At 36.4% G+C, this 71,686-nt stretch overlaps 5 protein-coding genes and 2 long non-coding RNA genes across 11 annotated transcripts; 4 read left to right on the top strand and 3 right to left on the bottom strand.

The window, feature by feature from the left end:
• Positions 1–15,285: 15,285 nt before the first annotated feature.
• LOC110798550 (pentatricopeptide repeat-containing protein At1g73400, mitochondrial-like) lies at positions 15,286–16,207 on the top strand. The gene has a single exon (XM_022003738.2). The coding sequence runs from the start codon at positions 15,306–15,308 to the stop codon at positions 16,026–16,028; it is 723 nt and encodes a 240-aa protein (XP_021859430.1). The 5' UTR covers positions 15,286–15,305; the 3' UTR covers positions 16,029–16,207.
• A 5,222-nt stretch (positions 16,208–21,429) lies between these two features.
• Positions 21,430–32,798, top strand: LOC110798548 (pentatricopeptide repeat-containing protein At1g73400, mitochondrial). Of its 4 annotated transcripts, none has more exons than XM_056837202.1 (5): positions 21,430–23,651; positions 25,904–25,955; positions 29,650–29,695; positions 30,978–31,378; positions 31,606–32,798. In XM_056837202.1, exon 1 carries the CDS (start codon positions 21,748–21,750, stop codon positions 23,416–23,418), a length of 1,671 nt encoding a protein of 556 aa, XP_056693180.1. In that variant the 5' UTR covers positions 21,430–21,747; the 3' UTR covers positions 23,419–23,651; positions 25,904–25,955; positions 29,650–29,695; positions 30,978–31,378; positions 31,606–32,798. The 4 variants fall into 4 exon arrangements, with proteins under 4 accessions (XP_056693180.1, XP_056693179.1, XP_056693177.1 ...); XM_056837201.1 differs by having other exon boundaries at positions 25,904–25,959; XM_056837199.1 differs by lacking the exon at positions 25,904–25,955.
• Positions 31,450–34,596, bottom strand: LOC110798547 (protein IQ-DOMAIN 3). 2 transcript variants are annotated; one of them, XM_056837205.1, is made up of 6 exons: positions 34,443–34,596; positions 33,682–33,787; positions 33,230–33,604; positions 32,905–33,138; positions 32,696–32,818; positions 31,450–32,239 (listed from the first exon to the last, which is right to left on the bottom strand). In XM_056837205.1, the coding sequence occupies exons 2-6, from the start codon at positions 33,757–33,759 to the stop codon at positions 31,565–31,567; spliced, it is 1,485 nt and encodes a 494-aa protein (XP_056693183.1). In that variant the 5' UTR covers positions 33,760–33,787; positions 34,443–34,596; the 3' UTR covers positions 31,450–31,564. The 2 variants fall into 2 exon arrangements, with proteins under 2 accessions (XP_056693183.1, XP_056693182.1); XM_056837204.1 differs by lacking the exon at positions 34,443–34,596 and adding an exon at positions 34,261–34,403.
• On the top strand, positions 33,517–39,143 carry LOC130467973 (uncharacterized). Its single transcript, XR_008928179.1, has 5 exons — positions 33,517–36,663; positions 36,770–36,836; positions 36,934–37,032; positions 37,703–37,767; positions 38,743–39,143. It is a non-coding gene; the product is annotated as an uncharacterized lncRNA (long non-coding RNA).
• Positions 39,144–42,803: 3,660 nt separating this feature from the next.
• LOC130467061 (uncharacterized) lies at positions 42,804–46,981 on the top strand. Its single transcript, XR_008927223.1, has 5 exons — positions 42,804–43,302; positions 43,409–43,475; positions 43,573–43,671; positions 44,342–44,406; positions 46,845–46,981. It is a non-coding gene; the product is annotated as an uncharacterized lncRNA (long non-coding RNA).
• A 1,617-nt stretch (positions 46,982–48,598) lies between these two features.
• Positions 48,599–50,294, bottom strand: LOC110798554 (beta-1,4-xylosyltransferase IRX9). Its single transcript, XM_022003743.2, has 3 exons — positions 49,356–50,294; positions 49,042–49,267; positions 48,599–48,966 (listed from the first exon to the last, which is right to left on the bottom strand). Exons 1-3 carry the CDS (start codon positions 49,982–49,984, stop codon positions 48,853–48,855), a joined length of 969 nt encoding a protein of 322 aa, XP_021859435.1. The 5' UTR covers positions 49,985–50,294; the 3' UTR covers positions 48,599–48,852.
• A 1,504-nt stretch (positions 50,295–51,798) lies between these two features.
• LOC110798555 (DEAD-box ATP-dependent RNA helicase 57) lies at positions 51,799–65,952 on the bottom strand. Its single transcript, XM_022003744.2, has 12 exons — positions 65,669–65,952; positions 64,891–65,008; positions 64,674–64,792; positions 64,419–64,510; positions 60,012–60,108; positions 59,785–59,865; positions 59,460–59,692; positions 58,516–58,710; positions 54,377–54,467; positions 53,547–53,669; positions 52,832–52,982; positions 51,799–52,228 (listed from the first exon to the last, which is right to left on the bottom strand). The coding sequence occupies exons 1-12, from the start codon at positions 65,744–65,746 to the stop codon at positions 52,023–52,025; spliced, it is 1,584 nt and encodes a 527-aa protein (XP_021859436.1). The 5' UTR covers positions 65,747–65,952; the 3' UTR covers positions 51,799–52,022.
• Between the last annotated feature and the right edge of the window lie 5,734 nt (positions 65,953–71,686).

The raw sequence follows: 71,686 nt of genomic DNA, 5'->3' as shown, positions 1-71,686 counted from the left end.
ATGTCGTAGGGGCGAGTGTCGTGCTCTCTCTCTCTCGCGACGACCGTGTTCCCCGCCCGAGGGACCCGCGTCGTCGGCCCCAGCACGCCCAGTAGCCGTCTGCAAAAAGGGACAAAAAAGAGAGTGAATAACCGAAAGCCAAACCAAATGTACAGATCAAAAGAAAAGAAGAGAGGGCACATTACCCGAGTAGAGTGGGGGCTCCTGCAAGAAAGTGCAGACCGAGCTCGAACCAACGCGGACTTCAACCGGTTGATCACCCCCACCATCGCATTGGCCGTACGGGCCGGAACCTAAAACAAGAATGTCAGTAAAAAATAAAGAAAAAATATAAAGAAGAGTACACAAATAAAAGGTGCATACCGCCTCTACTCCCTCAGGGAGCGGAGCATGGAAAACCCGATCTTCCGGGAAAGTCTCCACAATCTCGGATCCGCTCTCTCCGGTATACGAGATCCGAGCATCGGAAAGCACCCATCCCCCCAACAAAGGGTCAGGATCCTCCTGCACAAAACACAGTAGGCATAAACACATGGGCACGAACACGAAAACACTAAAATCAATACAAAGAGAGGAGGCAACTTACAGCGCCAGGCTCCGGGAGACGAAGAGAATCCTGGATAAACTGGTAATAGCTAGCTCCCTCTATCACCAACTTTGTCGCCAGCACACCTGTCCTCGAGTGGACCCTCCACGACTCGCCTATCGAGCGAGTAGACAGCATGGTCGCAGGCGGAGGCCTGGGTACCGAAAAAACCCCGACCGTCTGCATACGTACCCGCTCTCCCAGATACCAGACAGGGTCCCAGCGGCCAACGAACAAGACCCGCATCTGGCTCAGGGCATAACTCTCCCTGACCGAAGCATGGGTACCCCTAAAAGAGAGCCATGGGGTCCAAACCACCTGTTTTCGTACGAAACGTAGTCAGATCTCGCACATGAAAAGAATGACGAAATACGAGATAGAGGATAAGATTCTGTACATGCTCAGGGTTCCCGTCCCGGATAAGATCCCACACGGTATCGGGCGGTGGACGCACTGTCAGCTTCTTCTTCCAACCCCAACGGCGACCGGCAGGGAACTCCAAAGGCCTCTGCCCCTTTCGGGGAGCCAGCCAGGGTAAGTTCTCAAAGGCCCACAGCTGCGAAAAAGAAAAGGATAATAAAACGTTAAAAAAAAGAGGCCGGGTAAAAGCGAGAAAAACAAAAGAAAGTCTAGGCACATACCTCGATCAAACGCGGCACTCCCGCTAATGTAATCACAAAGTGACGTATACTCGGGTCCGAGACGCGCACCGACAAACTCATCTCGCCGACAAGCGTCGCATAGCCCAAATCGCCCCAGCGATAGTCACCCAGTGTAGACACGTCCTCCACCATGCCTATCCACCTCGGGTCAAAGGTGTCAGTCGGACCCGATAGAAAAGTGGAAGTAATAAAATGGAGGTAGAATAACCGAGCTTGTCTCGAAGACGACTCCTCTACCCCGTGCTCCAAAGCCCACATCAGGTCAGCGAAAGGTATCCCACGGGGCTGGTACGAAGGTAACCTACTACCCATCCACGAGCCCAGGAGCCTGGTACCCTCAGCAACAGTCGGCGATGGGCCGTCCGACCTTAGACGAACGGGGTTCCCTGTAAAGGTCAAACCCGTCAAAGCTGTGTAGTCCTCAGGAGTGATCGTCATCTCGCCCCAAGGAAAATGGAAGGTGTTGGTGGTATCCCACCACCACCTCATGAACGACCGCAGAAAGGACAGGGAGATGTTGAGCCGCAGTATCTCCCAGAAGGTCTCAACCACCGGAAACAGTGAGCTCGCCCTCACCAAGGCCTGGGCGTCCGAGCTCAGATAGCTAAAAACGGTCTCACTCGTCGCGGCGCCATAGCCGCGAACCGTAGTCTCTCTCCTCGCGTGAAGGCGGGAAGTCACATGGTGCTCTAGGTCGTAGTGCAGATCACGACCATCGTAAAGCTCAGGGCCCATCCATAGGGGACCCGGGCCAGTCGACTGACGCGTCATGCCACGCACCTCGTGGCCACCAGGAGGGGGTAACGACTCGTCAGACATGCTGATCAACAATACAACAAAGCATTATACCTTTGACAAAATCGGCACTCATACCGATCCCTAAAGAGAGTGCATTTCACTCATGAAATGGAGTCATACAATTTTTGTTCCCTAAAAACATGATACTAAGTTCATACTTAGCAAAATTCCCTAAGTAAAAATTAACTCCAGCAAAATCAAAATTCTCCCATAATTTGTCATTCATGAATTATGAGGAACGCAAGCAATACACCAAGAACACCTACATTATAAGAAAATACTAGATTCGTAGGTATACTTGGGGGCTAGCATGAAAATGCCCAAATTCAACAAAAATCAACATACTTGCAAAAATTAACATGCACAAACTAATTAACATGTTATGTGGAACATTTCCAACTATCTAATTGAAGGAAAGGGGCACAAAATCAAAAACCCCCAAATCAATTTCATGCACAAAAATACTTGACAAAAATACTGAAATTGACAAAAAAGCTCAAAATTACTGAAAATTACTTACATTGGGAAGATTAAGAAGTGATTTGGAGTAGAACTCGTGAAAAAAAGTGAAAGAAACGAGCAAAGATCAGTAGAGAGAAGTGAAGAGTTTGAGCGAAAATGGTGGAAATGGGAAAGGAAGGAGACGGTCCGCGAATTTAAAGACCAGCCCCCCTTTCGCATTTTCAACGCCCAGCTATGGGCGTTAGAAATTCTCGCGCCCAGGCCTGGGCGCTGAAAATGCTTCCCAGACAGCGAATATTCGCTGTCGGGCACGCGTACTCCCCTATTTTGTGTAAAGATATCCATAATCTTGATATTTCTATCCCAAAAAAAAAAACGGTATTTTGAAAAAATATATAAAAATAATAAAATAAAATATCGTTAAACAAAAATATACACAGTGTGGACCCACTTATAGGACACATCTAATCAGGAAATATTACGACCCACCAACAAGTTGTAATCACCAAAAGCTCTTCTACATAGGAAAAATAAGAAATTCAAAATGGGCTCGCCCACCCTCAGCGGGCGGGGTCTGCGTCACTAGCCGCGCAGGTCCTCAGTTTCGAAAAATAAAGTCTTCAAATTTAAAATAGGCTCGCCATCTTCAGCCGGCGGGGTCTACGGCGCAAAACACGTAGGTCCTTATTTTCAAAAAAAAAAACAAAAAAAAACAAAATAAAATTTCAAAACAGATTCGTCCACTTCCATCGGACGGGGGGTCCACCCTCAGCGGACAGGCTCTCCATCTTCAGCCGGCGGGGTCTACGTCACAAACCGCGTAGGTCCTTATTTTCAAAAACATCAAAACAGATTCGTCCACTTCTATCGGACGGGGGGTCCACCCTCAGCGGACAGGCTCGCCCACCTTCAGCGGGCGGGGTCTGCATCACTAACAGCTAAGGTCCTTAGTCGCTGCAGCGATAAATTTTATCGGTTTTCCCTTTTTCCGAAAATCAAAGGATCGGTTTTCCCTTTTTCCGAAAATCAAAGGATCGGTTTTCCCTTTTTCCGAAAATTAAAGGATTGGTTTTCCCTTTTTCCAAAAATTAAAGGAATGGTTTTTCGTTTTTCCAAAAAAGAGCGATGTGCTGGATTTTCCTTCGTTTTACGTCCTATAAAAACAAGGGGTTTTTCTCGTTTAGCTAGCCCTAAAAATGAGAATCTTTAAAAACGTTTTACCTCGTGATTGGGCTTGGCCAGGCCCAATTACACTTTACAGCTTTAATTTCGAAAACATTTGTAGCTACTCCCAATGACAAAGTGAGGGAGTTTCTACGCATCTTTAGATCCTTCCAATGACAAAGTGAGGAAGTTTCTATACTATCAGTTGACAAATCCCAATGACGCGTGAGGGATATGTCGACACTTCAAGTGATAACCCTTAAGTCAAATGTTATCACTCGGGGGCTCGTGAGACCCTCGCAAAATAGGTCACCTACACCATGGCTTGTGTGACGCACTCCGTCTAATACTTTGACCATCGTCTTACTCCAAGACTCAGTCAAAGTGGGGGCTAACTGTAGACACCTACTTTTGTCCCCGTTCCCGCAAGGGAAAGGTTCGATGATGAAAGCATAAAAACTCCACTTGACAACGCATCTCCTATAAAATAAACGAATCTCGATTCCCCATTTCATTTTACCCGAAACCTGCTATTTATGGAAACCTGATAAAAATAGTAACTGCCGTAAAAGGTAGCTTCTAAAAGTGGCAAATCATAAAAGATAGAAACCTGTCAGAATTAGGTGTTGCACTCCAACATAAATCCTAAATGAGATAGAAAACCGCGAGAATCCTATTCCTAATAGGATTCGGAAATAAGAGTTACGTATTAATTAAAATCCTAACGAACCTAGAGTTCGTAACGGGCCCAGACGCATTCCGTCACAAAATTGATACGCGCTAAAAGACTCGAATTAATCTCAAACTCTACGGATTTTAGGAATCCGAATCTGACTAAACAAAACTGCCCAGACCCTATTTTCAACGCCTGGCTCTGGGCGCCGTAATCTTCGGCGCCCAGGCTTGGGCGCTGAAAATACCTGGGTACGTCTCTTTTCCTAATTCTTTGTGGAGTAGAACTCTGCAATTCTATCTTTCCACGAACTCTTCCCTATAAATAGGCCCCTAGTTTCAACGTGAAACAACACACAACAACACATAATATATTCTGAGTATTGACTCTAAACCCCTTAGCCTGAGCCTCTCGCTGCGAAACTGTTCACGCGTTCTGTCGCAATCGGTCCTTAAATCGAACAGAACGTATCCTGTCCCATAATTGAGATTCGTTAAATAAAAAGGAGAAATAGCAAAGTCAAAGTGGTTAGTTTTCTGAGAACCGTGACGCACCTCTCAAGGGTGCGTCGTAACATGTCCCTTTTCGATGATTTAACTGCTTTCCTCGCCCTTTTTATGAACAGTTAAACTAACCTAATCTGATTGTTCTATCACGCCTAACAAATATAATATTTTTGGGAAGTCGGATTATCATGCTAGGTCCCTTAATGTTATTTAAATCAGATAATCACGATCGAATTAGTATTATATGTTGCATATTGCTAAAATCAATTCAGATTAGTTTAATAGTTAACGCATGTCCCTTCAATTATTTATGCTGAGCTAGTAAGGATATCCTGCCTCTAGAGTTATCGACGAGCGAATTACTCCTCTCGGTAGTTACAGTCCCCCGAACCCTCAATCTCTACCTTGCGGGTGTATATTGAGAGATCCCCACACCAGGGATCACAAGGGAACCTACGGCCGTCGTGGTCAAACATAATTGCACTCCCTTTATGTCACGATAACCGGGTTTTGTCAGTTTTTCTCATTGTTGTTAAAAACTGAATGGCGACTCCTATATTACTAGTCAATTGGGTGTATACTCACAGGAAATCCAATTACACTTGATTGAATAAAAAGAATCGTCACACCCACGAGGGATAAGGTCACGCATTAACCTCGCGCTTTTTCGACCCCCTCACAAGTTTTACTTAAGGTTGGATACCCATGTTCTCCTCAACTACCCACTAACTGTTACTGCTCATTAACATGGGCATAGTTGGAGAGAAACAGGAAGACCAAATCAAAACACTACTTGCACGTTTAAACAGAAATACGTGGGAGAGTTTTAAGGATCATGGAAAATCTTTTGCTTGAGAAACAAGGAGAATGAAAACAGAATCCTATGTTTACATTTATTAATTAAATTCATTTTATTTATTAACATAGATTTTCCAACTTAAAACTCTTTTATAATTACAGTTAATATATTTCAATTTAAAACGTACCAAAATACTTAGGTTCCTTTAGTTCCAAATTACGTATAAACAATATTAAATACTTACATAAATCCTAAACATAAACTCATATGTTGTAGTCTTCATGTTGCACCTTTAGAAGCTTCACTCGAAGTCTTCCCAATTTGTTCCTTCTCTGGAACATCGAGGATCCACATAATATATGAGGATCTCGCCTTAGGAACTCGCCTAAGGATCACGCCTTTGTAAACTTGCGTAATGATTATTTCTTCAATGTAGTGTCTGACATGGATCAACTACTTGCTTATATTCCACGTTGCTTAGTTTATCCAACTCAAGATCTCCTTAACTTAGCATTATCCCTCTAAGGATCTCGGAACCTATTATGCAACATAACTTAACCACTAGTCAGGAGTTTGCTTTTTCATCATCAAAACTTTAGGGTCAACATTAGGGCAGATGGAAGTTCATCTCAAACCATCCATGGTCAATCTTTGAATAATATTAGAGCCGATAGATCAGCTGTCGCATGAACTGATTCAGGTTTTTAAGGGTCGCGTCTTCACCAAAGCTAACTTCAAGGTGTTAAAATAAGATTACAAATATATACATTTATTTACATTTACATCAGTTTCAATATTCAATTGTGCTAGTAGTGCATAGCAATATAGCATACTGATAATAGTTATACAATATAAAAGATGTAGTTGAACTTTTGGTTTCTACAAAACATGCTAATCATCTTACTCACTTCTGTCACTATAAATCCGTGTTAGCTACAAAGTATGTACTATAAGATAACAAGATTCAGAGAAGATGGTGGGTTACAGAAAGAGGCTCAAGTGACTTTCCTGGTTAGTGAAAGAATAGTCGAAACCATAAGCTTGTAATTATTTGGCTTTGTCAGATAAGCATCCATGCCTACCTCCAAGCATTTATCCTCATCAGATGACATTGCGTGGGCTTTCAGTGCAACTATTGGAATGTGGGCACCTGTTCCTGATTCTAATCTTCGAATCTCTTTCGTAGCCTCATAGCCATCCATCTGGCATCTGCATAGTTATAACATCAGATAACAACAACTAATTAATTATTACTGATTTTAGTGGATAATCAATCAATCTTTAAACCAGTGTAGTTCAATTAAGTGCATGTATTACCTGACAATGTATTAGAATTAAAGTCAAACGGAGGGAAGTTCAGGCTTAGAGCAGGAGTTATACTTGCTACTATCCCTTCTTGCAGGGACATGTTGTGCAACATCCTTCGGCATTTAGAGAGCATTTGAGAGTGTTTACTGCCTATAATCCATCTCCATCAGCCATCAATCTAGATCCTACTTTTAATTAATTTAATTTGAAGTTCACACCCTAAACACACCTCTAAAAAAAGCAGGAATTAAAGGGTTTGCTAGTAATAATCCCACAAGATATTACGATTGATAAAGAATGCTTACATATCCACTACCACCGAGAAAGACATCCCTGACACTTTGGCCACAGGTCATCCCACTCTTAGAAGAAAGGTCAGGTTGTGGAACACACATTTTTGTGCGGCGTTCACTATCCCGAACCTCACCAGGATCCACTGGAAAATCATTTGAGATACAATAAGGACTGCGACATTCCCGAAAAAAAAGGTCTTCCATTAGTTCATATGGTTTTGCTGGAAACACATACAGAAGCAATACCCATCTGCACTGGTTGACATATACAATTGTTACCCTTTAGCAGCAATAAAGATTAACCATTTTTCATAAACTCATTGAAAAAAGACGCTCTATCTGAGGAAGACTACAATAAGGAAGAACAAACAATAGTGAAAATAATAGATTTCTAGAAAATTTTCAAATATATAAATAATCAGCCAAAATAATTCATAAAACATGTGCAACGATAATATCAAAGTCACAATACAAGCAAGATCATGCAAGAATTGGACACAGGTGTCGAACTATCGACAATGTTTAAAGAATCTCTGATAAAGTCTCTCAAAATCCCCAAAAACATATCTTCATGCATGGTATTTCATGCAAAAGAGTAGAATTTGTAAAGGTTAGTTGCTGGTGTAACAGATGTTTTGGTTGATATTGACTACGGTATCTAACATGCAAGGGTCCCTTAAGGTCAAATGTATTATGCACAGGATAGTTTATACAGAAGAAAATACATAGCTACAAAGGCTTAACAGTCATACACGCCTAATACTACTAATTAGATCAAAGTTCTACTTACATAGTATCATAAATATCAATAATATTTTTTTAATACAAATTTCAAGCACCACTTAACGACCCCTTAGACCTTGGTATATTATCTCTTAATAAGCTCATCCTCCTCTCGTTTCATGATTGATTTGCTAGAGGATTAGTAAAGGCTTAGCTTGAGGGAGTTTGATGAGTGGCATTTATGTCGCTCTAAGCCGGTATTTTCTTATCTTTTTATTCTAGTTTTCCTTCTCATTTCTTCTTATATTCTATGATTTTTTACTATGTTTTTAGTTTTACCCTAATTCTTAATAATTCATAGTTTAGATCGTTTTCCCTTAGTTTTGTTTCGTTTTCATTCATTTATTTTAATTTTGTAGGAACTTGGACGACTTCAAAGGAAAAGAAGAGAATTTCAAGCATATGGTGCGCCCGCATGTAGTTGTAAGATCCCGCACAAGCTCACATAGAAGACCCATATTTGTGCGCCCGCACCAGCGTCCGGTTTCTTTTATTTCTTATTTTCTTTTGTCCTTTTTAGGAAAGAGTATAAATACTCCTTTTCCCCCAATTGTTTGGATACCTCATTACATTCTTATTTTCTGAACTTCTTAAAGTTTTAGAGAGAAAAAAACAAGGAACTTCATTAATTGCTCATGTATGTTGGGGATTCTCCTCAAGTTTTGGATTAAAGCTTCATTGTAAAACACTCAACCTTTGCCTTCTTTTATTTTCATTTATTTATAGTCTCTTTTGACTTGCCTCCTTTTCCACTTGCTTGTCTATTTTAGGATTCTTCTAATCTTCTATGATTAAATTTATTGATTCCTTGGCTAATAATCTTTCATGGTTTGGTGGTTTTGACTGCATTATTGGTGATAATTTTGTTTATAGATTTGATTTCCATGATGAAGTTAGTCTAGACCATTTGGTTAAGGATTTTTGCTTTGATTATTTGGAGATGCATGCTTCGATTGAATATATGGTATTGAAATTTGTAGGCAAACCTATGTGTTAGTAGTTCCTTATCTAGGGGTTTGGGTGTAGTCTAGGGGTTTTCATGTTTGGGGTTTAAGGTAGAATTTTTAGCTCTTACAATTAAATGCATAAGTTGGGGGGTTTTATCCGTTGTTTGCTCGGTTAGACGTAACCTTGCTTAGTTAATGGAGTGCAATGCATTGACTTGGCAAGGAATTGTGAGTCTTTGTGTCGTACGATTTCGGTTGAATTTTCTTAGTTTTCTCTCTAGATTTGAATTGATGCGGGAGCATGATTTATGGCCTTGTGAGTAGTTTGAGAAACCGATTCCCTTTTGACTTGTCTTTGTAGTTCTAATTTGTTAGTAATCCCTTATTCCCTATTGCATGCACCCCTTACTGAACCCAATTCCCTGGTGTTTTAAATCTTTGCTTCTCATTTTAGTCATTTAGTTTTTACACTCCCTTCAACAAACAACCCTTCTTCGAACTAGCTTATGTTAGCACTTTAAGCTACAAAACCCGCAAATCTCCGTGGATGTCGACCCTTGCTTTTCATTCTACTTGTTTCTAGTGGTTAATTTAGGTATTTAGATTGATTTAGGTAAGAATAGCAACGACCTAGTTTTCCCTTTATCATTTTCAGTGCTCGGGGAACACAATCAACCGAATGTTAATTCAATTCAATTACTATTATATTATTATTATTATTATTATAATGAATATTAAATTATTAAGGAAAGTTTGTTAAAAATAATCCAACCTTTGCCCGGTCTGCTAATATTAGTATGACAACTCGATTAATTTTAAATAATCCAACGTTTAATTAACATCTTCTAATAACAGGTCAAATTAGATTGTGACCTGTTGAAACAGGTGAAGGTGATGAAATGACGGTTTATTACCGTTGGCGGTTTAAAACCCCACCTCCCTATTAAAACCCCCCTTCCCTGCTTCGCCTCCTTCATCCTCTGCTATTCCATTCATCCCCATTTTTTTCTTTCTTCTCTTATCTCTCGCACTTTGTCTTTAATTAATGGCTAGAGGAAAAGCAACATCATCGGGGATTTTCTTCCTCGAATTCGGTTCGAGGATTGAAGTGTTACCACAACATTGAAGCGGTTGTTAGAACGACAAAGCAAGGGCCGAACGCGGGGTTGAAATTCATTGGGTGTTCTTATTGGCCAGTAATTGCTCTTTTTGATTTTTAATTCCTTTTTGATTTTGAATTTGTTGGTCTAATTGCACAATTCAGTTTATGGGTTAACTAATTTCATTATTGTTTCTTAATTAAGATGAACGACCTTGCAAGTTTTTTAGGTGGATAGCCGATGACAGTGGATTGTGGTGATGATTTTCATATGAAGTTGCTGGAAAAAGACACACAAATTATTGAGTTGGAACATGGAAAGAGTTTGTTGGAAGAGAAAATTAAGAAATTGCAAACGAAGAAGGAAAATCAGAAAGAGGATGTGCATGAGATGAAGAATGAACTTTGTCATATGCGCATTGAAGTGGTGAATTATACTAGAAATGAGAAGAATTTGTCTCTCACTTTGATATTCTCATGGCTTATTTTTGCTGTTTTGGCCATGTTATTGAGATAGGTTAAGTAGGAAGAGTTTAGGTTGATGGATTATTAAGTAGGCTATTGTTGTTTAAAGTAGGCGGTACGGGTATCAGAATTACGCGACGGATTGTTGTTAAGGTAAAGGCATATGTTAGTTTACATGTTTATTGTGGTACGAGTATTTGGAAGTACATAGTTGACAGGCTTAAGTCGTATCACCTAATCAAAAATAACCTAAATCCACTAACTAGGTAGCAAGGGAAGTCAGGGTCGAATCCACAGGGAAACAGGCGTTCTTTCTACTATCAATTAATTAAACTAGACTATTGGGAACAAGAGTTGGTTGATGATTTGTATACTAAGACTACGAACGAATATTAAACGAGTATGGATCAATAAATTAAGGAATCTAGGGCATAGGTTCACCAACAAATAACAATCCAGGATAATAAACAATCACGACAATCAACAAAGTAATTAATTAGACTAGCATGCTCTCTCGAATCGATACTAATCATAGACTTAGAATTAACGGGCTCTCGCTACGTATTAACTCTAATTCCACCTATTGACACAAGCCTAAACATCAAATTGCATCTCTCGGATCTTAACTTGATATTGCATAACTACCACAATTAAACCTGCGCAAATCTAATTGTATAGTGAAATAAACCAATCAATAGGAATTAATTACAATGCCAACAATCACAATTATTCAATATCCCTTCATATTATTCATGGATCCCCAAACCCTAGAAATTAAATTACTCAAGCATATTAATGATAAGCAAAGCAATTAACATGATTGGAAACATGAGTATAGCAAAACAAAGGATTGAAATAAAGAACAATACCTAATTGAAGAACAATGGTAATAGAAAGCTTGAGTTTTTATTGAATTTGAAACTAAGTGTTTTGAACTAAATTAGAGAGAAAACAAAGCTAAGAGAAATAAACTAAGGGGCTAATACTAGGAAAAAATAAGATGTCCACTAAAATAATTGAAGCCTAGTATTTATAGTTTGCCCATAAAAATAAAAGAAAACCGGAAAGAAAACCGCGCATAAGCCTGCTGGGTTGTCGTCGCCCGGTCGGGCAGCCTTCCGCCCGTCGGGTGACCAGCTCGAAATCCGCCCGTCGGGCGCAGGTCTGCCCGCCGGGCGGAGGGAGACATTCTAGAAATCATCGACACGCGCCCGGTCGGGCAGCTCCCGCCCGTCGGGCAGACGTTCGCCCGTCGGGCAGCCATTCGCCCGTCGGGCGCGCAAACAAACTGCACGATCCTCTATATTTAAAACGCCATATCTCCTTCGTTATTCGTCGGAATTAGGCGAGATACCACTCGTTGGAAAGATAATGAAGTCTAGAATCCAACCCAATTGGAATCACTTCATTTGGAGTTGTAGAACGTAAGTTATGATCAAAAGAGTAGACGAGTGTTGGTTTTCTAGTTCTTTCACTATCCGCTTTGCTCGAAAACTCTTCCAACTCAGTGTGTGTGCTCTCGAAAGTACATAATCTATTGTATAGATTCAAATGAGTAAGAAATGCACAAAAATATGCTAATTCGTACAATGATGAACCTGAAACTACAAACACACTACAAGGATCACATTAGTACTAAAAATCGCTCCGAAGAGCTCATTTGAGATCAAAAAGTACTAAGGGACGGGGGTAAAAACACTATAAAATATGAACATATCAATAGTTTACATTTGTATTGCTTTACGAGTTTTGGAATTATATGACATGTTTATGCGTGTTTAAATTTTGTGACATGTTATTGAGCACACTTTTGTGTTCTATTTATAACTATGCTTAAATCGTCCAAAAAGCATATTGTGCAACCAAACATACAAACGCTTAAATTCATCATTGAAGAACTTGTCTTGCATTACATTACCAAAATAAGAGGCATCGCCTTAATTACATTCATCTGAACAACCTTTACCAAAATAATACATTCATCAGAACAAGTTTTTACCGAAATAAGTGGCATGCCATTGCCTTACATTTATCCGAACAAGTTTTTACCAAAATAAGAGGCATGACATTGTCTTACATTCATCCACACAAAATAAGATCGACAATGTCTTATATAAATCTATGCATCAGTTCTTTTTAGCAAAAGCAGTCATCTTCAATACCTCCTTATCACTTAAAACCCTTCTTAAACCATTAGTCATTAGACAAGTTCTTCCTGGGAACCAAATTACTTGTTCACTTTTTTGGTAACTTCCCTCCCCACATTTCTTTGCTAAGTCAACAAGCCAAAACCAACATAGCTCATCAGGATCAATTTCAAAAGTCCTAATCTTTCCTCCTAGACCATTTTTCTGCTTTTTAAACAACCATCCATGAAAAAACTTCAATGTCACATCTTCATCCACACTAATGATTACCTACCAATAACAGTTCATATTCAATCAATTTTACCCACAAAACCACTCATTCAAACACATGCAAATAACCACAAAATTAATTTAATTCGCAAAATCAATCACACAATTAAACGCAACCAACCAAATAACCACAACGTTCATTATAAATTTTCTATAATAACATTATAAATTAGTTAATTACGATTCTTATTCAAACAATTTGGAAAATGTCAAGGTAAAGCATTCAAATTTTGAATTTCGCATATTAGGGTTCTTGGGACTTACAATTACGCGAATAAAGCTTCACTTCTCTGTTTTGGCACTCTTCTTCCTGTTGTTATTCCAAAATATAGCTTTCTACTTTCGCGATTTTTCACTTCTTCAAGCTACGTCAGCCATGGCGTCGTTTTAGTTTACAGAGGAGAAATGAAAGAGATGAAGAGAAGGTAGGTGAGAGTGTAAATGGGGTGAGTGGTTTGGTTTAGGAAGGAAAGAGAGTCAACAAAGACTTGCTGAGTAGGTCACCGATAATTTGACCTGTTAATAGAGATGTAAATTAAACGTTGGATTATTTAAAATTAATCGATTTGTCATACTGTTAATAGCAGACCGGTCAAATGGTGGTTTATTTTTAACAAATTTTCCAATTATTAATTATTATTATTATTAATTATTGTAATTATTTATTATTATTATTATTATTATTATTATTATTATTATTATTATTATTATTATCGTTACCGTTATTAATATTATAAAGGCAAAAGCGTATTTTCATACACTAAATGTGGGCATTTTTAAAAAAACGCGGGCGTCATTTAAAAATCCCTATGGTGTGTTTGGGAATAAGGAATCCATTTGAAATGATGGAATTGGAGAAATTATGGAGTTTGTGAAAGTATAGAATTTGGAATTGAAATTGATCCAAACCACGCTCGCTAAAATGCTGCTCCTAAAGAAGAATTTCAAATGACACAAAAAAACCTGTCATTTACAAATTCTTGTTTCTTTATAACTTCTCCTCCCTGATTTAGCCCTTCTCTATAGCCAATCACTATCACAAACTTTGTAACTCCATTGTGGTTGTTGCAACACTAGTCGGAGGTCGATACTTCAGTTGCTCCACCATTGGAGGTAGCCACAATCCTTCACCTTCAAAGCTAGCCGCAAGCCCCGCAAACCGATGATGAAATTATCCATCTTGCTACTATGTTCTACATACCGCACTAGTGCAATCGCGATTCATCGAATCTTTCTTTCCCAAATATGAGTTTGTGGTTCATTAATTACCTTTGATATCCAAAATACTTCAATTGCATATTGTTCTTCCTACTTTATTGTTGACCAGTATAACCATTTTTGATGAGAATAATATTTACGAAGGTTAATAATCTATATTTTTTAAAATATTTTTATGCAAACACCAAAACAACGGTCGTTCGTAATTAGTATTAGAATTGAAATATCACATTGACTTCCCTAACATTACAGTGGTATTGGAATGTTGGAACTACACTGATAAGTGTTTGCTAAACAACTGATTTGGAATTCAAATTCATCATCTCAATTTCCAAATTTGAAATCAAGGATTTCAAATGAAATTCAAGTTACCAAACGCTACCCAAAGTTTTTGGGGGGTTTTTAAACGACGCTCGTGTTTTCCTAAAAACGTCCGCATCCGATGCAAGAAAATACGATTTTGCCCTTTTTAATTTTCATCCCAATAATAATAATAATAATAATAATAACAATAATAATAACAATAACAATTACAAATACGTTTATAATAAAATAGATTATCATATAACAACAACAATTACAAAAAAGTTCTTAAAAAAAGTTTTTAAAAAAAGAAAGAAAGAAGAAAAAGTATCCACAAGGGACCAATATACAAGAGCAACGAACATTCCGAGCCTCTACATCACCGCCATCTCTCTCTCTCTCTCTCTCTCTCTCTCTCTCTAGCTCTCTCTCTTTCGGTATTTTGGTGAGTACTGATCTTAGTGCATTAAGTGGATTCGCCTACTTTGTATTTGGATTTCTTGACTATTTTTTTTTTAATGAAAACCACCGCGCACAAGGTTAGTGCCATCGACAAGGCTGCCGCGCAGAGGGATTGCGCCGCCGACATGGAGGCGGTGCACAAGATCTGCACGACTACCGTGTCACCGGCGCAATCCTGTGCGCGACAGCCATGTAAATGGCGTGAACCCTGTGCGCGTTAGTTTGTTTTTGTTATTATTATTATTATTATTATTATTATTATTATTATTATTATTATTATTATATAAATCAAATGCCAACAAAGTCAAATAAGTTACAAATAGTTAGTGGGAAGCCGAGGCTGTTGGTCTGTTTGAGTTGATGAAAACAAAACCCTCTATCTCATCTCCTCCTACAGCAAAGACGTATGCGATAGTGATTTTGGCACTTGTTAAGATTGATCGAATTGATGACTGTTTTAGAGTAATTGGGGATATGATACAAAGCGGTTGTCTTCCAGACGTTTCCACTTATAAGGAGTTGATTCAAGGAATGTGTTTGGCTGGAAAGGTGAAGGAAACTTACTGGTTTTTGGAAGAGATGGAAAAGAAAGGTTACCCATCTGATATTGTCACATATAACTGTTTCCTCAAGGTACTTTGTGAAAATAGGAAGGCTGATGAAGCGATTCAGCTTTACCGGAGGATGGTTAGTGTGGATTGTGTGCCTAGTGTACACTCTTTTAATATGCTGATTGAGATGTTCTTTTCTATGGGTGATCCCGTGGGAGCGCTTGAGACTTGGGATGAAATGGGCAAGAAAAGTTGTGAGCGAGATGTCAATACTTATTGTGTGATGATTGAAGGACTTTTTGTTTGTGACCAAATTGAGAATGCATGTTTGTTTTTGGATGACGTTGTACATCAGGGAATTAAAATACCCTATCTGAAGTTTGATTTATTTCTGAGGCATTTGTCAAGGATTGACGATCTTCGTAGAATTCATAAACTTTCAGAGCACATGAAAAGGTTTTTCAATCCTGCTATGGCGAGACATTTTGTACTTAATCAAAAACGAAAGGAGTTGAGTTATAGGAACAAGTGAACTTTTTTCTGTGTTTGGTTGCGGGCATGAAGTTTGTTTGGAAATATACAACCTCGGTATGGGATCATGGTTTATCCTAAATCAAGAGCCACCAACATGAGTTTAAGAGAAACTGGAACTTTTGCTGTATGCTTCACAGAATCCATATATTAGTGGCTAAAACTTGTTCCTAGGACCAGATGAGGTTCATTAATTTACTGTATCATGGTTGTCTCCACTATTCCTTGTATACTCATTTAAACCACCATAAGCAAAACCACAAGAATCCCAAAGATTAAGATTTTGGTAACCAATAAAATCATTTAGCCTATCGAAATACAGCAAAAAAGGCTCATTTACAAAAAGGAGGAAAAGAATAATAATCCATTTTTTTAGGGGAAAAAAAGTAAAAAATAAAAATAAAAAGTAAAAAATAAACTAAAGAAAATAAAATATATACATGGTCTCAAAGAACTGGAAGTTCTATGAGAATCAAGAAAATAATCTAGGTCATAAAATTAATAGCAGAAAATTAAACCGTTTCCCCGGCAACGGCGCCAAAATTTGACAGGCTTAAGTCGTATCACCTAATCAAAAATAACCTAAATCCACTAACTAGGTAGCAAGGGAAGTCAGGGTCGAATCCACAGGGAAACAGGCGTTCTTTCTACTATCAATTAATTAAACTAGACTATTGGGAACAAGAGTTGGTTGATGATTTGTATACTAAGACTACGAACGAATATTAAACGAGTATGGATCAATAAATTAAGGAATCTAGGGCATAGGTTCACCAACAAATAACAATCCAGGAAAATAAACAATCACGACAATCAACAAAGTAATTAATTAGACTAGCATGCTCTCTCGAATCGATACTAATCATAGACTTAGAATTAACGGGCTCTCGCTACGTATTAACTCTAATTCCACCTATTGACACAAGCCTAAACATCAAATTGCATCTCTCGAATCTTAACTTGATATTGCATAACTACCACAATTAAACCAGCGCAAATCTAATTGTATAGTGAAATAAACCAATCAATAGGAATTAATTACAATGCCAACAATCACAATTATTCAATATCCCTTCATATTATTCATGGATCCCCAAACCCTAGAAATTAAATTACTCAAGCATATTAATGATAAGCAAAGCAATTAACATGATTGGAAACATGAGTATAGCAAAACAAAGGATTGAAATAAAGAATAATACCTAATTGAAGAACAATGGTAATAGAAAGCTTGAGTTTTTATTGAATTTGAAACTAAGTGTTTTGAACTAAATTAGAGAGAAAACAAAGCTAAGAGAAATAAACTAAGGGGCTAATACTAGGAAAAAATAAGATGTCCACTAAAATAATTGAAGCCTAGTATTTATAGTTTGCCCATAAAAATAAAAGAAAACCGGAAAGAAAACCGCGCATAAGCCTGCTGGGTTGTCGTCGCCCGGTCGGGCAGCCTTCCGCCCGTCGGGTGACCAGCTCGAAATCCGCCCGTCGGGCGCAGGTCTGCCCGCCGGGCGGAGGGAGACATTCTGGAAATCATCGACACGCGCCTGGTCGGGCAGCTCCCGCCCGTCGGGCAGACGTTCGCCCGTCGGGCAGCCATTCGCCCGTCTGGCGCGCGTACAAACTGCACGATCCTCTATCTTTAAAACGCCATATCTCCTTTGTTATTCGTAGGAATTAGGCGAGTGACCACTCGTTGGAAAGATATTGAAGTCTAGAATCCAACCCAATTGGAATCACTTCATTTGGAGTTGTAGAACGTAAGTTATGATCAAAAGAGTAGACGAGTGTTGGTTTTCTAGTTATTTCACTATCCGCTTTGCTCGAAAACTCTTCCAACTCAGTGTGTGTGCTCTCGAAAGCACATAATCTATTGTATAGATTCAAATGAGTAAGAAATGCACAAAAATATGCTAATTCGTACAATGATGAACCTGAAACTACAAACACACTACAAGGAGCACATTATTACTAAAAATCGCTCCGAAGAGCTCATTTGAGATCAAAAAGTACTAAGGGACGGGGGTAAAAACACTATAAAATATGAACATATCAATAGTTTACATTTGTATTGCTTTACGAGTTTTGGAATTATATGACATGTTTATGCGTGTTTAAATTTTGTGACATGTTATTGAGCACACTTTTGTGTTCTATTTATAACTATGCTTAAATCGTCTAAAAAGCATATTGTGCAACCAAACATACAAACGCTTAAATTCATCATTGAAGAACTTGTCTTGCATTACATTACCAAAATAAGAGGCATCGCCTTAATTACATTCATCTGAACAACCTTTACCAAAATAATACATTCATCAGAACAAGTTTTTACCGAAATAAGTGGCATGCCATTGCCTTACATTTATCCGAACAATTTTTTACCAAAATAAGAGGCATGGCATTGTCTTACATTCATCCACACAAAATAAGATCGACAATGTCTTATATAAATCTATGCATCGGTTCTTTTTAGCAAAAGCAGTCATCTTCAATACCTCTTTATCACTTAAAACCCTTCTTAAACCATTAGTCATTAGACAAGTTCTTCCTGGGAACCAAATTACTTGTTCACTTTTTTGGTAACTTCCCTCCCCACATTTCTTTGCTAAATCAACAAGCCAAAACCAACATAGCTAATCAGGATCAATTTCAAAAGTCCTAATCTTTCCTCCTAGATAAACTACACCATTTTTCTGCTTTTTAAACAACCATCCATGAAAAAACTTCAATGTCACATCTTCATCCACACTAATGATTACCTACCAATAACAGTTCATATTCAATCAATTTTACCCACAAAACCACTCATTCAAACACATGCAAATAACCACAAAATTAATTTAATTCGCAAAATCAATCACACAATTAAACGCAACCAACCAAATAACCACAACGTTCATTATAAATTTTCTATAATAACATTATAAATTAGTTAATTACGATTCTTATTCAAACAATTTGGAAAATGTCAAGGTAAAGCATTCAAATTTTGAATTTCGCATATTAGGGTTCTTGGGACTTACAATTACGCGAATAAAGCTTCACTTCTCTGTTTTGGCACTCTTCTTCCTGTTGTTATTCCAAAATATAGCTTTCTACTTTCGCGATTTTTCACTTCTTCAAGCTACGTCAGCCATGGCGTCGTTTTAGTTTACAGAGGAGAAATGAAAGAGATGAAGAGAAGGTAGGTGAGAGTGTAAATGGGGTGAGTGGTTTGGTTTAGGAAGGAAAGAGAGTCAACAAAGACTTGCTGAGTAGGTCACCGATAATTTGACCTGTTAATAGAGATGTAAATTAAACGTTGGATTATTTAAAATTAATCGATTTGTCATACTGTTAATAGCAGACCGGTCAAATGGTGGTTTATTTTTAACAAATTTTCCAATTATTAATTATTATTATTATTAATTATTGTAATTATTTATTATTATTATTATTATTATTATTATTATTATTATTATTATTATTATTATCGTTACCGTTATTAATATTATAAAGGCAAAAGTGTATTTTCATACACTAAATGTGGGCATTTTTAAAAAAACGCGGGCGCCATTTAAAAATCCCTATGGTGTGTTTGGGAATAAGGAATCCATTTGAAATGATGGAATTGGAGAAATTATGTAGTTTGTGAAAGTATAGAATTTGGAATTGAAATTGATCCAAACCACGCTCGCTAAAATGCTGCTCCTAAAGAAGAATTTCAAATGACACAAAAAAACTTGTCATTTACAAATTCTTGTTTCTTTATAACTTCTCCTCCCTGATTTAGCCCTTCTCTATAGCCAATCACTATCACAAACTTTCTAACTCCATTGTGGTTGTTGCAACACTAGTCGGAGGTCGATACTGCAGTTGCTCCACCATTGGAGGTAGCCACAATCCTTCACCTTCAAAGCTAGCCGCAAGCCCCGCAAACCGATGTTGAAATTATCCATCTTGCTACTATGTTCTACATACCGCACTAGTGCAATCCCGATTCATCGAATCTTTCTTTCCCAAATATGAGTTTGTGGTTCATTAATTACCTTTGATATCCAAAATACTTCAATTGCATATTGTTCTTCCTACTTTATTGTTGACCAGTATAACCATTTTTGATGAGAATAATATTTACGAAGGTTAATAATCTATATTTTTTAAAATATTTTTATGCAAACACCAAAACAACGGTCGTTCGTAATTAATATTAGAATTGAAATATCACACTGACTTCCCTAACATTACAGTGGTATTGGAATGTTGGAACTACACTGATAAGTCTTTGCTAAACAACTGATTTGGAATTCAAATTCATCATCTCAATTTCCAAATTTGAAATCAAGGATTTCAAATGAAATTCAAGTTACCAAACGCAACCCTAAGTTTTTGGGGGGTTTTTAAACGACGCTCGTGTTTTCCTAAAAACGCCCGCATCCGATGCAAGAAAATACGATTTTGCCCTTTTTAATTTTCATCCCAATAATAATAATAATAATAATAATAATAATAACAATAATAATAACAATAACAATTACAAATACGTTTATAATAAAATAGATTATCATATAACAACAACAATTACAAAAAAAATTCTTAAAAAAAGTTTTTAAAAAAAGAAAGAAAGAAGAAAAAGTATCCACAAGGGACCAATATACAAGAGCAACGAACATTCCGAGCCTCTACATCACCCCCTCTCTCTCTCTCTCTCTCTCTCTCTCTCTCTAGCTCTCTCTCTCTTTCGGTATTTTGGTGAGTACTGATCTTAGTGCATTAAGTGGATTCGCCTACTTCGTATTTGGATTTCTTGACTCTTTTTTTTTAATGAAAACCACCGCGCACAGGGTTAGTGCCATCGACATGGCTGCCGCGCAGAGGGATTGCGCCGCCGACATGGAGGCGGTGCACAAGATCTGCATGACTACCGTGTCACCGGCGCAATCCTGTGCGCGACAGCCATGTCAATGGCGATAACCCTGTGCGCGTTAGTTTGTTTTTGTTATTATTATTATTATTATTATTATTATTATTATTATTATTATTATTATTATTATATAAATCAAATGCCAACAAAGTCAAATAAGTTACAAATAGTTAGTGGGAAGCCGAGATACAATCTGGGCCCACACTCATTATTATTATGATTGTTATTATTATTATTATAATAATAATAATTACGAAATATTATTGTTATTTAAGTTATTTTTTTTATTTATTATTATTATTATTATTATTATTATTATTATTATAGGAGGGGTGAATAATTAAAGGGAAAAATTGGTATTTTTTCCTATTATAATTGCGGGCGTTTTTAGTAAACACGAACGTAGAATAACGATACACAATTTTTTTTTGGGAATTTAATACGGAGTACTCAAAATAGGTAACTTCAGTCAAATGAACCAAAAAGAAACATAGCCAGACTTGGAAAATATTCCCCTGGTACCTTACGCTGTTACGCATCACAAATAACGGCAGCAACCAGCAAGAGTTCAACTTGCAAGACTAACCTCGCCCCTCGCCTCGCCCGCTCCCCATGTAAATGTTGCAAACATTCTGAGCTCCTTATCAATCCCCTGTGAAGCTATGATCAAGCTGTGCTAGCAAACAATCAAACAATTTGTTCAAGCTTGAGTCTTTCTGGGCCTCGCAATTTTTGACAGGAGTTGAACAATCTTTCAACAAGGTAACCCTCTCAAGTCTTTCTTTATCGTCACACTAGCTGATTTCCTTGAGAAGAAATGTGGAGAACTTGTGTAATTTTGATTGTCAGGCAATGCAAGAATTCAATTTATTTTTCTAATCTTCAAAACCCAATTTTCTATTCAGTTTCTCGAGCTTATGAAACTTCGATTTTCGGGTTTGGTGTGATCCCCAAACTTCATTCTTCAAAGGGTTGCTTTGAGTTTGGGAACCCATTGAGAAAATTTTACTCCACTGATGACTTTGTGGGTGAAGATGAAAACAATTTAGTTTATAGTAATGTTGATGGGGTGTATAGAATTATTATGGAAAATGTGGGTTCTGATAAGAACATGGAGAAAGCCCTTGAACAAGCTAGGATTCCCTTAACAACTGAGTTGGTTATTGAAACCCTTGATAGGTTACGTTTCGAGGAGAAAATAGCCTTTCGTTTTTTCATGTGGGCTGCTCGCCAGGAGCATTATCACCACGAATACAAGGTTTACAATGAAATGATTGATATATTATCAACTACGAAGTTTAAGATTAAACAATTTAAAATTGTTTGTGATATGTTGGATTACATGAAAAGGAATGATAAAACGTCGATTCCAATTGAAGTTCTCTTGACTATTTTGAGAAAATACACGGAAAAACATCTGACAAAAGTCCTCACATGCTCTAAGAAGAAGAGAGGAGTTAGGGTTAAAATGCAGCCGGAGATCAAGGCGCTTAACTTGCTACTTGATGCTCTTTGCAAGTGTAATTTGGTTGAGGATGCGGAGATCCTGTTCAAGAAGGTGAAAAATAAGGTTGCTCCAGATGCTAATACCTACAGTATCCTTTTTTTCGGTTGGTGTAGGGTTAAAAACCCTGCAAGAGGAATGAAGATCTTGGAGGAGATGAGTAGTATGGGTTTTACTCCAGATAGTTTTACCTATAATGCTGCAATTGAAACCTATTGTAAAGCAGGAATGGTGACCGAGGCTGTTGGTCTGTTTGAGTTGATGAAAACAAAACCCTCTATCTCATCTCCTCCTACAGCAAAGACGTATGCGATAGTGATTTTGGCACTTGTTAAGATTGATCGAATTGATGACTGTTTTAGAGTAATTGGGGATATGATACAAAGCGGTTGTCTTCCAGACGTTTCCACTTATAAGGAGTTGATTCAAGGAATGTGTTTGGCTGGAAAGGTGAAGGAAACTTACTGGTTTTTGGAAGAGATGGAAAAGAAAGGTTACCCATCTGATATTGTCACATATAACTGTTTCCTCAAGGTACTTTGTGAAAATAGGAAGGCTGATGAAGCGATTCAGCTTTACCGGAGGATGGTTAGTGTGGATTGTGTGCCTAGTGTACACTCTTTTAATATGCTGATTGAGATGTTCTTTTCTATGGGTGATCCCGTGGGAGCGCTTGAGACTTGGGATGAAATGGGCAAGAAAAGTTGTGAGCGAGATGTCAATACTTACTGTGTGATGATTGAAGGACTTTTTGTTTGTGACCAAATTGAGAATGCATGTTTGTTTTTGGATGACGTTGTACATCAGGGAATTAAAATACCCTATCTGAAGTTTGATTTATTTCTGAGGCATTTGTCAAGGATTGACGATCTTCGTAGAATTCATAAACTTTCAGAGCACATGAAAAGGTTTTTCAATCCTGCTATGGCGAGACATTTTGTACTTAATCAAAAACGAAAGGAGTTGAGTTATAGGAACAAGTGAACTTTTTTCTGTGTTTGGTTGCGGGCATGAAGTTTGTTTGGAAATATACAACCTCGGTATGGGATCATGGTTTATCCTAAATCAAGAGCCACCAACATGAGTTTAAGAGAAACTGGAACTTTTGCTGTATGCTTCACAGAATCCATATATTAGTGGCTAAAACTTGTTCCTAGGACCAGATGAGGTTCATCAATTTACTGTATCATGGTTGTCTCCACTATTCCGGCTTCTTGGTATGATTTTCTCCACTCTTGTTAAAAGTTATCAACTACTTGATGTATTAGTTTCACTCTGTCAATGTTGTATAGGTCTTACATCCATACTGGCTTAGTAATACTTCAAAAAATAAAACAATGAATTTCAATAAAATGGGAATTAATATTTTTTAGCGGAGCAAATGGAGTTCCAACATTGCGATGATACCAAGATGAGCTGGGCAGCTTTCTAGAAGGGACTTCATGAATTACAATTTTAGTGCTACCAAACTGCAGTCTCCTCTTGTCACTCTCCATAAAATAATCACTTTTTAGTATTCTATTCCTGGTTTATCACCAAGGAGGACTAAAGCTAATGCATGGCACAACATAGATTATGCAACATTATGCAACAGAAGTTGCTCGAGAGAAGGGACGGATGTTGATTGCGTGCGCTAGTATTTCTGTAACTTTTAGTTTTAACCCCACTCTTGAAAATTGTCATGGTATATTTCATGTTCTAGTAATATACAGTAGTACCAGGAATATGAACACTAGTATATTGATATGAAGTTTGGATTTTTGGACAAATGAACTCATGGAAAGATGAAAGAATAGTGGGTTAGCACAAAGAAATAAAGATAAGCTAAATAAATGAACTTCAATGAAAGAAGTTTTTTTTTTGGTTCTACTACGAGGAGTTCCCACCGTCTTTGGCGAGTGGACTAATCTCCCGCGGGAGTTTGCATGGGTACCTCATGGGCAGCATCCCTCCCGGTTGAGATTTTTTCCATACCCAAAGCTCGAACCCGAGACCTTGATTAAGGAACAAGAAGTTGAGTAGAAGGAGAAAAAAGCATTATATATTTAAAGCCAAACAGTTAATGCCATGTTATACTTTTTATATAAGCATTGGAGTGTATATTGCTTTCCATATTCCTTTTCAGATCTGAAAAAATACTTTTTGAAAGAAAGGAGAAAGAAGGTAGCTATCTGATCTTAGTTCTGTTCTCATCGCTATTCCATGGTTTTTTAAAATCATTTCTGTTGTTTGTTTTAATGCTTTTCGTTGCTTCTTATATGGTTCTTTATTGCTTAAACGAATACTCTTACGGCCCATTTGGTAGCCTGCCATAAATGGTGTCAATGAGAATGAATTTGTATGTAAATTTGTAAGGAAAATCAATATTCTTCCCATGGTAATGCTAGTTCACTCAAAATTATCTCTTTTATTTTATACATTTCCATTACCATCCATTACCATTTGGGGAGTGGTATTAGGTGGGAATGCAAATTCATGAGTAGAAACACCAAGTTTGAGACAAAATTTCAATACCATGGACATAATGATCAAAGGGAAAGGGAATGGGCTGATCATTCCCTTTTTTGTTGTTTGTAGGTCTATTTTATCATTCCCTTTACCCTTTTTCATTTTTGAGGTAACCCCTAAACCCTCTACACTCATTCCCCACCCCTCCAAGACTTTCCCATTCCCTTTCCCATCACCTCTCAACAACATTGACCACCATTATAAACGAGCTTGACCAAACCTTATGACACCGCAAAACTACCGGACCCACCACCAAAACCACCAACAGCTGGTTCCACCACCCTACCCGCCACCTTAGACACTACCGGAAGCCACCGACAACTACCCACACCGCAAAAAACCACCAAAAACTACCGGAAACCACCCTAACAACCGTTCGAAACCATTATTAACCACCACAAGCCCAAAATTTTCAATAGAAAATAAGAGTTAAAATGAAAAAAATACCTTTTTGAATTTATAATTATGGCTTTAAATGGTCAATTCAGTTTTTAGGGCCGAATTTAACCTTCAAAACATCAAACTTGCCTCTTTATGTATATGGTACGGCGACACGAGGGAAGGAGGCGGCGGAAAAAGAGGGCGGCGGCGACGATATGAGGGGAGGGGCGGCAAAAGAGGGGCGGCGACGATAAGAGGGTAGGGGCGGCAAAAGTGGGGCGGCGGCAATGTAGAGGGGCGGCAAGTATGGAGTAAGATAGAGGAGGAAGAGACATAAAACAATTATGTTACCCAAACACTATTCTATATCAAAGGGTTTAATTTCCTTTCTCCTCTATTCTCTTTGTTGATCCCATTCCCTTTACCCCGTACAAACCAAACACCCCCTTAGATTTATTCTCATTCCCACCATTTATTATCGGCTACCAAACGGGCCGTTAAGGTTTGGTGTTCTCTAGCTTTATATTTGATGCATGATTGTCCAAATGGGTATAATTGAAACTGATTTTTACATGTTCAGGCTGTTTGTTTTATGTTACTTATGAAGAAGCAAATGTTCTACACCTGGTTCAGTAAGTATGTGCTCATATTTTGCTCTTTTAAATTAACAATTTTTTATAGAGGTTACTTTATTTATTTATTTAGATGCATACTGTCCTGATTCTATTATTTGAGACTGATAGAATCATTGAACATTTGCAAGATTCCCAGTTTATGTTATTTTTTATGTAGCTCACGGGAGCTACGCAATCTTTAGTTGGCTAAGGCTTTGTTTGACAACACTAGCCGAAACTGATAAGTTAAATGGAATTGATAAGGTAGCCTCTAAAACCTTTTGGTGCTGAAATTGGTAAGTTTGCTGTTTCATTAAGTGTTTGGTTAAACTAGTTTCCTAAGAGTATTTTAATTAATATTCTATATATATCCCCATCCTTCGTAAAGATTATTAGAATTAAAATTAACATACAAGTAAGATTTTTGAAATTATAATTTAACATTATATGAAACATAATGTCATAAATATGATATTTTCCCCCCTTCGTGCTGACCCTCTTATTTTTTACTTTATACAATGTATGGAGTATTTGAAAGTTTTTTATCTACTGGGTTACACGGTTCCACCCTCTACAAAATCGTAAAAAAAATAAAAAACTTCATAACTTTTATTTTTATAACAAATAGAAGTAATACTTATAACTAATACTAGTACTCCGTACTATGTAAGTTACCATCGATTATACCATGGGTTATCTAAAAATTATTAGGTGCACCCAAGGGTATTGTTATCCTCAACCTAAGACTTGAGAATGATATTGTCCAAATCTCCAAACTTTGCCATTCACAACAACAACTTGTTATTCCCATTTCTCAAAGCCTTTCCTTTTTGGAGAACATGAGATGGGTTAGATTCATGGGTATTAATCCTTCTTCTACATCACAACTTTAACGTTGGAGCTTCTGCTCATTCCAAAAAGCCTTATTATCCCCTTCTTCTTTAACGCTTATACTTCATCACTTGGGTTTTCCAATTCGTTACCACCGAGCCCAATTTTTCGAGCCACTACACCGCAAGAATAACATCTAAATTACCTAATTCAAATGGCAAGAAATCCTAAGTCACTTATACTTCTTCATTGAGGCTCAAGGGAACTGCTTTACAAACGCCAGTGCCACGAACCGCTTCACCTTTCCCCAACGAGACTCCAAATCCTCCGGATTTTGTCACTGGAATCTCCTATTGTTCCACCGCCATGAGTGAGATAAAATTATGGATTGCACCCGGATACACCATCACTTCCACCTCCCGTCCCCAATTTTTCCGGTCATCTACAAGGTTCTCGGATTTGTGAGTCCGACAATCAAATTCATGGAAACTGTGGTCAAAATTTCATCTTCTCCCTCCGCATCTCGATGGCTTGGAACTCACCGCTCCCCCTATCTTGCTCACTGTCTTCCTCATCCACTAACAAAACGCTCACCTCTTTGCATTTACATTGATGACCCACTCCCCATCTCTCATCACAATGAAAACACAAACCTTAGCTCTTTTATCTTGTAATTATTGATCCTTCAGCCTCTTAACCTCTTAACTTCACCGGAAAACCTCGATGGCGTCGCGGTTGATCTGGTTGGAGCTATGGTGTTCGGGCCTTGCCAGCCCGTGAAAGTTTTGGTATGTGGTTTGGGCACTCCTCCTTTGGTTAATGGATTTTAATGGTTGTAGGTTAGAACATGAGATTGGGCCTTAGAGCTAGTGGTGTTCATTGAGTTCACTCGAGGATAATTAGGCCTTTATTGAAGTAAGAGAAAGGCCCAATTCTTATTGACCCATATCCCCCTCGTAGTAATCCATTCACCCGATGCCTTTCTTCGAGCTGAACTGCTAACTCCATAGTCTATTCTAGCGTGTAGGAATTTAAAAGCCTAATCTTTGCTTTCATCTCATCTCGCAGACCATTAACGAACTTAACGAACTGCCCCATCATTATGCTTTCTGACACATCATCAAGCGGCTCTACGAACTCAATGAATCGCCTCTGATATTGGGCCACATTGGTTGTTTGCATGGTGGCCAACCATTGTTCATGTAAGCTCCTGGCGTTGGTGGGGCGATATTTTACCAACACTCTCGCCTTCAATTTTGCCCACGTCCTCGTCGGATTCCGCCTTGATTCAAAGGTAAACCACCTCAATGCATCATTCTCCATGGAAACCACATCGACATCAAGTTTCTCACTCTCCGTTAAACGATAGTAAGCAAAATACTTCTCCCCTCTTAAAATCTAGCCATCCGGGTCAGTCCCTTCGAAGAGGGGCGTATCTAATTTTCGACATTTCTAGTGACCACCTCCTCCGCCACCGTCGCCTTGTTTCCCTCTCTCGGTCACACCGGTTATCCATGTCTCAGAGTAGTCACCTTCCTCCTCAGCATTTCGGCCAAGTTATTTCCGGCTACCAATGCTTTCATCTCCTCTTGAAACTTCTCCTGGTTTCTCAGTATCACCGCCATATGTGTATTCTGGTCCTCCTTGAATCGATCGATTCACCCCTCCATACGGGTGGTCGCCGCTGCCACCACTTCTTGGGTCTACCAGGTATCTTCTTTGCTTTTGGCCGTGAAGTTTGCAGCCATCGTTTTCTAGAAGGTAGCCATACCTTCCGTCAAAACCTTCTGGATGTTACCTTCTAACCCTCCATTCATTGGGTGACTTCATCCATTCCCGTTTCCAAGGCTTCGAACTTGCTGCGAATTTGACAACACCATGGCGGTTGTTTTCCTTTCTAGGTTTCGTACGGCTCTGATACCAAGTGGAAGGAACTGACAAGTTCCTTGGTCAAGAACACACATAATAGGGAAAATAGGAAGCTTTAATTTCACACCAAATAGTACGGCTACAAAACAGGCTACTAGGTTGAGCAATCAGATCTCTGCCTTGATTTCCTCCTTTAACCCATTCACAAACTGACCCATCTTTATGCTTTCTGGAACATCGTCAAACAACTCTACCAGCTCAATGAATCACTGCTGATATTTCATCACCGTAGTGGTTTGGATGGTTGGTCCATTTTCGATGGAGCCAATGATTCATTTGTTCTTTTGGCTGTGGGATGTAATGGACTAAATCAAAATGGCTCTTAAAACCTCTTTGCTTCCTTTCCATGAAGTAGAAGATGGTCGTCCCGTTATTGCTTCTGGGTTAATTGGAAACAACCTCTCTGCAGTAAGGTTGCGTACGTCTGACCCCCCCCCTACCCCGCTTCTTGCGTGAGCCTCTTTGAGGCAATGGTGTAATGATAATGATGAATGAGTGGTTTGGGTGGTAATTAACCATTGTTCATGTAGTGTCCTGGTGTTGGTAGGGTGGCATTTCAACAACACCTTTGCTTTCAGTTCTTCCCAAGTATTTATCGTCCTCACGTGTCTGATTTTTTAAGTAAACGTTTATTGGTGTTTGAGTGACATGATGAAAAGGAGAAACAACACGTGTTTAATTTGAAGGAAGAACAAAATGGCGCGTATAGCCTTATCGGAAATATTTTAGCTCGCAGAGGACTAAGGTCGACAAATAGGGATAGGTAAGGCTTGTATGTTTGATTGTTTGTTAACACTCTAATAGTCTTATGCATTAATAATATGCTATGTACACCTATTTCATCCTGAATTAGTTGTCTCTGCCAGACGTCATGTCTCCATGAGGTTTTTCTTTTTTTATTTCGGTCAACTAATTAATTAACTAACTATATCCAGGACCATTCTTTTGACAGGTTCAGGTGCTCACGGTTTGTTAATCAAGAAAAGATAGCCTTGAAGGTAATCGCACTCTATTTTCTTATTACAGGCCTTCCTTCAGTTCCTTGTTAGTTTGGACTATTAAACCAATGGAGGCTCGGAATGCTTTTCTATTCACCTACTAACTATGCTAGAATATGTTATCTGCCTTAGGCTTTTATCAGTTGGTTGATAAGTTTGATTTTCTCCATGATAGTCATGCAGTTGTGGACCTTGTGGAGAATTGTTCTTATAATATTAGTTGTGAAAACTTCCAGTGACGAGCATCCTTGAACTCTCCAAATTTTTCAAACTAGGAGATCCTTGAACTCTCCAAATTTTTGTCTCTTTGTTGTCATCCGTAGAATAGTTAACTATATTTTATACTCCATAGTATACGCTCTCTTAAACCCTTGTTTAGCTGTTCTCAGACAAAATAGGCAGTTGCACACGAGTGCCGTTATCAAATAGAAAGGAACCCAATCATCAAAATTCAGAAGTCATCCCCCACCCCCACCACCTGAGCAAACTTGGCTTCAAAGAAAACAAGAGGGGCTCCATGCTTTGGAAATTTTAGTACAGTCCTTTTTATGTTGTGAGAAAATGGACAAAATTCATTCTTTCCTAAATGTCTATGGAAAAATAGGAGGGGCTCCAACTTCTATGCATAGGCATACTGTTCCTGTTAAGTTAACTCGTGTCGTCTTGTTACGATAGAAAGCTCTGTTGCAAGCTAATAACTGCCTGATTGAAGTTGGTTATTGTGTGTTGGCATAGTCCCCAAGCAAAACTTGCACTTCCTTCTGGTTTTGTTTGGTTTTATCAGCATTTTATGTCAGAGAAATATCTAGAGTGGTATATGTTATATTATTACGTCTTCCTGTGATCTTTGACTCTTCTCCCATTTCTGTTATGTTTCTTGCTTGAATTCATTTGCTTACTGTTGGAAACAGGTTTTCATTTTATGGCTGGGGTATGTGCTTAGGCATCTTACCCTTTACTCTAACCTTTTCTTGTTGGATCTTACAGTTTTCTTCCTAGTTCTTTTCATGATCCCCTCTTTTATGGCTACTTTTTAGACAGAGTTACTGTGTTAAAGTGAGACATACTATTGTGATGGAGGATCTTCTATATTTCACATTTGTGGTAATACTGTACCATTCCATTTTTAGTTCTAGAACTTTTTTGTTAGATTCTACCAAAGATTTCCTATTCTGGCAGAATTCTAGTTTTTGTTATGTGTGAACTATATTTGTTCTAGTTTGTTTTTCTATGTTTCATATATTTGTGGTGTAAGACATTTGCTGCTGTTTGTTGTCTGCAGGAAATGGAGTCTTTCAAGACGGAAAGCGTAAAGAAGTTGTTGAGCATTATACTACTACTACTACTTTGTCATTCAATATCAAGTCCCGTCTTTTCTGCGCTGTATGTTTTGCGCATCGTGGTGCAGTTATGCTCGTGAGAAAGCCGAATAAAATGAAGCCAAGAGAACATGCAGATTGAGATTGCAACAGTATTTACATCTGTAAGGAATCCATATTTGCATGGTATGCAGGAGATGAAATAAAGATGCTGTACTGCTGTAGCCTGTAGGCACCACAAGCAAGGCAGAAGAGATCATTTAGGAGTTTAGCACTTTAAAGACGAAGCCTAGAGTTTCATTTAAAGAAGCTTTTGCGTGTTGCGTATTTTGTGTGTCATCCAGTCCGCCTGAAATTGTCACAGGTAAGGTTTTTGTTTTATCAATCAGTCAAACTCCAAAAGTGATTATTGGCTTATTAGTTACAACATAATCATGCTTTATCCTCGATGTAAATTAAATAAACCAAGTTATAACAAACATACAAACCGATATAAATAAAACGCAGTATAATGAAACTCGAGTTATTTTATCTTATTTTCATAGAAAATCTAAATATGATCTGAGGAAGTAGAGCGCCTTGATCTTGCAGGAGAAGCAGGTTGAGAAGCTCTTTTCCTAGCAGAAGTAATAGACAATCTGTCAGGTGTGACACTCTTGTCCCTCTTACAATCACCTCCTAATCGCGATCTAGCCTTTGCAGATTCTGTAGCAGCCATATAACTTGGAACAGTAGTTTGAGAACTGGCTAGGCTCTCATCATCCCTAACAGATGACCCTGTTATACTAGTCCTCCTAGATTGTTGTTCTGATTGCATACTCAGTGTGCTTCTTGCATCGTCATCTGGACCCCACATGCTAGTCCTTGGGCTAACCTTTGGGCTTGGAGATCTCAACTTTCGAGCTGCTGCAATGGAATTTGAAGGAGCATTAGAAGTTGACAGGCGACCACCAGTAGAAGAATGGGGTTGTTTTCTGATGGATGTAGGGGTAGGCTTTTCACGAGAATAGTAGGCTTTAGTTAGCTCGTGATTCCCAGACAAAGCGGTCTTTGATGAGACCTTAATACGGGGGGAATTATCATTGCTAAAATCTTTCTCAGGAGTGGTTGCGGTCTCCCATGGTTTTGCAGCTAACCATCTCTCTAACCAACTCCACCCCCAGTGGGGATTGTTTACATCCATAAACAACGTGTGAGCAGACATCGATGAAGCCTTCCATGCTTGCTGTAGATCATATGATTTCATTTAGCTACTTGAACAAACTAAGCTAAGCTATTGGATTCTCTTATTCTCCCAATTACTACTTCGCAAATTAAAATAAGGGACAAGAATCATTGATATCACTATGAACACAGTACAGAAGGAAAAAGATTAAAAAAAAAAAAAAAGCAAAATTTTATTAACTGATAAACCAAGTAAATCAATAAAACATTCTTAGTGGTAAGGAAAGAAGACGCAAAGACGCCTGCCTAATCATGAAGTAACTTGTTTACATGATGATTACTAAATATGCTTTTGCATAAGAATTAAGAAGGCATAGGTAACCACTCCTCTCCATGGTCTTCTGGTTTTAAAATTTGCGTTTACTACCCTGAAATCCTTGATTTTCTTTGGGGGCAATGGCAATGGCAATGGCAATGGTTGCTGGCATGTAAGCGGGAAAGAAGTCTAAGTCGTTACCTGATGAGTGAAAGCATAAGCCAAAGTCCTTTCTCTTCTTATAGCTGCCTCATGTCTGCTTTGTAACTTTGCTTCAATCTGTTCCTTTGTCTTTCTACTGCTATCCCAACCATCACCATTTTGCTGCAACATTTCACCCACATTTTGTCATCAGAATTCTATTAAAAACAAGAAAGTGCATGTAAATTTATTGTTAAGGATGTACACACTTGTGATTTGTCAAGCTCCTTTGCTTGCTCTTTTGCATATTTGTGCTGAATCTGTTTCTGACGAGCCAGATTCTCCTCAGCCATCCTCTGCCTTCTCTCATGTACCTGAGACTGCACGCGTGCTAATGTTTGCATGGACTTTAGAGTATTTGTAGTCTGACGTTTTATTGCCTTTCCTTGCATCATTGTTTTCAATCTTATAAGACCTCGCAGAGCACGTAATGTTCTCCTTCCCTATAAAGTTACAAATAATCAATTGAATCACTTTTCTTGAATCAAAGAACATATAAACAGAAAATAGCATTCTAGGCCAAAAAAAAGATACCATGTATCCACGGAAAGCTGTTTGAATCTTGATTGCTGCAACTTCCTCCTTTGACTTGCCAGCAAAAGGCGGAGCCGTTGCTGTCAAACGAGCAACCTCTGCAGCAGCCTGAGCAGCAGCAACAGCAGCCTCAGCTGCCTTAGCAGTTGCAAGAGCAACAGAGTAAGCATGTTTTGTCTGCTCCTTATCTGTTACACTGCTTACTTTTGCTGGTTCAGGGGTAGGAACAACCACTTGAGCCTGCACGGTTGCCTGAGGAGGTAACGTCGTTGTACTTGGGACAGTTTCTGCTGCTGATACTGCTGTTGCTGCAACTGTGTTAGGAACAGACCTCTTGTTCTTCCTAAACCATTTCTTTTTTGATTTTCCAGATTCCTGAAAGTAGAGGCCAGAATACATTGAATTGCTTACACAAGGTTGATTATATGGGGTTATTAAGAATAAGTACAAACCTGATTGTTCATCTCCTTCTCCTCAGGTCCATTTAGCGCTTTCTTCACTGAAGAGAACCAGTTTCCTTTTCTACCCATTTTCGCATTCGTTGACACACTCAAACACCTGGTTCAAAATCATGGGGTTGGCCAAATTAGTTCATTTAATCTTCTCCAAAATTCGAAAACCAAAACCTTGTTAAGAAGATAACAAAGATTTTGATACATGATAATACTCCCAGTCCCTAGATCATCATCGAAAACAAAAACTCCTAGATGAATAAAACACAACCCGCAAAAGATTTAAATAACAGTTGGAAACTGCATAACCAATTTCATATGATCATATCCCTCTCTAGGAACTAGACAATTTGTTCTTTTTGCTCATTTTTATCAATTTTGTAGAGAATTTCAATAAAATTTAGCACACAAACTACCTTTAGCTGCACCTAATTCTAAATGTATGCGGAGAAGATGGATTTTGTAGTTGACTTCTCAAAATTCTTTTAGCATACATTAAAAATAATCTAAAAAACTCTATGACAAAAGGTTTTAACTTGAAAATTCAGTTTTTGTTCACAAATCACAAAATAAAATTACCTTGAATCACACAGCCAAAAATGTTTATGGCAACCCATTGAACCGCACTAGAAAATTACAAAAATTCAAAATCTAGTTGATCAAAGACGATGAAAAACTAGGAAAAATCATGGTAAATTACAAAATCAATCATAAAGAAATGAAAAGAAAATAATTAGTAGGGAGCAGAGAAAAATGAATACCAGGTTATAATAAAAGTCTTAAAAGCTTGTGATGAAAGAAATGGGTGACAAATGATGTATTTTGACAAAAGGTGTATGAAGTTGTAAGAAGAGTCGACAAGTTATTGCAGGCCAAAATAATATTTGAAGGATTATTCAACGATGTGAGTGGAGGTATATTATTTTCAGTTTATGGGAGCCAAATAACGGTTACTACCAACCTCGTCGTTAGACGTTAGTGTTTCCCCACTACTTTCTTAATATATGGAATTGGAGGGAGATAGGGGCTCCACCTTTTAAAGTTTTTGGACGGTCAAATGGCATATACGGGTATAGAGATTGAAATGGGTGGGATTTGGTTCGGGTGGAGCATCATCATCTGCATTTAATTCGTTCTACCTGGTCCAATCGTCATCTGTATTCCGCTCATCCATCACCCGTAGGTGAACCAGGTGAATTAGGTGATATTCATGTGAAAAATATTAACTATTAAAAAATCACTACGTACAAATAATATGCATAATATTTAACAAACAAAAAAAAACTTGTATACCTACTTTTACTTCTGAAACATATAATTACTTTATAATGGATTTACCAACACCTTTTATGTTTTAAAATATAACTAAAAATAATATTATATTAAATAATGAGTGACGGGTGGGGTGATAAATGGGTGATGGATAAAAGAAAATATCACCCGCGTCCATCACCCTCTTTTCATCCATTTAATTCGGGTTTTTTCCGTTTAATTGTACAGGGTGACCGGATTATTGGATCAGCACCGGATATTTTCATCCCCACACGAAAGTAAGACTTGTTATGTAATCCCTCCGTGTTTGCCCTATCAAAGGGTTAACCAAAGTTTATCAAAAAATTAAAATATAAAATAAAATAAAAGAGGTAGGCCTAAGAGAATCAATTGTATGCTCACTCTTAATTTGCCCTCTCTTAATCTCTCTCCTTGTACACCTCATCACTACCTCTTATATAGTTTTTTAATATTTTCAATTTTATTTTTAATAGAAAAAGCAACCAAAATACACCACATTCTTCCACCTCACCCCACTCTTAGTTTTAAGAGCTACCTCTTATTTAGAGGAAGTCCCAATCAACCTCTAAATAAGAGGTAGTTAAGAGTTAGCTCTTATTTGTTAAGAGGTAACTCTTAAATTTTCTCTCTTTAAGAGTGGATTAAGAGATACATACAATTGATGCTCTAATAAGAGTTACTCTTATTTACCTACTCTTAATTTCTCTCTTCATCCACCTCATCACCCTCTCTTAATAAGAGTTACCTATCAAAAAATCCAAGAAATAACTATCTCTTAGTTACTCCCTCTTAAACAACTTTTACATGTATTTATTTTTATTTTTTGTAACAAAAATGTCAAAAAATGGTATAATATTCTCATAATCATCCACCCCACCCCACTCTTATTTCTAAGAGTTACCTCTTATTTAGAGATGTCTTAATCAACCTCTAAATAAGAGGTAGCTAAGAGTTAACTCTTTTTTATCCAGAGCTAACTCTTAAAATTTCTCTCTCTTTAACAGTGGGCTAAGAGTCCACTACAATTGATGCTCTAACTCCTTTGTCCAGTGACAGAGCCATAGGGATGTCAGTGGGGCGGGTTTCGCGGGAGACCCGCCCCGCATCCGCCCCAAGTAGGCGGGGATGGAGGTAGGTTTGGCGGGTGATGTAATCCCCCGTAAATTTATAAATTTTATTAATATATTTTAACGTATATTATTTATATTTAAATAGAATTTATGAATTTTAAGTAATAAATATATAATTAACGTATATTTATTTTATTTTAAGTACGTTCTAAATATTTAACGATTTTTGAACTTTATTATATTTATATATTTAATGTATATTTAATTTTATTTAAATATATTCTAAATATTTTAACGATTTGTGCAATCAAGAATAATTTTAGAATTTTAAGTTGAAAAGAATTTGAATTACGAAAATTGATTGAATTTAGAAAATGATCCTATTCAGTTTTGGATTCGAATCATAAAAGCTAAATCCTAATTCTAGCCCACTTGGAAAAGCCCAACATTAAAATCCAAAGCCAAAACCCCACCCAAACCATTTTCACGTAAAACACCAAAACCCTTTTGCTTTCTCTCTGTTTCACGTACAGCAGGCAACACTCAGCCGTTTTTCTCTCTCCTTCCTTCACGCCACTGCGTCCTGCTCAGTCGCCGGACCACCAGTCCGTCGCCGCCGGTAAGGCTCCTCACCTTCTGCTCCTTCGACCCCCTTCTCCATCGTTCCTCGCCTCCTAATTTCTTGCATTCTTCTTCCTTTTGTTGTGTCGGTTCGCACGCAACAGCAGCAGTCACGAGCCTCACCGCCGTGAGTCTTCCTCGCCGTCAGCTCAACCCCGACCACCGCGCACGGTAGTCCTCTCTCCTTCCGCCCTTTTCTTTCTATTTTCGTTCTTTTTCATTGCTTGTCCTTCTCCTTTTCGTGGCTGACTTCTGCCCATCCGCGCAGCCACCACCATCGCGTGCCGCCACCGTATGCAACCACCTTGCCCAGCCTCGCTGCCGCGCCTGCACTATCGCCGGCCAGCACCTCCTCCTTCTCTTTTTGGTTAATGCTTTAACCTCTTATTTAATTAATGAAATATTATGTTTTAATAATTTAATTAAGGTTTTCATAGTTTAAATTATTAGTTTTGATAATTTATGTTTAGAATTCAAATAATTTATGTTTAGAATTCAAATTATATTATAAACTAATTTATTTTCAGATTTGCTAATCATGTTTAAGTTAGGGCTTTAATTATGTTTACTAATTTAATTCATGTTTCTTGAATATAAATTATAAGTTTTATGATTAAGTTAGATTTTCAGATTATATATTATGCTTAATTAATAATTTAATTTTCAGATTACATAATTGAATTGAAATAAGAGTTTTTAATTATTAAAGTGTGAATTTTTAAGGTTTTAATGATTTAAATCATAATAGAATGACTATATATTATTAAAGCTATTATTTTTAAGATTTTAAGAACGTGGATTATGTTTTTTTGGACGTTTGAAATTATTTTATATTGCTGGAAATTTTAAAAAGGAACGTTTGTTGGAGTTTATGATAATTAGGGATCGTTAGGGAATTAATCACTATTCTAGGAAGTTAATTAATTAAGTTTCGATATTGGGGAATGTTCTAAATATGTTTAGGATGTGTTTAGAGTACGTTAGTGTTGCTGTAAATTATTAGGAATTGATTTGGGTACGTTTCTTGATTATTTTAGGCGGAGAATTCTTTGTGGGCGACTTTTGAATTCGTTAAAGTGGCCTATCAGTTTGTTTACACAAGGTACGTACATACCGTGTGCTTGGATGTGTGTTGTATTGAGAATATGATGAATATATTTATGAACTTGTTTATGTTGGAATTTCATGTTCAATGTCGTTGAATTAATGCGTTGAGCATAGAACTTTATTTATAAGAATTGAATCATGTTAGCATGGAATATTGATGCAAGCATGTTGGTTTTGTGGAACTTTATATTATTTAATATTGGTTTAGATCTTTATTGATCGTTGTTCCTCTTTAGATTTTCACTACTTTATAAGGGCCGAGGACCTTGTTTGGTAGTTGAACCTTATACCTAATAAAGGTTTTTAAATATGGATAAAGGAAGGATTAAAATGGTTGGAATTGGCTCTTGGTTGAACGTTGTGATCACTTGTTTAATTCAAAGATAAAAGAAGTTGTGTTTACTTGTTGAATATAATATTTATGTTTGATGAGTCATAACCAAGTATTAAAAGTTAAGTCATGTAAAGTGAAAATGAGTAGCAATAGCTTTAGACTGTGCACGTCTAAAGTGACGGACAATCAGGAGTTGGGGTCATGGGTAGCCTATGACTTTTTCTGGGGCCGGATTGATCACCGGTTCTATTTTTATTTAAAAGTCCCTCGATATCGCAGGTCATTGGGGTTTACGGAGTCGCGCCCGTACCTCGTCTTCCTTAGTGAAGAAGAAGAAGTTTTTAGTAGCAACTCGGTCCATTGACTATTTCAATTAAAATAATGTTATTGTTGTAAAAGTCTAGTCCAGTGTAGCCTAGCCTAGTAAAGTGTTGTCGTCAAATTAACATGTTCTGTCTACCCTTACTCGTGTTTTATTAGTACCATGTTAGGTGTGTTCGTTCAATAGTATCATGTTAGGATTATTATTGTTTTAGTATGTAGTACTCAGCTTTGCTGATTACGTGCTTTTGCTTGTGCATGTTGATCATGGCTATGCCTTATTGATCCTGTGATGACCCAATCTTTGGTGAGCAGTCTCTAAGGATCAATAAGCATTGTCCATCTGCAGGTTTGAAGATGTTGCATCATTGGGATCGGGAATAGAGAGCTTGTATTTAGTTTTGATTTGCTAAGTTAACTTGGGTTTGTTAATTGGGACTTTAAACTTGTCGTACTATTTATATTTCCTTATTTTCGTTGGATAATTTTTGGGGACTAAATCTGTAATCGATTATTTATAAACCTAAAGTTAGTTTTATGTTTTCCGCTGCAAAATTCTGAATAAGCCGTTACGTTTTCACACGGGCGATAATGCCTTGATAATTCTCTACGTTGTATATTAAAAGATTATTTTAGAAAAGAGAGAATTGTCGGGGTGTTACAAAATGGTATCAGAGCTAAGGTTTTACTTTAATAAATTTTTAGGCGCCTAACTATCTAGTTATTTAAAATAAATTTCTTAAAAAAATCGAGATTCTACGTATTATAGTGTTCAAAAATTGGTACTTTTTTTGGGGGGCCGATTTCCTTTTATCTTGTTTGAAAGTATACGATATTCCTTATTTACGTTCAAAATCAAATTGTTTTTTAAAGTTAAAGTGATACTTTCGACATTTTATTTTTCTTATTATTTATTATTCAAACAAATAAATAAAAATAATATGAATACATTTTTTTTAAAAGGAGTTCAAATTTTTTTTTTTTAGTTGTTTCAAAAGTTAGAATTCGTTAGTTAGGAAATATAAAATCTTTTTCGAATTATTAACTTTATTTTCGAATTTATTCGCTACGCATTTCCTTAATTCATTTTACTTTATTTATTTTATATTTTTATTTATGTTATTATTCTATGTTATAATTTTATTATATTTTCGTTCTTTTATTTCGTTATATAAACGATTCTAATGCTTTAGTTATGAGAGATGGGTAGTATAAGAAGGGCATATAAGATAGAATTATATGTGCATTAGTGGCTAGTCAACGCTAGCATTAGAAATTGATTGTTATGTACGTGCGTGTGCTAATTGTTTAAGTGTTACATTTACATGTGCATAAAGAATTGTTTGATTCCACCAAACTTATTGATCATTGAACCTTGTTTATGTTTTGGCTGGAAAATCGTTAGTGAGACCTTGAATTGTTTATTTCAGGAATAAAATGTTTCTTTCCAAGTATACCAACATAGGATCTTTCGAGAAACTTGATATAGAAACCCCAGATATTTACGTGAAGAAAATTGTGTTTGGATGTGAATATTATGCTAAAGTTCAAGGGCAACCTATCTTAATGAGAAAGGATATCATAGCAGCCACTATCATTAATTGCTTACCTAACAAATTTCCATACCTAGAACTCAAGGAAAAGTTTAAAGACATGCATTCTGATAATGGAACTCCAAACTTGGCTAAGTATGGGACTTGGGATGGTAGATGGAAATATGATTCAGAAATTCTGACCACCATCATTGAAGCGGCAGAAAGTGGGTTTAGAGACAGTAAAATCGTAGGGAGTCATGTTGGAGATTCAGTTACAGAAGAACCTATGGGAATAAGTGTAAATAATGACCTAGAGGAAAATGATGTAGCTGTGGAGAATGAGAATGTAGGTGTTGAGGAAGAGAATCCTAACCCAGCGGCTCATGAACCAACCATTGAGATCTCTAGTGATTCGGATGCAGAGCTCGAAATTGAACAGGAGATGGCAAGTGAGCCTAATCAAGATGAAGACATGGGTGAAGATGCAAACCCTGAGGAAGACCCCGATGAAGACCCTGAAGAAGAGTTCGATGATCTTGAGATCTAAATTTCACTCCGCAAGTTTCAGGAGCAATACATAGGCAAGAGGCCACAAATATTTTGAAGTCATAAATAGTTAATTAGCTCTTTTATGTTTTAAAGAATAAGTAGCAAAGCTACAACTGTTTAAGGTTTAAGTTTATTGAAGTTTGAAATGTTCTTTATTATTTTCAAGGATGTAATAAACCTCTATGGAGTTTGCAATAAAAGTTAAAGTTTTCAAGGAAGTGTTCTTTATTCTATTTTGAGGATTCCATAATACTCCAACCTCTAGGTAGTACGTCGTGGATTAATTGTTTGCATACTCAATGTGAATTGTGGATCAATTTAATTGCCACAATAATATTAAATAATTTGAGTACATAAAGGAAGTGAGAGCCATTCTAGACCCTCATGACCAATATGATTCAAAATGTTATGCCTTATGTGCAGTGTGGGAATGTCTTTCGTGAATTATTGAGTATGATTACTTTTCAATGATGATTGCATCTTGTAGACGATTGTTGCACCTTTGTAAACGATTGTCGTGCCTTCATAAATGATGTGTATTAATGTGAACATTGTTGGTTGAGGCGATCTTTATGGTCAATTCAAGTATTAAATTGTATGGGATAACGTATAGGTGATGTTTCAAACCTAAAGTAGAGTATACTAATTGCAGGTCGCGTTCTAGAATGGCCAACAACAATGATCTAGCTACTGCGATTCGCCTCTTAGCGGAAAAGCTAACCCAGGAGAGAACTGAGTGCCCCGATTCTGCAGGGGAAATGTTTGAAAGACTTTCTAAGGTTAAGCCACCGTATTTCAAGGGACAAGCAGACCCTACCTTCCTGGAAAACTGGATTAGGGAATTTGAGAAACTATTTGAGGCTGTGAGTTGCCCTGGGAGTATGAGAGTAAGTCAAGCTGTCCTATATCTAAAAGATGAAGCCGATTTGTGGTGGAAAGAAAATGGAAATAGACTAAGTGCTGTTGAGGGATTCAATTGGGATTCATTCATAGTTGCCTTGAGGGGGAAGTTTTATCCTCCTTTTATGAGAAAGCAGAAAGCGCAGGAGTTTATCAACCTTAGGATGGGGAATATGACTATTGTTGAATACTATAGCAAGTTTATAGCTTTATCGAGGTTTGCACCTGAGGTGGTAGCTACTGAGGAGCTAAAGGCTCAAAGGTTTGAGCAAGGGCTGACTGATGAAATTCAATTGGGATTAGGTGGAGAAACCTTTACATCCTTAGACATAGTGTACGGGAGAGCTGCTCATATTTATGGTCTGCAGTCTAGAAGGGACAAGAAAACTGTGGTAATTGGGGAAAAGAGAAAAGATTTTAATACTTGGGGTAACCAAGAAAACTTTAAAAGGAATAGAAACGGAAATGGGAATGGAAATGGAAATTTCCAAGGAGGAAACAATCAGGGGAACCACAACAACTCGAACCAATCTAAGAGAGTGCATCATTGCAAAATGTGCAGTAACAATCACCCTGGTAAGAACTGCAAGGGAGAATTAGTGACCTGTAACTATTGTCAGAGAAGGGGGCATAGGGAGTATGAGTGCTTCACTAAGCACAGAAAGGAACAAAATAATAATGGAGGTGGAAACCAAGTGAGGTTTAACCAGTCTGGAGGTCAAAATTCAAAGCCTGGAGGGGCACAAAACAATCAAGAGAACTATAATAAGCCTGCAAACGATAACAACAACCCGAATAAGGCTCCAGGAAAGTTGTACATGATGAATCAGAATGAGGATGAACGATCTGCCGATATGGATTCTGGTACTTTTTCTATTTACTCCGCACAAGTTAAGCATTATTTAGTTCGTGGGTGACTTGTTCTTTTGTTTCGTCATCTGTTGTGAAAAGTCTAAAGTTAGTAGTTTTAATGAAATAGGAATTTTGAGAATAGAATTCGTCGAAAGAGAATTTTGGTTAGCTATTCCCTGATGTGAGTTACGAGGGCGTAACTCGTTTTCTTTAAGGGGGGTAGAATGCGATAGAAATTCGCGCTTTTTACCTATTTTTATGGTATTTTTATGCATTTTATGCGTATTTTAGCAAATTTTACAAGTTTAGGCAAAACAAATAGACTCTCCGCATAAGAAAAGGTGTTCATGAGTAACACAAACAGCTTTGAGTTGGCAAAAGAGTGCACATAGGTGGCACAAGTACTTCTCTAGTAAGAATAAGTTAAAAGCTTTTGGGGAAAATGTGGGAAATTTCGTGTCAAGTTTCGGGACGAAACTTCCTTTAAGAGGGGTAGATTGTAATCCCCCGTAAATTTATAAATTTTATTAATATATTTTAACGTATATTATTTATATTTAAATAGAATTTATGAATTTTAAGTAATAAATATATAATTAACGTATATTTATTTTATTTTAAGTACGTTCTAAATATTTAACGATTTTTGAACTTTATTATATTTATATATTTAATGTATATTTAATTTTATTTAAATATATTCTAAATATTTTAACGATTTGTGCAATCAAGAATAATTTTAGAATTTTAAGTTGAAAAGAATTTGAATTACGAAAATTGATTGAATTTAGAAAATGATCCTATTCAGTTTTGGATTCGAATCATAAAAGCTAAATCCTAATTCTAGCCCACTTGGAAAAGCCCAACATTAAAATCCAAAGCCAAAACCCCACCCAAACCATTTTCACGTAAAACACCAAAACCCTTTTGCTTTCTCTCTGTTTCACGTACAGCAGGCAACACTCAGCCGTTTTTCTCTCTCCTTCCTTCACGCCACTGCGTCCTGCTCAGTCGCCGGACCACCAGTCCGTCGCCGCCGGTAAGGCTCCTCACCTTCTGCTCCTTCGACCTCCTTCTCCATCGTTCCTCGCCTCCTAATTTCTTGCATTCTTCTTCCTTTTGTTGTGTCGGTTCGCACGCAACAGCAGCAGTCACGAGCCTCACCGCCGTGAGTCTTCCTCGCCGTCAGCTCAACCCCGACCACCGCGCACGGTAGTCCTCTCTCCTTCCGCCCTTTTCTTTCTATTTTCGTTCTTTTTCATTGCTTGTCCTTCTCCTTTTCGTGGCTGACTTCTGCCCATCCGCGCAGCCACCACCATCGCGTGCCGCCACCGTATGCAACCACCTTGCCCAGCCTCGCTGCCGCGCCTGCACTATCGCCGGCCAGCACCTCCTCCTTCTCTTTTTGGTTAATGCTTTAACCTCTTATTTAATTAATGAAATATTATGTTTTAATAATTTAATTAAGGTTTTCATAGTTTAAATTATTAGTTTTGATAATTTATGTTTAGAATTCAAATAATTTATGTTTAGAATTCAAATTATATTATAAACTAATTTATTTTCAGATTTGCTAATCATGTTTAAGTTAGGGCTTTAATTATGTTTACTAATTTAATTCATGTTTCTTGAATATAAATTATAAGTTTTATGATTAAGTTAGATTTTCAGATTATATATTATGCTTAATTAATAATTTAATTTTCAGATTACATAATTGAATTGAAATAAGAGTTTTTAATTATTAAAGTGTGAATTTTTAAGGTTTTAATGATTTAAATCATAATAGAATGACTATATATTATTAAAGCTATTATTTTTAAGATTTTAAGAACGTGGATTATGTTTTTTTGGACGTTTGAAATTATTTTATATTGCTGGAAATTTTAAAAAGGAACGTTTGTTGGAGTTTATGATAATTAGGGATCGTTAGGGAATTAATCACTATTCTAGGAAGTTAATTAATTAAGTTTCGATATTGGGGAATGTTCTAAATATGTTTAGGATGTGTTTAGAGTACGTTAGTGTTGCTGTAAATTATTAGGAATTGATTTGGGTACGTTTCTTGATTATTTTAGGCGGAGAATTCTTTGTGGGCGACTTTTGAATTCGTTAAAGTGGCCTATCAGTTTGTTTACACAAGGTACGTACATACCGTGTGCTTGGATGTGTGTTGTATTGAGAATATGATGAATATATTTATGAACTTGTTTATGTTGGAATTTCATGTTCAATGTCGTTGAATTAATGCGTTGAGCATAGAACTTTATTTATAAGAATTGAATCATGTTAGCATGGAATATTGATGCAAGCATGTTGGTTTTGTGGAACTTTATATTATTTAATATTGGTTTAGATCTTTATTGATCGTTGTTCCTCTTTAGATTTTCACTACTTTATAAGGGCCGAGGACCTTGTTTGGTAGTTGAACCTTATACCTAATAAAGGTTTTTAAATATGGATAAAGGAAGGATTAAAATGGTTGGAATTGGCTCTTGGTTGAACGTTGTGATCACTTGTTTAATTCAAAGATAAAAGAAGTTGTGTTTACTTGTTGAATATAATATTTATGTTTGATGAGTCATAACCAAGTATTAAAAGTTAAGTCATGTAAAGTGAAAATGAGTAGCAATAGCTTTAGACTGTGCACGTCTAAAGTGACGGACAATCAGGAGTTGGGGTCATGGGTAGCCTATGACTTTTTCTGGGGCCGGATTGATCACCGGTTCTATTTTTATTTAAAAGTCCCTCGATATCGCAGGTCATTGGGGTTTACGGAGTCGCGCCCGTACCTCGTCTTCCTTAGTGAAGAAGAAGAAGTTTTTAGTAGCAACTCGGTCCATTGACTATTTCAATTAAAATAATGTTATTGTTGTAAAAGTCTAGTCCAGTGTAGCCTAGCTGATATGTGTGTTTTATGTAGAGTTTTTACCCCCGTCCCTTAGTACTTTTTGATCCCAAATGAGCTCTTCGGAGCGATTTTTAGTACAAATGTGCTCCTTGTAGTGTGTTTGTAGTTTCAGGTTCATCATTGTAGGAATTAGTATATTTTTGTGCATTTCCTACTCATTTGAATCAATAAAAGAGATTATGTACTTTCGAGAGCACAAACATTAAGTTTGAAGAGTTTTGAAGCAAAGCGAATAACGAAGGAAGTACAAAAATGACTATAGTCCACTATTTTAAGCATAACTCAAGTTCTACAACTCCAAATGATGTAATTCCAATTGGGTTGGATTATAGACTTCAATATCTTTCCAACAAGTGGTCACTCGCCTAATTCCGACGAATAACGAAGGAGATATGACGTTTTGAAGATAGAGGATCGTGCAGTTTCAACACGCGCCCGATCGGGCGGTCATTCTGGGCGCTGTTCTGGGCATTTTGCAACCGCCCGATCGGACGGAATTTCGCCCGATCGGGCCGACTATCGAGCATATCGCCCGATCGGGCGAAGCGTCGCCCGATCGGGCCACGCCAACCTCCAGCGTATTTCGCGAGATTTTATTTCCGGTTTTGGGCTCTATTTTGGGCAAACTATAAATACTAGCCCCTTATATTTTTAGTGACACCTTTTATTCTAGTTTTCTAATTACTTAGTCTATTTTAGTTCTCTCTATTTTCTCCAAACACTTAGTTTTAATTTTAATCAAAGATTCAAGCTTTATTATTCCATTGTTCTTCAAGTCGGTATTGTTTCTTGCTTTAATTTATCTTATTGCTTGATCATGTTTTCTATTATGTTAATTGCTTTGTTATTTATTATCATGAGTGAGTAGTTTAATTTCTAGGGTTTAGGGGATCCATGAATGCATGATTGGGATTATATGTGGACTTGATTAATTGATTGATTGATTATAATTTCTATAGCTTATTATTATTGCTCGTCAATTCTGTTCGGCCGGACTATTTTGATTTGAGTTTGATTAACCTTAGATTATGCGCCGAGAGGTATAAATATGATGTTTTTTGGTCTGTGGCTATTAGATAGGAATTATTTCTAGTACGTAGCGAGAGCCCGCTAGTTGTTCTATCCTAAGGAATTCATAAGATTCGAGAGATGCATGTTTTCCTAATTATGATTGTTCATTGATTGTTATTGTCCGTTGTCCAATCCCGCTCTGCATTTATGGTGAACCGTTGCCCTAGATTCCTTTAATATTGTTATTTTCCGATTTGATTATTTGCTTTAGTTTAATATACAAACCAATCCAACTCTTTGTTACCAGTAGTCTAGATTAGTTAATTAATAGTAGAAAGAACATTGTTTCCCTGTGGATACGATCCCTGCTTCCCTTACTATATTTTTAGTTGGTGAACGTTAGGTTTATCTTTGATAGGAGTGCGATTTAGCCTGTCACTAGCCTAGTAAAGTGTTGTCGTCAAATTAACATGTTCTGTCTACCCTTACTCGTGTTTTATTAGTACCATGTTAGGTGTGTTCGTTCAATAGTATCATGTTAGGATTATTATTGTTTTAGTATGTAGTACTCAGCTTTGCTGATTACGTGCTTTTGCTTGTGCATGTTGATCATGGCTATGCCTTATTGATCCTGTGATGACCCAATCTTTGGTGAGCAGTCTCTAAGGATCAATAAGCATTGTCCATCTGCAGGTTTGAAGATGTTGCATCATTGGGATCGGGAATAGAGAGCTTGTATTTAGTTTTGATTTGCTAAGTTAACTTGGGTTTGTTAATTGGGACTATAAACTTGTCGTACTATTTATATTTCCTTATTTTCGTTGGATAATTTTTGGGGACTAAATCTGTAATCGATTATTTATAAACCTAAAGTTAGTTTTATGTTTTCCGCTGCAAAATTCTGAATAAGCCGTTACGTTTTCACACGGGCGATAATGCCTTGATAATTCTCTACGTTGTATATTAAAAGATTATTTTAGAAAAGAGAGAATTGTCGGGGTGTTACAGGTGATGGGTATAAAAATCGTACCCGCCATTGGTGATGGGGCGGGTGTGGATTTTATGTTGAACCCGCCCCATCCCCGCCCGCCCCGCCTCATCCCCACTCGCCCTCCCCATCCCCACTCGCCCTGCCCCATCCCCACTCGCCCCGCTTCATTCACGCCATGGGTGATGGGGTGAGTTTGAATTTATTTGTATCTTTAGGTGATAATATAAATTTAGGTGAGATTTTTAATTTTTTATGACGAGTATGTTTTTCAATTATATAGGTTACTTTAGTCATAAGATATTTTTTTTTTCTATAGTTAACTTTGAATACTCCGTATATATGGCAAATGTTTGCTAAATAAGAAAAATTAGGCGGGTATTAGCGCGGGTATGAAATGGGGCTAAGACGGGGATGGATACCCAGTTGGGTGGTGGGGCGGGGATGGGTTTTAGCTTACACCCGTTGGGGCGGGGATGAAAATGAATTTTGTACCCGCCATGGGTGAAGGGGCGGGGATGGGGATGAAAATTTTAGGTGGGGATGGAGATGGAGGGACCTATATCCGCATCCGCCCCGCCCCATTGACATCCCTACAGAGCCACCCTCTGGCATAGTGTGTCACGACGTCACGTGACAGACCATTTCCTTAAAAAAAATGAAAGAAAGTTTAGACAAAAAACAGTTATAGAAAAATTCGCGCACAATGTTTCGTTGGTTCGCTGATTAGTGCACCTGCATTCCTTACGTACATCCCGAATTCGAATCCGCACTTCTGCAGCTTCTTCAATTTATTTTCCTTCTTTCCCTATTTATTTGTTGATTCAATATACATTATGCAACCCCCTATTTTATTTACTCATCTGTTTTCTCCCTGTTTCTTTGATTGAGTAGCAGCCCCATGACTCCCATGCAATTTATTTATTTTATTGTTTTGGCAATATTTTTCTGTCGCTTTACTTTAAAACATTTCCCTTTGCTCCTAGTCCTTTGTTATTTGATAATTGGTGCTTGCAGGCTCGGTCCTGACAATTTATGGGCCCTAGACAAAACATAAGACGAGGGCCCCTTAAAATATACAAGGTAAAAAACTAATAATTTCGTATACAGAGTAATAGTATTTATACCTCTAATTAAATCTCATACATATGAAATACAAATTTTGCTGCTAACCACCAGGCTAAAGAATCTGCATTGAATTTGTGTGTGTATTGTTTTTACAAGTACTTGTAACCAACCAGCATAAAATAATTTTGGGCTACCTTTTCCCCCTGGCCCTAGGTTGTCGCACCTCTGGCTAGGCTCGGGGCCGGGGCTGGTTGTTTGTCTTTTGTCTAGTGGAAGTTGAAAATGTGAATATATGTCTCAGTTTTCAGCTTAGATTAAGATTGTGCTAAAGGAATAACATGAAAAGACACCCTCAATAAAAGGTTCATTTCCATCTAATTCCATTACGACTTTGGTTGTGAATTACAGTACATTGCTAAACCAAAAGAATATTTCCAAGATCTGGTTACAAAAAATGTGGTGAAATCAATTATACAAGGTTTATATCAGAAGAGCAATATAGAGAGGGGAAGCTTAAGAAGTAATAGCGAATCTCATGTTTCTTGTGGTTCATTATCGTTTCTCCTCCATAGAATGTGGAATGTGGAATGTAGAATCTTCAGTGACATAATTTAGGATGAAAGATGGAGTTGCCAGATGTTAACTTTGGAGCAATCTTCTGAGGCAACTCCCCTTATTTTGCTCTCATCTTCAAAAAATGCTTGTTTCACAAATTTGAGTGAATTCTGCAAAACAAAAACAGTCAAGTTCAGTCTTGTAATTAGTTTAATGATGGAAGAGTATTAGTTAAAAGAATGAACCTGTTTGGTGGCATCTGCAAAAGGGAGATAACCCCATCGTTCAGGATCCCATAGGATAGAGCTATTGAATCCAAAACCAGAAATATGAATTGGTAATTCATCTGTATCCATCTTCAACTTGTTCAGATGCCATCCAATGACTTGGGAAGATTGGCAAACTGGCCCTTCAATTATCATTTTCTTTCTTTTTGTTGATAGTTTAGCAAGTGGCCATGTCCCAAATGTCCTGTTTAAACAAACACCTCCATTAAATTTTACATTGAGATATAAATAATGGAAGCATTACGTAGCATTAGAAATAAGAGAATGCATACTCTGTAGATCGAATGTGGTCGAAGAAGCTGAGATGATAAACATTTGAGAGTGCAGCAAAATGTACAATTCCACTTAAACGATGATGTTCAATATGCTTAAGAGCAAGATTTCTCTGATGATCCATCTCAGTTGTATGATCTGTAAAATTCTCCATAAACACCAAGTGTCTATACATAACCCCTGTACTCCTTAGTATATCTGATACATCAGAAGACTCCATTTTTGACTCCACAACAATCCACAGCAATGGTGGAGGCACCAGTTTCAGAGTATCTGCCATCCTTCTTAGTAAAACTCCTCTCAGAGGATCCTTATCATTTGTAGGACTTATTACAATTATTTGTTTCCTTTCCTCAATTTCAATTTCACTTTCAGTTTCCTCAACTGCACTCTCTGGAGTTTCTGATAGGCTTCTGTTGTTGCCTGTAACACCCAGCATAGGCCTTGGTGCTAGCTCCACCATGGAATTGTTGTACTGTTTTTCTGCTGAAGAATCAACCCTAGTAAATGTAGGTTTACCAGTAGGAGCAAACCCTGTGAAGAACCCCATGACAAAACATAGCAAGAAATGTAAAACGGCTTTCTTCCATAGATGAACCCGTTTCTTTGATCGCTCTGTCACTCCCATTTATCACAACTAAAAACTTAAGTAATTACAGATAAATTATGAGAAAGACTTATTATGTTAATAAGGGTGATGTAGAAGAGTTGAAATGACATGTAGGTGACAATAGACTGATATTTCGTGTTTGCGGGACTGGGATAGATGTTTGTCTAAAGCACTAGTATAGTACAGTAGAGACCATATGAATATTGAATAATGATGGGCAGTAGCTAACTCTAATGACAAAATAACATGAATATGATGCGTTTGTTTTAATTATTCGGTATTTGTATTATTAGATTGTTTAGGTGTTTCATGTGTTTTGTGTTGTTGCTTCTACAAGTAATTACTTTAAGATAAAGAAAACACAACCAGCAAGTTTAAACATTGGAGTTTCTTATCTTTAGTTGGTGGCTTCACCAAATGGTGGTTGAAGATGCAAACTCATTACCTAATTAAGAATCAATATGTAAATATGATTATTTTCTAATTTGAATTTCATCTGTCATTAGGAGTTGACTGTGGGTTGACTATTGATGGAGATGAATAACCAATGCAAGTAGTTTCAAGCATGGGTAACGAATACGGTTTTGCGGTCCGGGTTGGTATTACTATTTAGCACCCAATCCAAACCAAACCACATACAAGCGGTTTTGAAATTTTTGTATCCATATCACACCTCAAAAGAAAACCAAATTGCACCTCTCAAGTTGTTTAAGCATAGTTTTTCGGGAGCACCCTGCCTAGGTCGCACGCATCGCAAAATGTGGTATATCATGGCATGGTTTGCATTTTTAACCACATTTTAAAAAAAAAAACTTTAGCTTATTTTTACAAAAAAATTAATCAAGGACAATTATGATTTATTTTAGATGTTTTGAGTAAATAGTAACCCTACATTAATGTTTTATCCTTTTAATTTCTTGAAAATAAACCAAAATGATACAAGTTTTTTAAAGGTTTAATGTAGTTTGCGGTGTAAACTATAAACCAAATTCAATTGCGGTTTGCTTTCATAATAAATCGCACCTAAAACACAAACCGACGACTTGGTCAAAATCACAAACCACCAAAATGGTTTTATTACGGTTAGATGTCATTTGGACCGCGCTCGATCTGAAGAAGCGCCGTGAAACAACTTTTTCTATTTATGATTGCTTTTTAACATGATTACTTGATTTTTTTTTTTGTACCATCTAAAATTTATACAAATGCAAAATCTTGCATATTACCATTTCGAAATATAAAATTGTATATTGAACCTTAATTCTCATTAATGTCAACTACATCCGCCAACTTCTTTTGTATCTTGACTCTATCTTAACACGTAGGATCAAGGAGTAAGGAGCATCAAAAGGGGCAAACCCGTTGGCAATGGACTAAACTCCCATTTACTTTGTGAGATCCAGTTTGAAAATTCTTTTTCTACCAAAATAGAAACATGCGTTATATACAAAATTATAATTCCAAAAATATATATTTAGTGAAAATAAAGACTCACTTTTATAAAATATTTATTAAACAAGTAGAATACTCAAGTAATCCTTAAAATTCATTTATTATGACAATCTCGTACTATGAGCTCAAGATTTCATCGGAGACGGTCTATCAAACTAGCAAAGGCTTTCATGCATACCGATTAGTTTATAAAATCAGGTCAGCATAAACACAATCCTTAAAGAACATTATAAAGACATAAGCATGACGTTCATATAAATCGGAGGAAGTATATAATATAATGGGGAAAAGGAATTTTGAGGGCAAGGGAGTACGATTGTTCGATGAGCACTAGATAGCAGCGGGACCCTATGAATAATGATTTTTGATGGAGCTCATCCTGAGTAATCGTGTCAATGCATTTCAAGAGAACAAAAATTCTATCAACAAGAAAGTTACTAACGACTGGAAAAAAAAGTCTAGAACTAATTCTATAATCCTAAAAGAAAAGGGAAACTGAAAAAGTATGATTGTATCCTACACTAAATTCGGATGGGACTCTGGAAAAAACAGTAACAAAAATAAATACATGCAGAATTACATCTTTCCTTAAATTGTCATCAAACTACATACGATCGACGGGACCAGAAAATATAGAATTCCTGACAGGACGATGCTTCTTCCATTTGGCTTTTGGCTTGGACATGATCCAAGATGGTACCTCACTCCCAGACTCTGACATAATATTAGCCACATTACGCAAATATGGTACATCTACTTCTGTATAAAAGGTAATGGCTTCTCCTTCTCTTCCAGCTCTACCAGCTCGACCTACAGATAACACCAACTCAAAATCCAAGTATAACAAACTCTAACTCTAACACCAACACACACACACACACAAATGGACAAAAAACAAAAAAAAATATCAAGCACGCATTGGTAGCCAAGTATTTCGTGCATGATGAATGGTGATTCATACTCATATTGCATCTAAAATAATAGTATAATACAATCCTGAGAATTAATCAAGAACTCAAATGTTCAGATAACTAGTTACAACACTTATTTTTTAAACCAAAATAGTGACCTGTGGCCGTTAACAATAATTATGACAGCATTCACCAGTAGGTAGTAAAGATTAGGATCAAATGTTGTGATCATAAAGATCTTCTAATCACACTATCTTAAGGGTGACAAGCAGAAGTCTTTTAATTGGTGGTTTTAAGCAGAATGAATGACACAATCACTCAGAGATGATCAAACAATCAAAGGATTTGAAATTACAAAATTAAGCTCCTATGAAGTCCATAACACCTTTTCCTTGGAGAAAGAACATTAGGAAATTGCACAGTTCATCAGAACATAAAATCACAAACGTTGACTCCGCATATTGAGCAGGATAAATCACATTAGGAATTGTACTCAACTCACCAACTCTGTGGATGTAAGAAGCAGCTGAGTCTGGAAAATCATAATTAATCACACAGTTGAGACCTTTGAAGTCCATCCCACGAGCAACAACGTCCGTAGCAATCAAAACCCAAGTTTTACCAGACCTGAAATTATCAACAGCATTCTCCCGCTGAACATAGTTCAACAGACAACACAGGGATAATGGAAAACGGTTAGAAGAACCAACTATGCCACAAAAGTATGTTTCCACCGGAAAAGGGAAAGACAGTCAGCTCAGTAATTATTGCCACATCCAATAAAAATGTTACAAAAACAAAATGGGTATTAAAACATTAGTACAACTATTCTCACTTCACCATCAACTGATTTAAACAAAAACCCTTTCTGATCATTTCCCATAATATTTCAACCTTCTTTAAGAATTCATCTAAATTGGAGTTTGTATACAACAAGCAACTTTTCTTCAGTATTTAGCAATATTTTCCATTTCCGTGTCACAAAGACACTGATATACGGAAGGAGTTTACTTCCATATGGATTTGCTTTGCATCCCTATCCTGAATCACAAAAGTAGTTTCACATACATGATCCAAATTCCAAATACATGTTTTGTGGCTCTAATTGACGATAGTGCTGAAGGAAGTAGGCCATAAATCATGTGCATAACACTGTATTCATCATAGACAGGATACCGAATAAAGAAGCAACTTACTGGACAAAGAATAGACATTACCTGTGCTTCTTGCAAATCACTATGGATGACATCCACTTTGATATCACTAAACGCCAGTTCTCTATAGAGCTCTTTAGCACGTTCCATGCTTTGCACAAAGATTAAGACTGGTGGATTCAAACTCTGCTCAGGGAAGAAAAAAAGATGTACTAGTATGAAAAAAGATGTTCAATGCCACGACGCCATCAGATCGGTGCAACCTAGGAGTAGAATCTAAAGCATGCAATTTTTTCGTGTATGGTCACATAACAAGTCCTACAATCAAATGCACCACATTTTGTTATGACATACCTGCTGTAGGACAATTGAGCTATCAAACCCCCAAATTAGAATGGAGCTTTTACTCTTCATCTACAGACGAGAATACCTTTTTTTTTTTGCATCATGTGAGTTATAGCCAGAAAAGTCCGTTATGTTAATAGCATCTATGAGTCTGAAAAGGATGAAAAATAATATATGCAAATTTGCATTAAATTGTGGCCCATTGTGGCTTTTAGTTCTAGCTGAAGCGGGGCACCTTTTGTGTTTTCGGACTGGAAAAATGCATGCCCATTACAAATTTACAATATTCAACGTGCAAATTATTAACATAACTCAACCCATATACACAAACTTCCAGGTAGCATCTATTTCAATATATTATGTGAACTTGATCCTGGATCAGAAATGACAAAGTCTCATAAAAATTAAACAAGAAAACATTAAAACTATCCGTGGTCCTATTTTTTGCTGGCATCTATGCGTTTGTTATAGAATAACCAACTAAGATTTGAATATTGGATAACAAGAAGCTTTCTCGCTGCTACAATTACACTATCTCATAATCTTACCTCAGAAAAATTTTGACGCAGTGCAAGAAACTTCCCTTCTTCACTTCCAGCAAAAACCAACTTCTGCTTTATTGATGCAGAAGCTGTATTCCTAATCAAAGGAAAATAACAACAAGCAATGTCAGATAACTGAAGGGGAAAGCTTTATACCAAAACAAAATAAAAGCAGAAATCTAGGCAAAAATTACTGATTGAGAACTACAAAAACTGGAAATATATAGTTATTTACTACTATCTCCGTTTCCAAATAGCTGCATCACTTTGACTTTTATACTATTCATATACTCCCTCCGTTTCTTCTGAATAAATCCATCACTTAGACTTTTACACTATTCACATGCTAACTTTTACTTGATTTCTTTATGTGTGTGTTGTCAAATAATATGTTGTTGGATTAAACACAATGAACATTTTATAATATTCAACTTTTTATAAGTTATAACTTTTGATAATAGAATGGTCAAAGTTGTGCATTGGCAAATGTGCATTATTCGGAAAAGGAGGGAATACTAACTTTGAAGTTTGAACACGTTTATTTACTACTTCCTCCGTTCCATAAAGATGTTCCAGTTCATAATGTTGATATTATTCATAATTGAAGAAAATCTTTTAAATCCTTTCCAATATATAAAATATATATCATATATATTTATATGGAGTCTTATTTGATTCGTCTCAGTGAATACTATTCTAATAATCCAACCTTTGAGTGGTCTTCTTAAAACAGTCCCACATTTTAGTTAACTAAGAATAATCAACAGTTGGTAGGTATCTTCTCAAATCGGACCTTAACCTGTTGTTTACTTGTATGGTAGGCAAAGTGACACATGTCATATTTTAATTGGCTAACATTTTTTACTCCCATATCACCTCCCCCTTTCCTTCTGGCATCCTCAACTTCCTTTCTGGCAAACATTTCGATCATTGTTGTCTCCCTTTCCACCCTCACCACCTCTCTCCGCATCCTCCTCCACTCTCGCAGTCTCGCTGCACATCTGTCCTCCTCATACACCGCCTCGCCTCTCACTGCTCCTCCCTTTTTCACTCTCCTCCTACGCGGCAGTGCCATCTTTTCTCTATCCTCCAACAACTACACAGTTCACATCCACCAAGCTCGGCCTTTTTGGGACGAAAAACCATTCCAGTTTTGTTATATCTTCCTAGTGATTTTTCTAACATAAAATGGTTGTTTGTTCTGACTAATTTTTCCTTTTCAAATTAATCCGAGGTTTTGAATTTGATCTTTTTTGGAAATAGGTTTGATTTTGTTGCCTTGTTAATCTATGCATATTTGATTACCTTGTTAGTCGAATTCGGTTTAATCCAGCCACCGTCTTTGGTGCAAACAAGCTTATAATTAGCTCAAATTTTAGAAGAAATGGCAAAAAAATCGATTATTTAAATACATATTTCACACAAGTCTTACTTTGTTCAACTGCTATTATTTTTTTGACAAAAAATTTTCAATTTTTATTGGGAAATGGGGTGCAGAAATTCGAGAAATGGAAGGGGTAGTTGTCTGGTTGGTACATACCGTATCTCACAGGAGTAGTGTATGGTGGGGGTTTTAGTTTGGATGATCGTAGTGAGTTGGAGAAGTAATTAGAAAAAAATTACATGCTTTTCAGATTGACCACAAGGGACCAATTTGGGAAGGTACCCCTCAAAAGTTGGACTATTTTTAGTTAACTAAAATGTGAGACTGGTTTAAGAAAACGGTCTAAAGGTTGGATTATTAGAAAAAATTTCCTAATTTTTACAAACATATAATAGAGAAAAATGATATAAATGTGCATTAGCAAGCATAAAAAATAAAAATTGGACCACCTTTATGGAACGGATGGAGTATTATATAAAAATAAATTTCATTATTAAGGTTAATCACAATGTATATTTGAAAAAATAATATTTTATAATTAACTAATACTTCCTTCATTTAGAAATAGTTAAACCACTTTGACTTTCACGTTTTCCAATGTACCACTTTGACTATTAATATCTTTAATTATTTATTAGTAAAAATTGTTTTATATTTTGACAGTAGACATTGAGACAAATCTAACAACTTTTTTATGTGAGAATATTTATTTTTTATGTACGTGTAAAAAGAGAACCAAAATTAATATATGAATAGCGCACAGGTCAAAACGGTGCAACCTATGTTACTCGGGCTCTTAATTTTACCTCAAATACCCGTGTCGAATCCTCAACACTCGGACATGGGTATGGACACTTCGACATTTCATTTTGGACCAAAATCATGCAATTTTTTCACAAAATAACCGTGTCGGACACTTGGACACATACCCGTGTCCGATATGAGTACTCGAGTCAAGGTAACTTAGGGTGCAACTATTTCTAAATGCTCAAAGTTGTATATAAATAGTCCAAAAAGTCAAACTATTCATATACTAACTTTGAGCACGTTTAATTACTATTTACGTAAAGATAAATTTCATCATTTAATTGTTTGGTTAATCTTAATGTATATTTTCAAAATATCATTTTTTAAATAATTTTAACTAATACATAATTACAAACAATGATGACCAAAGTTGTTTATAAACAGTATAAAAAGTCAAAACGATGCATCTATCAAGAAGGAAGAAAGTATGTTACTCCAAATCTTCATATTACCTCAAACATCCATGCCAGATACCCGAGGTAGTATGAGCGTATGACACTTCATTTTGACAAAATCATGCAAATTTTCAAAAAATGGTTGTGTGTGAAACTTGGATACAAACCCCATGTCACACACTTCTAGCAAAATTTGAGTAAAATCATGTTCTACACACACATATACACGCACAGATGCACTACAAATCAATCATACCAAAAAAGAAGACTAAATATTGTAGCGTTGCAATGTGTTTACACATTCTGTTGCTATTATATCCAAAGACCTGGAAGCAAAGACGATAATTCAACTCGGAAGCAAGAGGGGCCTCCCCTTAGAATTGTTCACTTGCGAGAGGACATGAGCAAGGAAGCACACTTTGATCCAATTACATTGAGATCACTTTTAACATTAAAATTATTTGGTCTAACCCTTCCACGGAAAAAAAATATTCTCTACAATTTAATACTCCCTTTGTCTCTATTTGTTTGTCCCATAGGCAAAATTTTCTTTATTAAGGCTTGGGACAAAAGTTTGCAAGAAGATGCGGGTAACATTGCCCCTTTAACTTTTATGAATGTATACAAGTGGGTAAATGGTGGGGACCTATTACTATATAAGGAAATGGGGCAATCTTTAAGGGGCAGACTAAAATAGAATATGAGGCAAACAAATAGGGACAGAGGGAGTATAAAACAGCTGATTTCATAAGCTCGCAGAGGAAAATGCTTTTTAAATTGAAAACGCTAGTAAGAGCGGTAAAATGAAGATTATTAATGAGATAATAAAAGAGAAAAGTGAGACCTCTTTGGCTGGAGGCAAGAAATGACAAACAAAGTTTAGATACAAACGTGTCAAAAGCAGGCATAGAGGAGAGCAAATTATAACAGAATGCAAATAAGAGGTAGATAGATGCAGAAATGGGAGAAGGGGGTCAAGCAGAGCTGGCCTCTCAAAGGATTCCAAGGACAGCTGGATAGGGCCATTGATTAAGATCTAGGACACTCTACCAATCGAGTAGCCACCTCAAGTAAAGGAACTCCTAAGAACAGTTTTAGTCCGGGCACTTACAATGTGTGTCTCTTCTCTCCCTCTTTCTCTGTTCTTATGAGCATCTACTCTATGCGACTTTAATGTTATGTACATCTATGAGGGTATTATTCCTGCCAGCTATATATTCCTTCATTCCCCTTCTTTCTCATTTAGTCCTGATACTAGGTTCTTCAACCACTACTCTAATTCAAGTACTTTTCATTAAAAGATCCGCCTCTTTCAAATTATGAAGATCTTTAAGAAAAAACCCTTTTTATACTAGTCTTGTCATATTAGGGATATGAATTACTGTTACACCTCCTCAAAACCTTGCTAAAGATGTGATTCACAGTTTCAGTTATCTAACTGCTCTACAACGCCACAGGCTAAGATTCCCTTCAAGTTTTCACTTCCATGTCAAACAAGAATTGTTTTCAAATGGAAAACAGTAATATGTGCAACATAACACCATCAAACTTGTACTTACTTTCGGCCAACAATAATCCGCACAGCATCATGCATTAATGTCCGCGCAAGGTCTTCAACAGTGTCAGGTAAAGTCGCACTAAACAACATTCTAATAACTGACGGATTTGAGCTGGCTTTAACGATGAAATCAATCTGCTGCATAAAACCAAGTTCAAATAGCTGATCTGATTCATCGAGAACAAGGAATTCAACCCTGCAGAAAGAAAAATGGATGGTCAAATTTTATTTTAAACTAGCTTTTGAGCCCGTTCAATGAACGGACAATTTTATAGTGGTAAAAAACAATTTGTCAACTTTTTTAATTTTCAATTACAAGACCAAATTTAAAATTTGCTAAAGATATACTTCCTCCGTTTTATTTAATCTACACACTTGTCATTTCATCAAAACCAAGGTTCCCATACAATTTTAAAAGAGAGAGAAGATCAAGCTACGATAATGACATGCATAAAGTAGTATATGTAAGTAAAGTGTTGGGTCAATTGTCTAAAAAAGGTAAATTAAAAGTGCGTAGATTTAGATTAAAAAGAAACGTTCCAGAAAGGAAAATGAGTAAATAAAAAAAAAAAAAAAGTATAAATAGTTATACTAGCAACAGATCTGATTTAGAACTAAAGTAAAACAAATAACAATGAAAAGATGCTGACAACACAAATGCAACCCTGCAATACATCAGCCACAGTTATCATTGGTTCAGAAAATATTAAAAATAATTTCTTCCCCCAAACCATTCTGTTCAGATTAAATATATAAGTGTATATAATTGATAAATGTATTTAAATAATCTTCTGACGAGACAACAAGTGAATATTCTATCATTTGTTTCAGATTTTATATTCTGACTCCCGTCTTAGGTGATTTGGCACTATTCAAAACAAAGAACACAGCTCATCGCCAAATCCCCTAAAAATAAATTCAGCATAAATTGGAAAATACACATACCTGCTTAAATCAAGCTTCCTTTGGCGGATTGAAGATTCTAAGCGAAGTGGCGTTGATATAAGTATATCACAAGGCACTTTTGAGAAATCAGCGCTTCTTGAAAGCTCCTTAGTCATCAATTTGATATAAAAATTCTTTCCTTGAGCAAGTTTCTTGCTTTCTCGAGTCGTTTGAGCAGCTAACTCACGAGTAGGGCAAACAACAACAGCACGAACACCATCTTTTAACCCATGCTGCTTATTAAACAGCAAACAATCACATCCCCATAAAATCCCTTTTTATCCACATATCAACATATGTGAAAGATGAAACACAGGATGCATACCTTAAGTTTCATTAATATGGGACAAATGAATGCTAAGGTTTTGCCAGAACCAGTGGGTGCACAAGCAAAACATTCACGTCCCTGCAGAAATGTTTAATTCAAAGCATGCAAAATGAAGAAGAAAATAAGTTAGATTTTTTGCTGGAAATCAACAAAAGACCAAGGAACATGTGAACAGAAGAGCCATAAACCAAGATTGTCTAGGATAGGTTGAACAGAAGGCATACAGATAGAAGGACTGGAATAGCCTGCCTTTGAATTGGTGTAGGCTCCTTGTATCCAAGTTCAGCTAAATTTCGCAATATATAGGGTTTGCAACCATATCTGTCCAAAAAAACAAAGACAAAGTTATGTTTTCACATTAGACACGAATTTACAAAATATCACTTCTACTGCTTTCTTTTTCTTTTCTGTTCTTCTCTTTTTTTCTTATTACATGATTTACATCCCTATCTATGAGCCATAGGTTGAGCGCAAAAAATATTAAAGTAGGAAACTGATACCAATCCAATCGTTTCTTACTTCACTGCAAGAAAGAAAACTTCAACAGGTTTTGTAATGAGCATAACAGCCACCTATCTACGAGAAGTTGACACAAGGAAATTTTTGTTCCATCTGCAGACAATAATCCTTAAAAAAAATTAACTAAAATCCACCCCTAAGTAAGTGGCTATGCAGCAGGCATATGTGGAAAGAGAGAGAGACAATTTCCATAAAGATAGGGAACGTGGAAACGCAATGCCTAAAGCAATATAACAATAACTTTGCGTATGTACCTAAAAATAATTTCTTTTATTTTAATAAACATGTACTGAAAAAACGTATTAATTAGTTTGGTATATTTAAATTAAAGTGAGTTTTGCATTAAAAGTAATTTTTTGACTCTAAAGTTCCTTGAGGAGAAAAACATGCTGGCCTTTTCAAAGAATACGGTTCACCTTGAGTTTCCTTAAGCTTATGAGTGTCTAAGTTCCGGACTTTCGAGAATAGAAAACATGACTGTCACTAGTATCCTTGCTTCATAGGTGAGCGATATTTTCCCATTATCACCCACCCATAAGTTCTATCTGTCTACTAAAAACCACCCATTAAAGTTTGCCATGGCCATCCCAAGTCAAATCCTTAAAAACATGTTGTTCCACCCAAGTCAAACTCCACCCGAGATTCCATTTTCTCTACTCTCCCCACCACAACTTCATCCACCTTCATTTTCTCTCTTCCTCCAAGACTAACCACCCACCACCCTTTCTCTCTCATTGAAACAGAAATAAAAACGAATTAATTAAGACACCAGAAGACAATGACTTCTCACACGCACAGAGATCAAAGCAAGGCCAAGCATCCTGAAATTACTCGAGCACCAAAATCAAGGTATCATGAAGTCTAAGGTATCATAAAAGCCTTAGTTATCGGACAGTCTACTGTTAAGAATCCTAAGAAAACAAAAAATCGAACTAGAAAAACACACCGATCTAGTGGTTTTATTGCAAAGCAACTCCAAGATAGAAGAAGCTAGTGAGGGTGAGGCACCCAAACCCGATAGGAAGTGGTTAAGCAAAAAGCAGGAAATGGTTTTTATAATTACAACCCCCTCCCCTCTTTTTCTCTCTTCCTTTAGTGTTTTCAAGCTGTTACTGTGACCAACATTAACAATTGACGGATCTCTCCACCGCCAATTCTATTCACATGCTTCAGTGCTTGTCCTGCTTGCTGCAGGGATGTGAGTGGGTTGGGCAGCGAGCATAGGTGAGGCGAGAAGAGAGAGAATTAAGTGGAGAAGGGGCATGGTGGGGTGAGGGTGGATAGGGAGATGCAGAAGAGGCACAACACATTCATTCAATCAAACACTGCATTTTGAGCTCCAGTATTATTTTATTATTTTTTCCTGCTTTTCTTATTAGAGTGTATTTTTATATCTTACCTATTTGGACATATTCTCGTCTTTTTTTTAACCCTGATTTTTTCAAAATGTGCCGCACTTTAGAATAAACAAAACTGCCCACACATCTTAAATTTTCAAATTCTCTCTTTCTTGTTGGCCCACATAAACCACCCCATATGATGAAATCTCCTCTCCCTCGCTCCTTTTTCTTTCTTGTGCCACATACCAAATGGCCAAAATAAATAAATACAGATGGAATAACGGTTTAAAAATTATACTATGTATACTTCATGAAAAAATTAAAGGTTTAAGATGGAGCAGTTAAAGTTGGCTTTGGGTAGACGAAATAGTAGTTATATGAGTTTATTTTTAATTTTTTTAGCAAGGGGTGATTTTGAGAATACAGACTTCCCTTAGGGGTGGTTATACTAGAAATCCCCCTGTGCTGAATAACAGAAAGATTGCAGAACCTGGAACACTGATGGCATCGAAGCACTCAGTGGGGAAGCTATAAGCAAAGAAGGCCTTCTATGTAGCTCAGATGAACCGGTACCTCTCAGGTTCTCAGTCTCTCACATAAGTGGTGCTGAAGGCCTTGAGGTTTGCTTCCTTTTAGTTGTGCTTCTATTTCATTATTTGCGCTTCTTTCTTGCTTTTTTCTTTATTCGTCATTTTCTTTCTTTTCAGGTCTTTAACTTTTAATAGTAATTTGATTCTTAAAGAAATTGAATTAGACTAAATTTATTATCATCAACTATACACTCAAATTTTTGATAGGATAAAGTACCAATCTCTACTGCTGCCCCCTAACTTTTAAATTTAGACTCTGTTCTATAGGACTTCCACCAAATACCTCCTGAGGATATCAATGGTAATTAGATACCCATTACCCCGAAAACGATCAAAACAGTATAATCCAGAAACTAAAGAAAGGTCTAAAGAACTCACTGGTTATTGTCAGAGTGGATAATAGTTATTCTCAAAGAAAATAGTGCTTTCTTCTTTGACTAGTGAATTTAAGAGTGTTTATTTCTTCAAGAAAATAGCGTGCAATACTTTCATTGTTTGGATCTTATTACACATAATACAAAATAAAATTGTCTCCTAGAACAAAAAGAACTCTCAGGGGAGCGTACTCATGAGAGCTTAGAAAATCAGGCTTCAGTGAAAAATGATGTCTTTGGTGCCTGCGTCACTACCTATGTGCTACATTTCTCCAAGTGGGTGTATTACATACGCTTTGGGTATGGGTTTGCTGTACAAGAGGATATTATATCCCTCTTATTTGTTGTTGTCATCTTACAAACAATATTCTTTAAAATGGGGGTGAATTGCATACAACTATCAGTTTCACCCTATGTAAAAGGGCATCAAACCAAACCATGTTTAGTGTGTAATGACATTAACGGGAAATGCTTCTTTACTTGACAAGTTATGGCAGGAGTTGGAGTCTTTATCTCAAGCTTCAAGCTTATATTTGACCCTTCCAAGATGACTAGGTTTGAAAATCTTATAACATGACCAATCAAAAATTGCCAATTTGACATCACTGGTTTTGCTCGATGCTTTGCATTCCCACAAAATGGAATACTTAACTATGACTCTCACTCTAATAAATGTAGCACATGATTTTCAATGCCTTGTAAATAAAAAATACAAGAATCCTGTGCTAACTGAACACAACACTAACAATATGCTGGAAAAGTGCAAGTGATGAATTCTACCTCATTTTCATGTGCACTTATACAGGGTCATTTCTTCCCAAGTTTTTCTTGTTGCACCCATAATGCGCTGTTAAGCAAATTGGATATGTTTGCATGGGTTTCAGCTACTTAGGGCTCAACTTTTAGACCCACAATATTTACACAGAAAAGTGTAGCTTACTACTATGGCTATAACTACAACCATAGATGGACATTAAAAACAGTGTCCATAGTATTAAAACAATTAGCAGTTGATGAACCTTGCCTGCACATCAGATTGCAAAAGTAACCGAAAATAGAGGAAATGTACCCAAGCCTACAATATTTTGTGGTTCTATTCCATGGTAAATTAAATACATTCAAGTAGATATGGAGATCAAATTTTACTAGTTGATATGACCAGTGTTAAAAAAGCGCGCTTAAGCGCGAAGCTCTAGGGCAAAGCGCTTAATTAGGTATGAGTGAAGAGTTTGTGATTAAGCGCCCATGAAGCGCGTGAAGCGCAAAAGGCGTGCTTTTTGGCGCTTCATTGAAATTCTTTTTTTAATTATTACTTTACGTTGAAAGCTTTTTTTTTATATGTTGCTATTGTGTTTTAGACCACACCCTATTAATCCTTAGCAATAGAAAGTGGGCCAAGAGTCCAAAAGAAAAGGAAAAAGAAGTACAACAGTCAAAGCAATCGGCCCTACCTTCTTGATAAACACTATGTTATATGCTTTATTTTTGTTAAAACAAAATGTAATATATTTTTGGAAGCAAATATGACGTTTATATATTGTTGGAAGCAAGTAAGATATATATGCTAATAGTAAAAAAAAACACCTTTAAATTTTTAATTTTTAAATTTTCGCTTCACTTCGATGAAGCGCGCGCCTTGCGCTTAGGCTCTAGGACTTATATCGCTTTAGTGCGCTTTGTGTTTTTTATACACTGGATATGACAACTATTCCAAAAACAAGAATTCAAAAGGCAAATTTAATTTCAAACCAGAACTAGAGTTTCATATGAAGTAGCAATTTAGTCAGAGTTGAAATTCAAAGCTTTACCTAGTATTAAGCTCCTCAAAGCTTTGGAGAGGAGATGGAACATTACTCCCAGAAATATGAATTTTATGATCTTTCCGCAGAAGCGCATCACGCTGAAGTTCATGGAAAAATTACATGATTAAATAGAAAGAAAGGTTCAGCATTTCATAATCAACATACTAATCTCAGCAGTAGCACAAGTCAGGATACACTGATAGCATGCTTGTAAGAATAGGGAAAGCAATTATTAAAACAGAGGAAAAAACAGAAAAGGACCTCAAGTTGCTGGAAAAACTCCTTCCTCTCATCAGGCTTCCCATCTTCCTCATCATTTTGTGCAGCTTCATTGACTGCATTTGTACTCTTATTAAAGACGCTAAACCCCTCCACTGATTCTGAAACCAAACAATAAAATTAAGCCAAAAAAAGCGATCAGTACATTCAAGTTTCAATCACAGATCAATATAACCAAGCCATCAGAAAATCATTTAACCTCCAGTAGCGCCCTTTCTTTTTCTCTTCCTAATGGACTTTTTCCCTACTTCGGCTTCATTCTTAGAACTGTTAACTAAACCTGGATTCACTTCCAAATCTTTGTTTTCTTTGTTCACCTGGGTTGAGAAAGATAAAAACATCAATGAAAGAGTGAACAAAACCCAAGTATATGAACTTCAGATTTTAAGCAATTACCATTGCTTCAGAATTAAGGCAGCATCCTCATTTCTCAATATCCATCAAATCATCGTTGATCAAGTTGAGTTATAACATTCCATTTAATGAGTTAATAAAATACGTAACCAACGTACACGAATAGCAGAATCCTGAAATTAGCATCTTAAATTTTACTCCCTACTGTTTCATTTGTGTCAGGAAAGAACATCTCTTTGTTCCAAAAAACTAAACAATATACACCACAGTTTCTTCAATCCATGTCAAATGTACTCAAAATTAATCTAACATAGTCTCCTCCAAAATCTTAATTAACCGTTATGGATCAACAGAGTACAGAGTAAAATAAAATGATCCGAAGTCTCATCATTTCGATCGCCCTCCACGAACAAACATAATTACACCATTTTATAAGTAAACAAATCTCTTTTCCTAGTAACGTCAGAAACCACAATCAGAATTGAGATTAATATCACACAAATTTGAGTCGCTCTACATTGTCTCTACATCCAGTTCAATTTTCTGAATTTGAACTAAAACCAATGGAACTTAACAAAAAGATTACCTTAACAAAAAACTTTACAGAGCAAACAAAAGATTACCTTAAACTTGGCGAAATCTTTGGCGAACTTATTCTTATCAAATTTAATGCCTGCAAATAGGAAGGAGGTATCTTCCATTTTAATTGAAAACCCAAAATGAATCGGAAACCCTAATTCTGTATTTTTCCCTGCAATTTACTTTGAAAAGAATTGAGGCCAAAACAATGTAATTTAAGTATGAATTATTTGGAAAAGTAAGATGAACAAAAACCCCAATTCACTGCAGCAAAAACTACACTGGTCCAAGAGAGTAGGGTTTAAGCGTCATGGTACAGTCGTAAGTTCGTAATATCATCACTCATATAGTCATATGCCTAACTTGAGCGGGGCATAAACTGACCCAACCTACCAACTCAACCCGAAACCGACCCAATAATAAACGATTGGGTTAAGATTTATAACCCGTTTAATTAAATAGGTTAATCCAACTCAACCCGCTTAATTAGGTCAAGTTGAAAGTTATTTTAAAGATTTGTTTCTCATTTTGCCTTCAATATCTATACTAATATATTAATAGGTGTTAGTAAGGATTGAACATTAGACCTCTTGAATTAAAAGTACAATTCTTACCATCCTAGCTAGCCACAATGATGTTACATCTTTCTATAAAGGATTTTTTGGTATTTACTACCTTAAAAATAAATCACTTTTGTATTTACTACCTTATGAAAAATTTGTTTTAAATTACTAATTTAAAGTTCCATTTTTTTGTATTCACTGCCATTTTACAGTTTTCTCATTTTAAAATTGAGATATCTCTTTTGTTTCTTAATCATTTTAAGTGATTCAAAACTCATTCTTCTCATTTATGTGTAAGAATTCCATAGGGATCTTACTTTTTAACATTTCGTAAAAGTTTAAACAAATTAAATATTATTTGTAAAACTTTTAAAATATTTATGAATTATCAAACGAATTTTTTTGAAATGACGTTCTCAATGAAATCCCTATAGAAAAAGGAAAATAATGAGCTTTGAATCACTTTAAACAATTAAGAAACGAAAGAGATATCTTAATTCTGAAATAAGAAAACTGTAAAGTGATAGTAAATTAAAAAAAAAATTGGAAGTTTAAAGTAGTAATTTAAAATAAATTTTTTTATAAGGAAATAAATACAAAAGTGGTGTATTTTTAAGGTAGTGAATACTAAAATTTCCTTCTATACATAATAAAATATAACCTTTTTGAAATGAATAATAATGAATTCACGAAAATAACGGAAAAACAAAAATAAAAGGGAATTAATTACTTAACTTATAAATGTACAATTCTTCTCTTCTCAACTTATAAGCTTAAAAAACAAAAACAAAACTTCGGGTAATGGAGTGTAATATGAGTGCAAATATGAGTGCAGAAGAGGAAAACATTGACAAGTGTATAATAATCAACTAATCACGAAGAAGAGAACTCGACTTTGTTTTGATTTTCGGATATGGGAAGAAAGTTTGTTGACCGGCCCCTGATCTTGCATGGAAATCCGATAATGGCACCACCTACGCACATTTTTTTTAAAAGTACATCCCACAAAAAGTAAAACCCGGAGCAACGCCCGGGCCACAAACTAGTTAAATAATTATTTGACGTTTTGGTTCATGTTAAATGCATATTAGAGTATTAGTTTTTCTATGGATTTGCCTAAAAAAATCACCGCGCAATTATATAGTCAAGTCAATTTACACTTAAAAGATGAAAAAAAACTTAAATGAGTCAACTTCAGGTCAACATGTTTATAGTCTGGTTGGGTTGGGTTGAGAATCTCAATCCTTTTAAGTAAACAGGTCGGGTTGGTTGGAAAAATTTCCAGTCGTTTATAAATGGGTTGACCTGATTCCGACTCAACCCAACCCATTGTCAGCTCTTATGCTTTCCTATAATAGAAAAGTTTACCCCGGGATATTTAATCTTAACAGTTGGTTACATTGACAAACATTTTTATTTATTTATATATATCTCCAATATATTTCCTCCGTTTCAAAAAAAATTGCAACACTTTGTGTTTTGCCACTATTCATACACCAACTTTGACCATATTTTTTTTTTACTAACTAGTTGTTGGCCGCCGCGCTATCGCGCGCCGTCCCCCAAGGTATATAAATTAATGATGCACTTACTTTTATTAAAGTTTCTCAATTATAGTTGATTAATATAACTTTGTATTTGTAATAAGAAACACATTCTTAAAAGCAGCATTAGCGCTAGTTTTAAAGATGTGGTCTCATTGAGTATTATGATAAGGCCCCCTGTTCACGCTGGTGAGTATGCCAAACATTTGAGCAAAAGTCTTGGAATATCGATTAAGCGGCAAATTCTATCCCGGTTGGTACATGATTTGTTAGTTTTATTATTTTCACAAATCTTGAATTGTAATTTGAATATAGAACTGTAAAGAAAATTTGCAGCATGATTATTCAAAATTGTAGTACTTGAAATTATAATTTTTACTGACCAACTAACCAAGTTAAAAAAAAGAAGCAAAATTCTACTGCAAATATATCTAAAATATACTCTATTTCTCATCTGATTTATTCAGAAAAATCTAAATTGGAATATGAAGTACTTATTTGCAGCTTTGAATGTTTTTGCATAACATTAAAGATACATCCCACCGCCAACAGCTAGTTCAATACCAGTAAGATAGATTGGTCAATGTGAGACTCAATGTTGGCCACAAAAAGAATTGTATCATTTGAGAAAGTAGCAAGTTGCTAATAGAGCATCAGATCATTTGAGGAAACGACCTAAACATGTACACTTAGTTAGCTACAAATCAACAGAAAGTAAACTCTTAAAGATAACGAAATTTATTTAGCATAAAAGTTATCTATAGGTGACATGCTTTTGGAAAGTGTCTCACAGCCATCTGCAATTTATGATCAGTCTTATCCTATGGTTGTCTACAAATAAAGCACAAATGAAGCGGGCAAGCAAATGGATCTCCTGCACGGATATTCTCCTTGGGCTCTGTCAGCATCATAAAAGTAGCCACATGCTGCATTACCACATTGAAGTACCTAAATATAAGAAGGGAAAATAAAGTCGGACACTCATTATAATGTCATAGGAAAGAAATTACACTTAACGCATGAATAGAAATAAATCAACAAGAAAATCTTCAAAAAAGGCCAATCTAGAAGGTAAGCTAAAAGAACATGCCATTTAAAAGTTGAACGCATGAACCATGCCAAAAGACATATATATATATATATATATATATATATATATATATATATATATATATATATATATATATATATATATATATATATATATATATATATATATATATATATATATATATATATATATATACTTATATATATATATACTTCGTATATGAAGAATCCACCAAGTTGGTAATCAATGCCAACCCCCAGAGAAATCCGAGATAAAATTTTATTTGTTTGTCCATATATTCATCGAGCCATTTGGTCAACTATAACTAAGAGAACTCAATAACATCAAGTATACATCAAGTATACAGGCACACATCAATCGCAGTCCCACTAATTACCATTATGAATCCCACCAAACATAGAACCCATGAATCCCACCAATGAGTCAATATCTGCAACAACCTCTTACAAATGCCGAGCCTCCAGGATACTGTTGTAGTTGAAACTTTACTTATTCAACTACCCCTCAAGCTATGCGTAAGGTGGAGGGAAATGAGTAGTAAAGAGATATGGGTGGGGGGAAAACCGGCACCACACTATTGCTGCAATAGTAACTTGAACTTTGCATGTTTTAAAGTGTTAGGTGATGATTCTCATTCTCACAACTAATTGGTCGGGTCGATTATCTCTCTGGTTACTGCATTGACACTTTCTCTAATTGTTGCCCAATAAGCATCCATTTGTAAAATAGAGGAAGCATTAACTGATCCTAGATTTCCAGTTTTGCACAAACGTAATATTCCTCAAAATCTTATTGCGCTGATCCTAATGAAAAAAACACCAGTTAATCCACTTACTATTGGAGCTCAAATTCTTCTACTTTGAGATAATGCGAACAATTCTACAACAAATGATCTCTTCTTAAGCCACCAGAAAACTCTCAACTTCTGCTTAACACTACTTGACACGTTTCGACATAATATTCCAGATTTCCATCCTAAATCAGAAATCCCTAATTGTCAAAGAAGTAGAAAACAGACGTTGGATAAAAAAATCAATGAACAATTCCAATAACCAAAATAGAATCAAATAGCAGAAACACATCATAAAATCAAATAAAAATCAAGAACAAAGGCCAGGCTCAAGCAATTCAACATAGAACAATCTATAGATTCAAAATTTTAACACCAATAAACATAAAATTCATACCCAAGAAACAGAGGGGAGTAATTACTAAACCTCAGGGGTAGATAGGGTTTACTTATGAATTATATCAAGCTCAGACTTCTCAAAGTAACAACATTACAACACCAACAACTTCAAACTCTTCATAGACGGAAAGCACTTGTGTAGCCTGTGAAACTCTAGATTCAGTCGAAACATCAACAAAATGTTAATTAAAATCACAAATTACAACCCATAAACAAATTAAGAAGCAATCATCATTTAACCTTAGCTTTTATCGGAAAAAATCAACACAATCCAAAAAACAAAAACCGGAAAAATAATTTAATTTGAGGGGGGGGGAGAAAAAGATGAAATTGTATTACCTTAACCACCTCAGTTTCCATCTTTTGTCATTTCTATGTATAAGACTTCAAAGAAACACCCAGATAGTGAAGAAAGATCGAGAAAAGGGGAAGAACTATAGAATTCTCCTTGTCTTCGCCATCAAGTTCCTACAGAATCTGAAACACCAAAACCAAAAGTCTATTAGAACAATAAAATAGAAAAGGGCATTAATTTAGGACACAACGAAGAACAAAGAAAAAGAAATTGGGAAGGGAAGGGAAGGGAAGGGAAGATCAGAAAAGAATGTAACCATGGACAACAAACGAAGAAGGCAAGTATGTAACCATAGACAACAAACAAAGAACAAAGAAAAAGAAAATGGGAAGGGAAGGGAAGATCAGTAATGAAGGCATCGAAAGGGCAAAGAAGAAAGGGAAAACCTAAGAAGAAAAAAAGGAAGGGAAGCAGTGAAGAGCTAAACACGGAAGAGGGAGAAGTGACACAATAGTAACGGTGGAAGGGAGTGCACGTGGCACAATCTGGAAAGAGGGTCAAATGAGTAATAAAGAAATATGGGTGGGGGTAAAATCGACAACACACTATTGCTGCAATAGTAACTTGAACTTTGCATGTTTTAAAGTGTTACGATTTATTAAAAGCAAATATTATAAAATGGCATTGAATTGATTCCATTATATACTTCCATAATATTAAATTTTAAGATTTTTAGAAAAGATAATTAGAGATAATTATGGTCAAAGTTGTATCTTGGAAAACGTGTTAGTCAAAGTGTTGCAATTTTTTTGAAACAGACGAAGTATGAAGGAACTTTGAGGTCATTCTAGTAAATGACTTTTTGGTGTCCCCTATAAAATAGTCTATCGGAATCCAAATTGCATTGAATAAAACAATTAATAATTAATGCCAAGATTTAAGGAAAGTGTGATATATACATATTTACTACCTAAGGGGAGCACTCTGATTAGAAAAAAGTCAAAGCAAGATTATATAGTGACAACAATTATTCGATAAAGATGCAAATAATACATATAGTATTCACTTTGAAGATTAAAATAAATACAAAGTACAAAAATGCATAAACTACACACTAAAGATTTAGTATTCACCTTTTTAAAATTTAGTAACAAAGAATATGATTACTAATTATAGACTAAAGATGTAGAAGGAAAAAAAACCTACGTTTTACTCGGTAAAATATTAATGTTCAATACAAAGTACTATAATGAAGTAAATTATACTCTGTATTAATTATACACTAAAGATGGACCGGCGAAAAATGTAGTAAAAAGGTTGATTAATAATGTTGGAAAAATAATACTTGGATGAAGATGAATACTTGGATCGACTTACCATGTTTGGTAAAGGTAGTATT

Source organism: Spinacia oleracea, chromosome 2 (assembly GCF_020520425.1).
Source record: "Spinacia oleracea cultivar Varoflay chromosome 2, BTI_SOV_V1, whole genome shotgun sequence".
In the NCBI taxonomy this organism is placed as follows: domain Eukaryota; kingdom Viridiplantae; phylum Streptophyta; class Magnoliopsida; order Caryophyllales; family Amaranthaceae; genus Spinacia; species Spinacia oleracea.
The sequence above is the reverse complement of the archived record's forward strand: the minus strand, read 5'-3'. Positions and strand labels throughout refer to the sequence as shown.

Coding starts and splice junctions, on each gene's coding strand:
- LOC110798550 (XM_022003738.2), top strand. CDS start 15,306: ATGAAAACAAAACCCTCTATCTCATCTCCTCCTACAGCAAAGACGTAT.
- LOC110798548 (XM_056837199.1), top strand. CDS start 21,748: ATGTGGAGAACTTGTGTAATTTTGATTGTCAGGCAATGCAAGAATTCA.
- LOC110798547 (XM_056837204.1), bottom strand. CDS start 34,298: ATGGGTTGCCATAAACATTTTTGGCTGTGTGATTCAAG. Junction 33,788..34,260: donor TTTTGGCTGTGTGATTCAAG/GTAATTTTATTT, acceptor ATTTTGAACCAG/GTGTTTGAGTGTGTCAACGA. Junction 32,240..32,695: donor CTTATGCTTTCACTCATCAG/GTAACGACTTAG, acceptor TATGATCTACAG/CAAGCATGGAAGGCTTCATC.
- LOC110798554 (XM_022003743.2), bottom strand. CDS start 49,984: ATGGGAGTGACAGAGCGATCAAAGAAACGGGTTCATCTATGGAAGAAA. Junction 49,268..49,355: donor GACCACATTCGATCTACAGA/GTATGCATTCTC, acceptor TTGTTTAAACAG/GACATTTGGGACATGGCCAC. Junction 48,967..49,041: donor TTGCAGATGCCACCAAACAG/GTTCATTCTTTT, acceptor TTTGTTTTGCAG/AATTCACTCAAATTTGTGAA.
- LOC110798555 (XM_022003744.2), bottom strand. CDS start 65,746: ATGGAAGATACCTCCTTCCTATTTGCAGGCATTAAATTTGATAAGAAT. Junction 59,866..60,011: donor CTATTCCAGTCCTTCTATCT/GTATGCCTTCTG, acceptor ACATTTCTGCAG/GGACGTGAATGTTTTGCTTG. Junction 52,229..52,831: donor TTCTTACATCCACAGAGTTG/GTGAGTTGAGTA, acceptor TGTTATCTGTAG/GTCGAGCTGGTAGAGCTGGA.